The following is a 71,903-nucleotide window of genomic DNA, read 5'->3' on the forward strand; positions in this document are numbered from 1 at the left end:
ATAGAATCTATGAAAAAATTGGTGTACGCGTAAAAGCAGATAGTATGTTCTTGACTTTGTGGAACCTAAGAGCCCACTTTCCTTTTGTATGAACATTGTACATTTTGGTTTATGGGTCCTACGAATCTCTCCCTCGGATTGCCTTCATCCAACAATATCTTTAACTAAGAACTCTTTTTATCAATATTATAAACCTAATCAAACCTATTATAATTTATATTGTTTCGGTTGTATAGGCTGAGTCGTCCAATGCCTCCACGTCCTCCTTTTCTCGTATCTCGAATGTCCGGTTCTCAATTCTTACTTCTCGATTTCCTTCTCCACGCGCGGGTGAGAGACCTGCGAAAGATTCTCCGATGTCAAAGTCAGTTTGAGAACAATGGTTTTCTCCATAGAACAGTAATAAATGCGCAGTAAATGCAACCTATCTACCACTCACCCCTGGATCTTGTATTTATAGTTTTCGCTATGGGCTTGGGATTAGTGAAAAGTTAATCACGACCCAAATTCAGTCCAATAGCTTTTAACCACTACTTACCTTAAACCTCGTTAATTAACGATGTGGCCGGCCGATCTCCCAGTTTGGCCTTACAACCGGCCGGCCCATGTAGGCGATCTGGTTAGTTGGCGGTATGACCGGCCGACTTCATACGAATTGTTGTTTCTGCGGATGGCAAGTGATAAGGTTGCGTAATCATGGACATACGGGCGTTCGGCATATCACACCTGACCCCTTCTGATGACGAGCATAAGGATAGTGTGTTTGGACCGTTATAGTTACACGGACATCCGGTTTGTTTGGTGCCAGGTCCCTACTGGTACAGTAGTATTTATAATTGTGGTAGACTTTAGATTATTTTTTGAATGTAATGAAAGTTCAATTCTGTTCTAATCGTGTTTGGTTCTAATAATCACATGATTAATGTTATAATTGTATTTTTAATCTCGTGTTGTCAACATATAATTTTGTTAATAATTTGTCAAAAATCTATTCTTTGTATTTGTGAAGTCCTTGAACTTGGATTGAAGTTACTTATAACTTTATTAAGTTTTATGATTTAAATTCTCCGCGTGTATAGCTTTAAATTTTCGTCCTTCTATTCTTCACTTTGATATACACATTGTAAACATTGTTTTTTATTTTAATTTTAATGTTGACTAATGACTTGATTTATAAATAAATATCTTCTTGACTAGGTGTATAATACAATTAGTATTAAAAGCAAATTTTTAATTTTTTCACTAAATATTAAAGATAATTATCGAGTAAGAAAACAAACTAATTATTTATTTTAACTTTTAATTTAAATTTAGTGGTGAATAGTCAATCCAATAACAATTACTACCTGAATAATATAAAAATATTGAAAATAAAATATTGTAAATGAAGTGGTATTGTTTATACAGTAACATAAATTCAGTGAGTCAATTCATAACATAGAGAGTTCAATTCTTAATATATGAACCAAGCTAGAATCTATGAAACAGAGATCGTTACTTTTTGCATTTAAAATATCTTTTTACTTGTTTATCACAGTTCTTAGAAAAACCAAATTATCAATTTACTAATGTCAAAATGTCAAAGTTGTATTTATGCACACAAGAACAAATTGACACACATATCTAATTCACCACACCCATGTTTCTATCACTCACAAGTTGTATTCGCACTCAAACACACATGATGACAGTTAATTGTAATTATTTTAAAATTATGTAGGAGCAAAATAAGTTTTGGTATATGAAGGAATATTCAGAAAGAAAAAAAAAAGAAAATGACAAATAAGTGCTTGGTCCGGCCATCCACCTTTGTGATATTTGATGGATGAGGGCACGGTCAACAACCAAACTCCACTATGATCATGGTGACATAACATGCCCACATGTTGCATGACGTGTGAATACACAATGATGCATGCATAGCATGAAATGTGAACAGGTTTTGCCATTTATTCTTCTTTTCTAACATGTATTGAGTGATTAATTAATTAATAGAAAAGGGAATGAGTGGTGTTAAAAATGACATCGGTGCGCCGCCGCAGTCAATGGAGAGTAGACTGCGCCACCACAAAGAGGACAAAAGCAGAGCAATAGGGAAAATGACAAACAGAAAGGAAAGAGGAAGGAGAGAAGGAAAGACCAAAGAAAAGACCCAATTACGTCTTGGTGTGTGTGGTGGTGTATGTCTGCAAAATGTGTTTTTGCGTAAAGGAAAGAGAACAAAAGGAGATGTGTTGTGTTGCGTGTGACATTGTAAGAGAGAGCAGCGTGACGTGTGCGGTGCCGACAGATTCGGTGGTGATGGGGCTTCTCACCAGAAACACGCCACGTTTTCCTCTCACACTGTGGGTCCCACAAGGCACCGCCCCATAATAATAATAAAAAACATAGTAAGAGGAAAAAAAGGGACCACATGGAAGAAGGGTCAAATCAGACAGGGCAGAGAGAGATAGAGAGTTGTGTTGTGTTGGTGTGAAATGACGGCCGGCTGGGCGCAGGTGGAGCAGCTTCAGTGCTGTTTTATTTTATTTATTTATTTATTTATATTAATAGAGTGATAAAAATAAAGAGAAGTAATTATAGTAATGGGTGTTGAAGAATAGTGGGGGTGTTGCGTGTGGGGATGGTGGGGTAATGCACTTTTACAGTTTTGCGTCTTTTTGTCACTCAACTGTGTGCTCATAATAGTTTTCTGACAACTGGGTTTGAATTGGTCACATTCTCCCTATAATAATATCACTGCTTCACCTCACAAAAACCCAAGCTAACCCCTTCTCTCCATTTCATTAATTACTTCCCTAATAATATCACTTTTGCCTAATTTTTATTATTTATTTAATTTTTAACCTATTTCTTTTGGCACCCGAGAGAGAGAGAGAGGAAGGAAGGAACAATCAATTGGGTTCTTCCTTCACTTCCTTCCGTCACATCCGTAGGCTTATATGCATCTTTGTATAGTTTCATCCTATAAATGTTAACCCACTTCATACACCGCACTTTCCTTCTCCTCCTCCTCATCATTTACTATGTTTTTCAAAATATTTTATATTTTAACAACTTTTTACCCATTTTACTGTTAAGAAAAAAATAATCACATATTCTTAAATAAACTGTATAGTGTCTTTTATCACTTTAATACTTTATTTAAATGAAAAAGTGGTCTTCCAAAATTTAATTTTATTAAGTTGGTTTTTTAGTCCAGTTATTCTATATTAATTTTATCATTTAAGTTTAGTAGTTTTTTATTATGATAATTTTTATATGTATCTTGAGAATATGTCATTCTTATTAGAACTGTCAAAATAGATTACAATTCACGGGTCAATCTAGTTCACCACGGATTCGAGTTGGATTGGATTTGAAAAAATTGTATATATTTTTATGCGGGTTAGATTTCAATCCGGCTCATTTAAACCCAGCTCATGCGAGTTGAACCCGTGGTGGACAGGGTTGACCCACCAACCCACCTACCTAATTTTATTTTATTAAAATTTAATTTTAATTTTATAAAAAAATATTTATTATTATTTTTTGCTTGAAAAAATTATTTTAATTCCTTATTTTTAAAATTAATTAAACACCCATGTTGGAAATGAAATTTGGGAGTGAAATTTGTTTAGATTTGAATTATAGAAAGTATGTAAAAAAAATTATTTAAAAAAAAATTGTAATTAAGTGAGTTAGTGAGTCAATCCGTTTACCCACCAACCTGTGATGGGTCAGATCGAGTTCGAATTTTTCTGGCTCGCTAATAAATGAGCCGGATTGAATTGGCTCACTAAGTGACCAACTCATGATGGGAGTTGCTCCCTCCACCCCCACACGTCTCTTCCTCCACCTCCCCAATTTTCTAAAATGCCAATTATATCCTTCTAAAATGACAATTATATCCTCAAAAGTTAAAATTTTTTATTTTTATTATTTTAATATTTTAATTTATTTAAAACTTCTGATTTACTTCCCTCTGCACCTCTTCCTCTCTTCCATTTCCGTTTACCTTTCTCTCTTCTGTCAAGCTTCTTCTCCATTTCTCCATTTCCGTTTATCATTTTCTCTTCAAGCCTCATCAACCTTTCACTTCTATTTCTCCATTTCTTTCTTCTTACCATATATAACATTTAAAATTATAAATTTAAATATAAATTACTGTAAATAAAATAAACAAATAAAATAAAAACGAAACGTAAAAGGAACATTGCCTCTGGACGGATGACATCCTTCAACGGATGTCAACATCCGTTTAAGGCAAAACGGATGTCGACATCCGTTTCGCCTTAAACGGATGTTGACATCCGTTGAAGGATGTCATCCGTCCAGAGGCAGTGTTCCTTTTACGTTTCATTTTTATTTTACTACGTTTTGCGGCTCATGCAAGGATTATAGGCTTGGATATTCAAAGGATTATTGGAAGTATGGGAAGGGTTTAGGGTTTAGAATTATAGGAAGGATTATGACTACGTACCTGGAGAGGAACCACGACAAGGACACTACACCATAAACGCACTGCACCACGTATTGCACCGAGAACAAGAGGAAGATTGCTTGATAATTCTTTTCACGATCACCAAGCTTTGCAGAAAAATATTTTACTCATACAAGGAACTACGTAGGTTATCAGTGAAATATGTTATAAATGAATAAAATTAAAAAACAATAATTTTAAAAATAAAATTTTACTGAGGGGCAAAATAGTAAAGGAAAGGTGGAGGAAGGGGCAAAAAAGTAAAGGGGAGGTGGAGGAAGAGATGTGTGGGGGTGGAGGGAGCAACTCCCACTCATGATGGGTTGAGCGGGATCAGGCCGGATGACCCGTTTTGACAGCTCTAATCCTTATATATTTAATAAAAAAATCCTACAACAAGAAAATTATTAAATACTGATCAATTTTACAAATAAAAATAATTAGTCGTTATACTGATTAAGTTAAATAGATGTTATTTTATAAACTAAAAATCATTAATATTTAAAATTGTCTTTATTATATAAATAAAAAAATTATAATTACTTTGTATATTGATTTCAAATTCATTAATTATTAAAGTTTTAACTACATATTATTATTATTAGTTTAAAACACTATTATTAATTCTAAATAGATATAGCTTATTAGACAGAAAAATGATTAAACATACTTTTAATAGTTTGCATGATAATATGTTTATATAGTTCATGTCTGTACAAAATATTTTGGAGATTTTAAAGTTAAAAGTGAAAGAGTTACAATATTAAACATACTGTTAATGTCATCTTATTTCTTTATTTGAAATTTCCAAACTTTTGCCCACGGTTGAATCATCTTAAATTTTATTTGTAGTTTCTTTTTCGGTCAATCCAATATTAACTTCAAATGTATATTCTAAATTTCAGTTCAAAATTATTTATTAAACTAAAACAATCTAATACTAGTCAATTAACCCTTGGAGTGGTCTCCCATCAAGTCATGTGGTTTGTGGTTATATTTTCTATGATATTCTTCAACACTTCACATGAATAATATTTTCTATCATAATTTATTTTAAGTGCTTACTCTGCAACATACAGTTCAAAATATAATAAAAAAAATACATTCATGGTTTGAATATGATTGAATTTAAAAGGAAAATAGAAAAGGAAAAACACGCTTCCATTGGTTTTGGTTTTGAAGATAATAAAATAATTTTTTGTTGAGTAGAGAGAATTATATAATCCCTTATGAGAGTAAATATAGGTTTAATCCTTTCGGACATCCCTATTTGTGTAAGGTTGTCTTAAATAGGTCCTTGTATTTATTTTTAACTCAAATAGGTCCCTATTTTTGTAAAATTGAGTCAATTGGAACCCTGCCGTTAATTTCAATAGACGGCGTTAAATTTATTGAGTCGTGGCATGCTGACGAAGCAAGTTTTAATGACGTGACACAGTGTGCTGGATATTTTAATGACGTGTCCCGTGTCACGTTTGGATCCTATGGCCTCTCTCACTCTCTCGGGTGCCATGGAATCAGTAGCCCCTTTATTTCTCTTCTTCCTCCTCCTTCGCTCCTCCCGCGTTGGATAATTTCTTCGTCGAACTCACAGTGGCCGGATAATAACAAGGGTGTTATGTTTTTTGGATATAGGTTCACGTATTGCCCAGAGAAGTATTTGGAAAATCTTTGTTTATATTTGCGGTGGCTGCCCAAAGAAGATTATCTTGTTGTTGGCATGGTTTGTTTTTGGGAACATGGACAAGTTGGGGCTGAAAAGGCCTTCGACGGGGTCCTTTGGAGCTGAAGAACACAAAGGGAAAGACCCCGGTTTTGGATCTTGGTGCCTTGACGAAGATTAGATCCGGTGATATAAAAGTGGTGCCAGGAGTTAAGAGGTTCAATAGTGGAGAAGTTGAGCTTATCAATGGTGAAAAGCTCTATGTCGATGTAGTGGTGCTGGCAACCGGTTACTACAGTAACGTGCCTTATTGGTGAGAATATGTTCTAGATCTTTTTTAAAAAAATGTTTTTTTTTCATCACAGAAGATTGTCAGACCAGAAAGGCTTTTAGGGTATGCTGGACTTTATGCTGTGGGGTTCATGAAGAGAAGGCTATCTGGTGCTTCTTCTTATGCTGTGAAAATCGCTCAAGATTGAAATCCCTAAATTGAAAGATTGAAATCCCTAATTTAAGGAATTAAGGTATTCAATGGAAATCCTCTCATTCCGTCCTTGCAGCCATAACCTTGGCTGCCCCGGTTCCGTCGTCTCCCAAACACTCGACATCGTCGAGAGAAAATCAAGTCGGGTTATGAAATCAAGTCAGCTTCAGTCTGAGTTTTTAGGGAAGAAGGATGAGGAGGAGGAGAATGATCCGCTTGTGGAAGAAAGGTAACAGGATCCAAACGGGACACTCCACACGTCAATAAAAATTTCACCACACTATGCCACATCATTAAAAATTGCACAGTCAGCAAGTCAAGTCACACAAATTTTAACGTCGTCCACTAAATTTAACGGTAAGGTTAAAATTGAGTCAATTTTACAAAAAAAAAGACCTAATTGAAATAAATAAAAATACGAAGACCTATTTGAGACAATCCTACACAAATAGGGATGTCCAAAATAATTAAACCTAATTTTTTTAATACTTCATGGATGTGTGTGGATTATCAAGTAACCCAAGATGCTGATTCATTTTTTCTTAAAAGCGCATTACAATAAATACAAGTTAAGTATGGCTAATTAATTACTATATATTTTTTGTTATCAATAGAATGAAAGTATTGTTAATGTTACATAAAATGAAAGCTGTTGAGATTCTAAGAAAACAAATTACAATATATAAGAACAGAATAAAAAAAAAAGAAAACTAATAAATATTGAAATGGGAAAGCTGCTAACAATCTACAGATAGAAGAAGGGCAAGAAGAAAATGAAAAAGGTGAAAAAAGTGGTTAGCTTTATCTAAGAAGAAGTGATAAATAAAAAAAAAGCACAGAGATCGAGAAAAGTGAAGTTTTAAAAGCCGGCATGTTAACAGTGCGGTGGTGCCTGATTCCTCAAAAATGCAGTACTGCTCCTTCTACATCACACCATTTCCTCATAAATTATTTCTCCATTAATCACGTAGTTGTGTTCTGCTACTTATCCAAACACTAAAGTTAAATGCACTATGTTAGCTTTCATCAACATCCTATGCAGAGTGGGCCAAACCCCAACACTAACACACTTTCCCTCTCCTTGCATTCCCATCACCCTGTTTACTTCCAATCATTTCCTGTTCACCAAAAACAAAACATAAAAAAACTCAAAATACAACACCCATTTTACAACATAATTAATTATTTATATACTCTTTTCATAAAATAATTTAGTATTTTATTAATACATGTGCTTTATATTATAATAAAACAAATAACTTAAATTTTGAACTAACAGACATGACGCATTGATTAAGATATTTCCACAATTTGTAGACGGTGGTTGTTCTTAAATTTGTTGACAGTAGTTTCATGTGCTAATACAAGTACAGAAAAATATATAGAATAAGTGAAAAAGGAATATGAAGGAGGAGTTGAGGTGTATAAATGGTACGCGCTTTGGGGAGCGAATGGGTCTAAGGGTTGTGGAAAATATACGCTGCAAAAATGATAAGATGCAGAGGTCTGACTAGAAAAGGAATGCCATAATGCTGATACCCACACGCTCGCTTCGCAGTTCCCGCTCCCCCAGAGAAAGCATTCTCACGCGCGCGTCACTTGTCACGCTCGTCCTTTCCCTTTCCCAGGTGGTCCCAACCGCATCAACGGTTGGCAATCCCTCCTCGCTTGTCTACTACGCCGCCCAACATTCCAAAAGCGCCAAACCAAAATAAATTAACCACGCTACCAAGACAACCCAACATTGCAAAACCATAAAACTTTCAGACCACACACAATCATGGAAAAACGGTGAATATCTTCTGCGAACAACATAAACAACTTTAACTGGATCGGCGAACTAACACAGTAGTACCGCTACTACAAAATTCGTAGAGTCATTGATAAGGAAAATAAATGTATATACAATATCATAGCGTTTTCTTCCATTAACCTAATGTTAGATAGACTCACATGGACAGATAGATACGATGAACGTACGAGGCTCATAGTAAAACCTAAGCGAGGTGAGGGAAAATTTAAAAACATACAAGATAAATTAGATACGAAGGAAAGCAAAACGAAACGACGACGTAAAAAACCTAGTCAGAACTCGGACCAACAACTCATAGCCACAGCGGTGGAGGCTCGTTCAAGTCGATGGGGATCCCGCGCCGAACGAGTCCCAAAAACGACGCCGTCGGGGAGCTCTCCACCACCTGAACTCCGCCACCGAGAGGAACGCCGGCGTCGGGGCGGCGGAGAGCGGTGGTGGCAGGGGGAAGAGGCTGTGGCGGTTCGATGTCTTTGAGAACGGCGGTGTGGAGGAACTCGGTGAGGACGAGGGTACGGGAGGGGACGTTGGGCCAGCGGTGATCGGAAGAAGGGGCGTTGAGGTCGAGGCAGAGGGCGGGAGACGGGGGGAAGTTGGTCTTGGCCTTGGCGCCGCGGAGAGAACGGGCGGCGCCGTCGTAGGCGAGGGCGGCCTCCTCGGGAGTATCGAATGTGCCCAACCAGACACGTGTCTTCTTCCACGGGTCACGTATTTCGGCGGCGTAGCGTCCCCAGGGTCGCTTCCTGACGCCTCTGTAGTGCCCCTCGCGAGAGCCCGAAGAAGAAGAAGACGCCATCATGCAACGAACGCAAAGTACCAACTCAAACTCAAAAAACGTTAATGAAAAGGGAACAAACACAACAAATGACTATGTGTGTATTTAAAAGTGGAGGGACCCACATAACCTCCCGTAATTGTCGGCTGGCCGGCACCACCACACTTCCCTTCTCTTTCTATTTCTCTTTCCTCACTTTGCTTTGCCTTTTGGTTTATATATACACGTAAACACACACACGCACACAGTCGCAAATTTGGATAAAAGGGGCAGTTTAGATTGGAGCCGTTGATGTTGACGAGGGAGTGGGGTGTAGAATCGGACGGCTGTGGATTGAGAATGTGGAGCCGCCGCCTGATGAGACGTGTGGGAAGGAGGAGTGACGTAAGCCCTAGAGGGGGTTAATTAAAAAAAAATGAGGAATGGTAATGGTAGTAATGTGTGTGTTTTTTGGGATTGAGATTGTGAATGGGAATTTGAGTTGACGTAATGAAAGGGAAAGGATGGGAGAGAGAGAGAGAGAGAGGTGGGGGAGTGGGATTGGGAAGAGAGAGTGTGGGGTTGGGGTTGGTGCTGTGACAGAGACTCCCACGTGGAAGAGTGTCTGAGTTGCAGGGAACAGGTGATGTTGGGCCACACTCTCTCTCTCTCTCTATCTCTCAATATGGGCTTCTCTGATCTATTTGGCGTGTTTGACTCTGTTGGGCTCTGTCCTTTCTCTCACTTTAATAACTCTTTATCTTTACTATTTTCTTCGATCTTATTACTACTACTTACCACTGTAAAATAAATATATAAATATATAAATAATAATAATAATAATAAAAAGTGTGAGTGAGTGAGTGGTGAATGGCAGGGGTGGGGTGTGCAGACTTCAGACTCACTGCACCAAGCAGAAGGGCACAGTTTATATGCCTACACATACAACAGATACGGATGTTCACGTGAATCCTTTTCTATTTACTTTCTCTTTTCTTTTTTCTTTCCTTCCTTTTCCATTATCACACTACTCTTACATTTCTACAATGCCGATCATGGGGAATCCAGTTATATTCGCTGCTCCTGTTTCCACCATCTTTCGATGATTCTCTCCACAACTCTTTTTACATTATTTTTTTTTCTCCTTTTTAATTAAACTTTGCCTTTTCGTTTCGCTTTCTATACTCTCTCCATCACTCTCATCATCATGATATGATATATGATATGATCTGATAGGACGCCAACTTTTTTATTTCTTCCTTTTTGTGTGCTCCCTCCCATTTTTTTCATTACCCTTTACTTTCTTCTTGTTTCTCTCTATCAAACAACATCCCTATCCCTACCACCTCTGTCTTTGGTTTTCAACGGACACCATACATCATGTTTTGTAACGGCCTCATGTTCAAATTTACTCGACTGTGATAAATAAATAAAATCTACAAAATAGTCAAAATAAAATGGTATTAACCTTTGATATTATTTAGAGGCAGCCATACTTTAGGTAAAGTTTGGACCGGTGGACCTAAGATAGGGATGGGACAAGCAGAGTTAGAAGGTTGAAGAAGAGTCTTCCAAGACAAAAATAACTAACACCACCAAAACAGACTCCTAATAATTTAGTCCTCGTCTCAATAATTCAACTCTCCTCACTGAGATAAACATTGTATCACAAGTCCAACAATCATGTCTAATGTTGTCACTTAGCCTGTAAAAGAACTTATATCAATGCCTGATATATGAACTCTATTTCAAATCATTTTATGTATTTTGACCTGAGCTGGCATGAAGTTAAAATCTCTACCGACATAGTATTTTCTTTTACACATGTGATTAAGATCTCATAATAAGAGAACAAAAAAATTCTCAACAATATATTTTAATAATGCATTGCTTTTTATTAAATAAGGATAACTTAAAAAAAAAGAAAACTGAATTGAACCAACCATCCCTGTCTTCAAATTACTACGATTGGAGAAGAAGTGATTCCAAAAGTTTGAGAATCAGGTTGACTGAAATGAAATGACGTACTATTGCAGAGTCCATGCGCACAATTTAATAAAATGAAACGTGGTACGTACTCCTACGTTTTACACTGCTGTACACCATATTGATGTAAGTAATTTAAATTTCTCTTTCTATTATTTTTTAACTTTTATTATTTGTTTCATCATCAAACTTCGTATACTTTTTTAGTTCGTCCATGCCCCAATATTATTCACTTCTTTCTGTTATACAATTTAAGAATGTCGGTAATTGGACACCTCTAAAGTTGTATATATAAATTTAGTTAAGAATTTAACCCATAATTATATAAATTTAATCAAAATATTGTACAGACTTAACCAAAGTGTTATGATTTAAAATAATAATAATAATAGGATATCACGTGTCTCTATCATAAAACAATAATAAGATATTATGTGGCTCCATCATAAAGTGATAGTTGATTTTTTTTTTTATGTTATCACAGGATGATTATGAAAATTTCAAAAGTATACTGATTTAAAAATTATATTGTATGTAATGTTTAGAAGTATTGCAATTGATATACTGATTTAAAAATTATAATAATTTAACTTAAACATTGCACTTATTTAACCCATATGTAAGAGTGTATAACAAGTATGTCCTAGATGAAAATGTATGTTTACTATTTTTCATAATTTAATGGTGTAAAAATAAATTTTACAAAGTGTGCTACATTTTTATGTTTTAAAAGAAAAAAAGAATGATAAACATAATTGAGAATTCAGAAAACTGTAGGATAAAGTTCAGATAAATGGAATTAGTACATTGAGCCATCTCTTTATGTTGTCTTCATTCTATTCTATTGATTTGCTGAGGGGCACTGTTTGTTGGACCTCTGTGGTATATAGTCTCTTGGGCTTTTGGCCTTTAATTCTGTTGTAGTGCTACTAAAATAAAGGCCCCCAATTGCGCCAAAATCAACTCGGCTAGCTTGCTTCATGTTTCTAAATACTGAAATAAGTAAATGTTAACAACAAAGTAGTTATCTTCATGAGGGAAATACATTTAATCTCTACAGCTAAATATATTAAAATCATTCAAGTTATGACTACTGCTTTAGAAAAATTACGACTATTTTAAAGTTTTTAATTTATATAATTTAAAACTTAACATGTGATAATATGTAATAATCAACATTTATTTTTCATAGAAAATATTGTCGATAAATACCCTATATATATGTGTGTGTCTGTGTGCTCTCATGCTCACATTTAAACCTAATCATGGACCATAGATCAAGAAATCTAGACCAGACTGGGATAGGTGTAGGTTTTATTTGGTACAGTGACTTGTTTTTCTTACCAACTTCAATTCAGAAACCAATTTTGAGCTGATGCAAATTGGCAATTCGGTGGGGGATTTTTTTTCTTATCGAGCCACAAACAACCATACCGCCTATTAAAATATCTGCAGATACTATAAATAGGATACACATGAAAACTGTGACAGGCATTATGTAAATTGGAACTTGCTTTTCCTACATTCATAGACCATTATAATTTCTATTTGTATATTAACTTTTAAATTGTTACAAAATCCTCTACTAAATAGAAAAAGAAAACATGTATAGAAGTTCAAACAAAGTACGAAACTAAAATGTAAGCATGCTGTACAAATTTCTGATTTACAAAGAGGGGTTCCCAGCTTGTAAGAAGTTATTTAAGGGGGCTCAAAAAACTGTGGTCAATATTTGGAGAAGCACGCTATGGGAAACACCATCAGAAGATCGGATTACTCTGCAATTAGTGCCACATAGATAGGACTATTGATTAAAAGAAGCTATTTAAGATAGGAAACAGAAAAAAAAAGAAGAAGCTATGATTGTGCTTAAAATATACCAGAAAAATGGGATATCATCGTGAAAGCAAGATAGGCCCATTCTCCGAAGCAGTGTGAGCATTGCCATAATTATTATTGTTATTATGCCTTGCCATCTGGATGTCACGTGAAAATTGGGTCCTAGCTTTCGCATATGGAGCTGCCCTTGCTACAAAAGAAAATCAAGAGTATACATTTTTCATTCAACGTCACATATGAAGCGACACATTTCCCTCAAATTCAATTTTCTTTATCCTGGAAAACTACTGTGAAAAATAACGTATCTGTTTGAAAACGTTAAGATTGCATATAGTGAGGGAATAACTCCAACAAAAATTCCATCAATATCTTATAGTAATTCGTTCTCTATGCAAATTTACGGTTAGAAAACTTCAAAACAGACAATAAGACACTGGTCTTGCACGCGTTTATATTAATAGCAGTTTTCAAAGCTCAATCTGAGTAAGATTGCTAACCCAAACAATCTTACCCAGAACCGGTCTGATTTTAGTGCAGTTAAAAAATCAACAATTTCAGAAGCCGTTATTTATAATCGGTCATGAACTGTTGTAACACAAGCTCAAACCAGACACATTTTATTAGGACAACTATAACCCACAAATCAACATTCTTACCGGCTATTTGCTGAACTCGGAGGATATTCTGCCGCCGTTTCCACCAGCAAACTGAACCAATAATAAGAAGTAGGAAAGTAAAAGAAGCACCTAAGCCAATACCAACTTTAGCACCGGCAGAAAGGTGAGGTCCACAAGTGGGTAATCCAGGTATGCCACATAGACCTGCATTATCAGTAAAACTGCACCCATCCACAAGTGCAGATTTAGCAACCTTAGCCACAGAGAAAGTGGAGGAATGGCAAATAGATGTGCCTCTTCTCCCATTACATACAAATATTCTTTATATAGTTCAACATTTGACAACATACTTAAAGCTTGCCCCGTGTAGAAGTCTTCCTCCTAGAGTCGCTGGTACCCTTCCAGACAGGAAGTTCCCATTTAGGTTCCTGCATGAAGACTGCTTAATACTGATTTATCGTTTATTATTTCTCGTATCGCCAAACTAAATACTGAGAAATCTTACAGTCTCTGTAATGAAGTCAATTGTCCAAGGCTTTCAGGAATCGATCCATTGAAAAAGTTGTAGGATAGGTCACTGCACGTGTACATGCATTCAGAAATCATATCACCATGATAGTCAAGCAAAGATTCAAACCTTCGCATAATTTAACAGTGAAGCTAAATAGCAAATCTCCAAGAGGTTTAAACCAAAGCATGAAGAGGCCGAGTCAAAAAAATTACATAAGAGGAACAGTTTCTTTTTCACTTTCTGTTTGTTATTCATTTTAGAGGTTTTGGAACAACACATTGGTCTAAGTAAGAAATCCCGGTAGTCAGTAGTAGGAATTATGGAGAGTAGGTGAGGACTACAAATGTTTGTTGTGAAAAAAGTATAAATACAAGTCAATACTTCATGCTAAGTATATGTTGTCCCACACGTCTTACTATGCCACGCCACTAATGGCTCTAAGGCTTAACTCACAGAAATGTTTAGATAGAAGCTGATAAAACTTCTAATACACCTGTCCTGAAGATGAAAATCACATATTGGGATTGTACCATGTATAGAATGACCTGGGAAACAGATAAATAAATCCATCGGTCAAATAAGCTAAGAACAAGAAATCACTTACAGCACTTGCAAGCTAGTTATTGTTCCAAGTGGGGATGGAATAGCCCCACGAATGCCGTTTCCACTCAAGTTTCTGTGCACAAGTACAATAAACATAAGGAATATGAAAATGAACATGCTCAATGTTAGTATATCTTGGGGAATAGCGAAATAAAAATAAATAAAGTGAGATCAATTATACAATGTCACTATATCAGAAATTCTCAAGCAACTTGTCATTTAATTATCACAGCTTTATTGTGTTATCAATTATCAAGCATGATTCATACATATATGCAATGCCAATTGCCATGAAACAAATAATAATGTTTTCATAAAAGAAAAAACTATTTCAAACTCACAGGATTTGTAGATTATGCAGTCTGGAAATGTCATTTGGCAAATAGCCCTTCAGACCTTGATTGCCAAGACCCCTGTTCACAGATCCAGCACCAAGTCAATAAGATATTGAGATTAAATATTAAATACAGCTTTCAAAGAGAAATGCAATGGTTTCGGAACCCAAAGCTAAAATATGAAGCGGAGTGGATTTCTAAGTACATTTTGACTAATGAATACAATAAGGGCACAAAGAAATTTAACAAAGAGGAGGAAGAGGGCGGGGGGGTCAATGTAAGGGTCACTCCCTCAAATAAGTTAATATAAAAAGGATTATTCGTGTGAGTGTGTGTGAAATAGTCTTCAAATGTTAGTTATCAATGTGAACAAAGACATACTTATAAACAGAGTCTTGTAATTTCATTTTGTTTTTTTTATGGGATTCATACTTCGAAGCTTGGATGCTGAAGAAATGGTTTTTATTCTTGCTTTCGTCGCAAAAATAAAGGAATAATGAGAAAGAAAAAAGAAGTCAAAGAATTAACACGAGGAAGATGGAATTAAGACACCACCACAACTAAATACACAATAAAAGCCTAAGACCAAGGACAATAAGAAATTACAGTCCATCAATGACCCATTTGCTGCTACTTTTGTCTAATCTGCAATCTGCTCCAGTCCACGGGTGTTGCTGGGGAACACATGGATCACCATTCCACCCAAACCTGGGAGGAAGCCCCAAAGCCTTCTTCAACGTTTGTAAAGCCATAACTAGAGTAAAAGAACAATAGTCAAGAGGCAAACTTTTATAAGCATTTGGATTAACAGAAATCACATTGACTAACACTACATAAATTAGACAACAACTAGATGCAGCAGTATCATAAAGGAACAAATCAACACCAGGCTTGAATTTCATCCTTAAGAGGAAGAGGAAGAGGAAGTAAGAACAACAGCAGTAATTGGTTAAGGAAAAGTATGAAAAGACAAGGCAACATAAGAAGTATGATAATGCATCAAAAAGTAGCAATGAGTAGCACTCACCATGGTCAAAGTCCTAAATAATTGAGTATCATGAAGAATGTTGAGTAACATAAGGGAAAAAAACGACCAGAAAATGTATAATTATATCACATATAAGTTCCTAAGAATGTAATTATTATATTTATTGGCTTAAACCCGATCAAAATCCAGATTGTGTTTGGTTATTATAAAAATTCATGTTGAAAAAATAGGGCACTGCATGTACCTTCATCTGATAATGTTTTTGCCTCAGCCGTTATAACCTCCAATATCTCAATGGCACTTATTATGGCAAAACTACCTTTTATTGGGCTCAAAGTTACAGTCAAAGTTCTCCCATTAACAGTAACAGTTTTATTAAGCACGAGAGCACTATAACGATCCCCACTCATTTTCACAACGTCGACATTTCTAAAAGCAACATCTCCATTTATCATAATGTCAAAGACTCTTTGTCCTGCAGCAGTCACCGAGTTATCAATCTCAGCAAAATGTAACCAAACAGAATAGTTTTTGTTGGGATCCACATCCAATGTATATGTCAAATCAGGTTGGCTACTAGTGCTGACAAGGGCTGATCGATAAAGAGTTTCGGGATAAAAGTTTGGTGGATGTGAAGCCTGTTTGATTCTAGTCTCAACAGATCTCTGATGATCAGAATCCCCACCAAAAGTTTTAATATGCTGCCAATATCTGTCCCCTCCCCGGGGATCTGCACCATAATCCACACCAAATTTTGACTGTCCAAATCCACAACTCAATCTTTTGACTGTTCTAAGCATTACCCCTTGACTCCAATCCGGTCCAAAATAATACGCTTTATCATCAATTTGAAGAATCTCGATTGAAAGAATTGCCGGATCTCCGTGACCTGTGCCATGGAAACAGATTGATACTGAACCATCCTTAAGAAATACTTGGGCTTCAGTAAATGCTTGATCATCCTGAGTGGTCCAACCTGATTTCAAAGAATATATTTGTGTTCCTTGAATTGAGATGTCAAATAGAGGTTCATCGGTAACTGTAGTATGTGCAACAAGTCCAAAAAAGATCCTGATTGAGTAGCGCCCTTTGGGCACCCTGTTAATGTTGTAGCAATTTGAAAGACCTTCAGAAAAGGGGAAATAGCGTAGAGTCTTCAGAGGAGGGGCAATGTAACTTGTCGTAGATGCATTGGTTGGAATACCTCCTGTATAACCAAAGTCTTTATACCAAAGGGTAGTGGTTGGTTTTGTTTGAACATCATGACGAGCCCCACAGCTTATGTGCATGCCATATGGCCCTGCAACGAATACAATGTCTCAGAAATTTAAATCAACTCAAAGGGGATAAACTGTTAAAAGTAACAAAGTCCTAATCCACTGGAATGTGCAAGCTATCATGCTGGTTGCGTTGGCACTGGAATTCCCCAGTAGCAATTACAGTGCAGCCAGCAACGACCTCTTGATATAAGTCATTTTGTAGTTTGTCAAAAGATTGCACGCTCACACTCGCAAAAAAGCATAATTTAATCATATCTCTACGATGCTGCTCGATTAAATGCAACAGTTTGTGTACCACACAACCACCAATAAAGCATTTTCGTGAACCATGATAACTTATTAAACTGGCAGAGAGCAAACCCAAGGGAAATACTCAGTTTCCCCCAGTTCTTACTGAGAATAGAACATAAAATAACAAAAAAGGAGTTAAATAAACTTAGCTAGTTTTAAAGTTTGGAAATGCTTTTAGGATCAAAGCACTACGCTACGAGAAAGGTTTGTCATGAACCATTCTAACTTGACCAACGCGTCCGGCCTATACTGTACTGTAAGCAAAATGTTAAGTTGCAGGGAATAATTTGACCATGTTATTGAATTTTCCCATTTTCCCCCTCTTTTAAATCATTCAGTGTTGCCTACTGGCTTTGTCTCACACTATGACTTCAACCCCAAAGCACATTAAAAAAACATAAGAAGATGCGGAAAACTGCATCATTTTGCCTTTCTCTAATCCATGAGCAATTTATGGCACACCAGGTGAAATCAAATGCACCCCTACACCACTCAGATTCAACCATCAATTCCACGACGCACACGCGCATTTTCACCTCTATTACTTAATTCAAAGCAAACCAAAACGAAATTAAAACACATCCAAGCCAAAATCCTTATCAACTCAGCGTTCAACTTCAATGCAAAATAGAGAATCTCACCTCGTTGAGCTGCACGCGTAGTAAAGGCAAAGCAGAGGAAAAGCGTCCACAGCAGAAGGAATCGAAACGTTGCTATGTTCGCCATCTTCGCTTTTCTTCTTCTTTTCTCTCTCTCTCTCACATTCCAACTTTTCTAGAGAGAGAGAGCGCACGAACGTGTCTGCACTTCGCAGCAACCCTGCACAGCAGTTGGAAATAGAAATTCACAAATTCACATTCACTAGCTACTACTTCGTTTAGTTGACCCGTGAACTAATGAAAGAACAGCTGTTATGGTGGTACTGAGCCATATCACGATTAATGCAGGCGCGAACCATCTCAACGGTTTTAATGGTCATTAATGGTTCAATATTAATTGACGTGTGTGAAAGTATGGTAGGTCTGAACTCTGCGTGGTTACTGTTCGTGGGTCCGCTTTTTTTGACGGCTAGATTTGAGTTTAGGGGGAGTGGGTGTAGCTTGGTCCTTTGATCAAAAGCCTAGTTAATTTTGTAGATGCATGTGAGCCCCACTTATTTTATCTCAGGAAACAAAAAAAATGAATGGTTTCATTTGATGCATTGATAGCTCCCTGTTTGAGGTGGATTCTGCTTTTATGTTGCTATGAAACGACAACAGCAACGTGAGTGAGTGAAGAGAGAGAGAGAAAGAGGTTAGTTTAGGTACACACAAAGAATAACGGTTCATGGAGGAGAAATGTCATGTCAAATAATTACTATTAAAATATGTTAGTGAAAGGAAATTACGTGATTGGCCTTGTAAGGAATAATCTTGTTATTCTTCATCGGACGGTGGAGATGAGGTGGATGGTGTGGACTTTGAAGTGTTTTGACATTTGAATAGGACGCAATCATAGGCGAACATCACCGCCAGCGGAAGCAGCGCATTGGATAAAGGGTCAAATTTGAAATGGATGTTTACATTATCGTAAAACATCATCTTCACTTTGAATCCTTATGTCACTTTTCTCCTGTGTCTTAAATTTTTCATTTTGTTAGCAGGAAAAGTTATTTTTATATTTTAGACTAATATATATATTCTTCATTTTTACGTACAAAAAAAAATAGTTAATACATGTAAAGAGATGTAGAATATTGTTTATGTAATTTTTTAGTAAAAAATGAATAGTATGGTAGAAATAAGTTTTAATAACAGAAGTTTTACAGGGATGATTTTTTTTTCAATGTTTGTAGTGCTCTAATAAACAAGTAAAGTGGAGAGAAATAGTCTTTCGTTGGTTCTTTTACTATATGAGACATTATAGAAGTTCACAAAAAAAAAAAAATACAAACATTTTTTCATTGCATGAGTTTTCTTTCAAGCGTTCTCATCCATCACAGTGTTTACATATTCACAATGTTTGTCATTGTTTCATTGAGTATTGTGGAATTTGTTCATTTCTCAACATTTAGAGAATGTAATTGACAATTCCCATTTCAAACATGTGTTTAAGGTTGTTAAAAGTTACTAGGTTTTAAATGAACAATATTTATACTTTTGTTTTATAGTTGTCAATTTGAATCTTCATTTATTTTTTAAAGGTGTTATAATTCTTCAAAATGAATAAGTTTTTCATCAATTTATTAAAAAAAAAATTAATACATCGTTTACAAACTTTCACTTGTTTTCCCTCAACACAAATAATCTCACTCTCAATTTCTATTATTTTTTCATTATTTCACTAACTTTTATCCTACCATCAATCTCAACAAAACCAAATCCTTAAAAATAATTTAGATATTATATCATAGTAACGTAGTTTATAATATAATAGTTACAATGTGGTGAATAATTTAATTTTGTATAAATAATATAAATTTTAACCTAAAACTTGGTTGAAATATGAGTTTACTTTTATTTATTTCTCTTCACAACTTAATCTATAGATATATTTAATTTGTATAAGTAGAATATAAGCTAATGGTCATAAAAAATGTTGATGAATTTTATTTTGATTAATAATATTTCACCAAATCACTAATTAATATAATGTCTTCCAGTGATGTCCAAGTCATTTTCAAAACATATTATATTAAAGCATTTATAAATAATGAAAATATTATCTCTCGAAATATATATCTAGCTACATTAATTATTAAAGTTTGTGTAAAATTGTTTAATTTTTTACTACTTTTAATCAAATATTTATACCGTTTTACACAATCAGACATGTAGTTAGTTGTTAATTTGTTTAACCTTTAAATTGTTGTTTAGATAAGATGACATGTTTACACGTTAACATATTTATTAGTTCGATGAGCCAGATATGCATATTCAACAGAGTTTGAAGAGTGGAATTTGGTCCAATGATCGGTTTATTAATTCGCTCAAATTTAATAATTTGGGTTGAATTTTTAATTCAATGGTTTTTTTTAGAGGCTAAAGACCGGAATAAAGGTTGGTTTATCAATTTATTCTTTAAATTATTATTATTTTTTAAAATGGTGATGTATTGTATTATTTGAATGATGTACACGTATAATAGTAATGTATTAATACTTACAATTTTAAAATTAATCATTATAAAATAATTTAACATATAAAAAGTAATAATTATTTTAATCTAATTTGATATATATTTAATTAATTAATTAAAAAAATTAAAATTTAAAAATTTAAAAATATTTAAAAATCATAAATAAATTAACACGTGACACATAAGTTAACATATTTAGTATTATACTAACATAAATAATCAAATTCATCGTATTTTAAAAAATACAAATAAAATTGAGACCGATTAAAATTTAATGATTTAGATTTTCAAACAAACATAAAAACCAATAAAGGATTTAAATTTCAACGAAAATTTAATTAAATTGAAAGGTCATTAAAAAATATAGACTTGAAAAAGAAACTCCTGTTTATTCTCGAGGCAACGATAGATTAATATAGGATTTTTGAAAACATTTTTACATGTCATATTTTTATTGGGTTTAAAACATATCAATATAGTAACAAATAAATAATCAACTAGTAAAAATGGTAACATGTGTATTATGTCAAAACATTGTTAAAAAAATATGTGTCAAACTATTTTTTTCTTATTATTGAATAAGTATTTTTGAGGAAATATTTTAGAATTATGATTTGCTGGATGCACGGGTGAAGAATGCATGCTCTCCTATTCTCTTGCAATCATGGTTATTCCTTTAATCATGCTAACAATTAAATATTTAATTTCATATCATCAAATTAATAGTAACGAAAAGGTTAAGTTGAAATTACTTATAACGAATTACTTATATCTAATTATGCAATCTCCAATACAATTATGTAAAAAATCACCAACAACTAACAATATTATTTCATCTGATTAAATTAGTGGAATAGAAAGTTAAGAAAAACATATTAACATACATTTTACCATCCCATTTTAAACTAGAAAACAAAATTCTATATATAATAAATCATCCACGGACTTTTACTTAAATTACGAGTAAAAAATTTTATTGTTAAATGTTTGCGGTGTGTTAGGCCCAAAACTTTTTGAGAAAGGTACATATGAAATTGAGTTTTTACTGGAGAAAGGAAGGGACTAGGGTTATCGGAGCGACACGTCGGAGAAAAGACGTGGCGGTGAGTGGGATGCACCTCTGGTAGTAGGACTCTGGCGTACACGTCAGCGAAGCATTCCTGAACCATTGTCGTGTCGTGTGTGTTCCTTAACGTTGCGTTGTATTGTGTTGTCATATATCATCGTGAGTTTGGGTTTTTGTGTGTGTCTCTCCACCCCTGCTTGATTCCCTATTCGATCGAATTAGGGGTTTTCTTCTCATTAATTTTTCTCTTTGCACGTTCAAATCCAATCCAATGTCTCTCCCTGACTCTCCTGTGCCCGATGATATCGAGACCGATCCATCCGAAGAAGAGGAAGAAGTCGAAGAAGAAACAGAGGAGGAGGACGAAGCTGAAGAAGTGGAAGAGGAGGAGATTGAGGAAGAAGTAGAGGAGGAAGATTTTGAAGAAGAGGTAGAGGAGGAAGAGGTCGAGGAAGTAGATGAGGAAGAAGTGGATGAGGAAGTAGAGGAGGAAGTGGAAGAGACGGAGTTAGAAGAAGAGGAAGACGAAGAGGGAGAGGGAGAACAAGAAGTAGAGGAAGAAGAGATAGAGGGAGAAGAAGAAGAAGAAGAAGAAGTAGAAGTTGAGGTAGAAGAAGAGGAAGAGGGAGAACAAGAATTAGAAGAAGGGGAGGAAGAAGTCCAAGAGAATGAAGGAGAAGAAGAGAAACAAGAACAAGAAGCACTGGAGGATAATAAAGAAGACCAACAACAGAAACAAAGAGAAGCAGTGGAGGAGAAGAAGGAAGAGCAACCACAACAACAAGAAGCAGCAGCGAAGGAGAAGAAGGAAGAGCAACGACAGCAACAAGAAGAAGCAGTGGAGGAGAAGAAGAAAGAGCAAGAACAGCAACAAGAAAAAGCTATGGAGGAGAAGAAGAAAGAACAACAATTGAAACAAGAAGCAATAAAAGAGAAAGAGGGACAACAAAAAGAAGCAGTAAGGGAGGACAGATTGGCGGTGACAGGTTCTCCATCCGATGCTGGTAAGGATTGGAAAGGTTTTGCAGTTCATAAATTAATCGTCATTGTCATTCTTATTTTTATCCGCTACACAAATGAATTACACGCTTCTTTTTTCCCTAATAATATTTCTGTAACTTCGTTTGATGCTGTGTTGCCCTTTGCTCTCTGTGGTACCGTCTCACATGTTGCATTGAGTTTATGTGGTTTTTGACTTTTTGTGTGTTTACATATCAAATTCCATATTGATGTTTCTCTTTTACTTTGTCATTCCATTCTTATTGAACTGTTTGTTTGGGGATGGGGAGAGGAGGAAATGGCGGGACTAGGGAGGAAGGATTTGCTGCTGAGGATAAAAACCTAGTGATCGTGGATCAATTTTAGTGGCATGGTTATCTATAATTGTATATGACGTGGTTATTAATCTATAATAGCGCATTGCAGTCGGCCCTAAAGACACTTTTAGTGGTAGGATAGAAGCGCATTGCAGCCTACCCTAAAACTTCTCTAATTGGATATCACGGAGGATGACTGCGATTCTGAAATTTTGTACGTAGAATAGAGACGTAAATTCTTAAAACTTGGAAGAATTACTAAATTTCAGAACATAGGTGGGTGCCACTGGAAATACTGCTGAGTGTGGGTGGGTGTTGGTGACGCTGTGTCACAGAGAAGTGTGGTATTAGAATGCTTGACCTGCCACTGGAATTGTATTATTATGTTTTACAATATTTATTTTTATGAACAATATAACTATAAATTTTATTTATTTAAAGTTATATAATTTTGTAGACTTGTTTGAATTAAGATATTATTTATATAATTTTTTTTCATCTTAAGTAAACTCTTATGAGTTTACGAGTCGAGTTTACTCGACTCTTAAGAGTTTACTTGCCTCTTACGAGTTTACGTAAATTCTCGAATTTGATAACCTTGATTAGAATGCTTGACCTGCCATTCAATAACTGCTCCACAAACTGCCCAATTTGGCCAAACATCAGAGATCTGTTATAGTTATTAGTTACTCTTCTATTAATCTTGCTGAGCTAATGGCTGGTACTTTCTAGCTGTATTGAGTGTGATGCTTCTAAAAAAACCCTCACTCAAGCTTCTCACGAACTAACCCAATGCTTGTTCTTCAGAAATTCCTGGTGTTGTGCTAGCAACATCTCAAACTCTCTTAAACATAATCTTCAAGCCAACAACGTTTTGGTGCAAGGTGCTTATAATGGGTTTGCGACACACCACTTCAGGGAAATCTTTTCAACCACTCAATTTTCAGGTTTTCTATGTCACTAATTTGGACACACCCTTCCTCAAGTTTTTGAAGCAGTGCACCACTGCTCCTTCAATACACAAAATCTAGTGACACTTAGAATTCTGGTTTGGTATTTGGGATTTTAATGAATTTCTCAGCCATACCCAATCATCCAATGGGCTAATTCTTGTTAAGAAGTTGACTTTCAGTTTCATTCAACCCCACAAAACTGATTTGTAAGTTGATTTTTGCACCCACTTATATATTCTAAATTAGCTTTATCTTTAGTTAATGTAAGACTTCCAACACACCTCCCTCATGCTGAGATATATACATATTATGTATGAGACTAGACATTAATGGATGGTCTGATAGTAGGTGAAACAATATGTCCAACAAACAACAAATTCCATTAGAATAGACTCTCAAAATGACTCTGATTCCAAGTTAAGAAGTGGACTTTAAACCTAACTCAATCCCACAAAACTGGTTTGTAAGATGAGATTTGCACCCACTTATATACTTTAAATTAGTCTTATCTCTGTCCATAAATTCCCATCAAAATTAGTTCAGTTTCACTAAATAGGAATCCCAAAATAACTAAGGTCTATGCATGAGAAAGAAAGAAAGAATGTCAATGCATGGATCAGTTTCAAGAGAAATGTGGTAACTACCTGCCAAGTTGGCATTGGGTAGAATCAGAGAGGGGATTCTGTTGTAACGGGTTTATCACCTTTTTAGAGGAGAGCACAGGGTGGACAGGGCTGGGATTTTCAGGAGAAAAATCGGCAGTCTTAAATTGTCCAGAATATTTCCTCATTTCTTTTTCTTTATGCCTCATTCTTGATTTACTTTTTATCGTCGATTCTAAATTTGGGCCAAGTTATGGAGTGTGAATAGTCCTGGGTTTTTTTGGGAGTCTGGGCACTCTTGAATAGTGCAGTATATTTTGTTTCCTTTCTTTTCCTCTATGCATTTTTTGATTTAACTTTTTATCTTCCATTCTAGATTTGAGCCTACAAATGGAGTCTAAGGAACAAGACAAAAACTTGGGGCCAGATTATTCTGTGGCTGAAAACCCTGAAGTAATTCCACCATCTAGTGTGCATTGCATGGAAGAGACTGATGCCATGCTCAAAATATCTGTTCCTTCATGTGAGATACTGACATTGAGAAAGGAAGAGCTTCACCTGAAATATGACATTTCAAGTCATTCGAAATCTAGAGAAAATCTGACTAATGTTGAAAATTGTAGAAGTCAAGGACTAGAAGTTGATGTTGAAAATGCTGGATCCCTTCTACAGAAGGAAACACAGGGTGGATACAGTGAGTTAGGTTGCAATAGCAAGGCTAATTTATGTGATGATAATGATATTGATTCCAGGGTCAGGGCCACCAAGTCATCTAGTGATACTGGACAAGATATGGTCAATTGCCTGCTTCCAAAAGATTGTATTGTTGAGGATGCTAGTGGTGGTCAGAGTTCTAGGAACAATATCAAGCAGTTAGAGAGGGAGGAGTCAAGGGATGATATGAAGCAAACACTGTCAAGGTCTGGTCATTTTAGTTCAGTATGCTCTTTTACATTGTAATATTACCAAACTTCAATTCATACAGGATGATGTCTCTTCTGAAAGTAGTTTTCTGTCTTTTGCCAGTGTGTTTAAATTGGTCCACATGCTAACCATTAGGTTTTACTGATAACTCCTCCTAATAGCAGGACTAGAAGTATGTCTCCCAGTGCTGAAATTAAAAACACAAACAAACGACCAAAAATTATATGTGATTTTTTTGCTAAAGGATGGTGTATCAGAGGTAGTTCTTGTAGCTTTCTTCATATAAAAGATACTGTGGATAAGACAGATCAGGAGGCTGAAGCTGACTTAGTTACTGCTCATCAGAAGAGAAAATTGAAAGTGGAAGAAGGTATATCATATAACTCGTTTGGTCAAGTTATTCAGGAAATTTGTTCTGTAATCATATTTCTAACGAAGGTATTGTACTGGAACAGGTGTTAAGGACAATGTTCAGAGAATAAGGATGGTTAGCACTCTAGATTCATTTAATACTTAACTTGATAGCATATATTTGCATTCTTCTGAATTTCCTTTAAATATGAGCACGCAGAATGACCAAGAACAAACTCCTAGTTGGCATCCATCTCAAGAAAAACAGAACTTTATGCAGAGGGACAACTTGTTTCCAGAGAATAGATTTGCATTTAGTTCAACAAGCAATTATTTCAACCTAAATCAGGATGGAATGACTACTCTTCGGAACCAACATATATACAAAGGACATGCTTCCACTCTTTTGAACCATTCACCAAATTCAAGCCTGGTTACTCAATTTCCATCTTCAAGTATGTCACTCTCTCACCGGATTTCTTCTCAATCAGAATGCTCATTGCCTTTTAATTCATCTTTGGGGGCTGGTACCCAAAAGATTTTGAGCACTGATAAAGAATATCTCACATTTAAGTCCACTTTCTCTGGTTCAGGGCGGGAGGATTTTCGTCTAGTTAGTTCTTCCAGCGTTCCATCTTATCCCACTAGATATAAATCAAAAATCTGTTCTTATGATTGGGAACCTTCTGTGCCCTTCCGGCCATCCTTTTTTATTACTCCCATGAATGTATCATCTCCTGGAGATCTTTATGATCCTCTTCGCGATAGCATTGAGATACCTAATATAGGGGATGGGTCTTTGAAGGCTTCCCTTTTAATTCAAGGATCTAACGTACTGGCTTCATCACAGGCTCCGATTTATGGTGATTCTGCTGTGATTGGGAAATACACGTCCAGTGTTAATGATGACAAAAGTTCTGTATCTTCTCATAATAAACTTTATGAAAATGAGCCAAACAAAAACTCTGTTCCTCATGAAAAGAATACTGAAACAGAGATAACGTCAGGAACTTGTGTAAACTATCAAAATGGTAAAATTGGCACAGGACAAAATACCTTAGGTGTTGCAGATAGTACAAAAAAGGAGAGAGAAATGACTGAGCATGATGCTAGACGACATGGTGAAGGATCAGGGCACAAAACAAAGAGAGGAGACAGGGATAAGAAAAATCATGAAATAGATGTTGACTTTCAGATGGATGGCAGCATGCAGAAGGAACCAAAGGCACTAAAAATGTTACGTGCAGCTCTTGTTGATCATGTAAAAGAGTTGTTAAAACCAGTTTGGCATGAGGGTCGTCTTAGCAAGGATGCACATATTATGATAGTCAGAAAATCAGTTGACAAGGTTGTTAGCACCATAGAGCCCCATCAGATTGCTACCATAGATACTGCCAAGCAATATGTTTCTTCAAGTCGGGCAAAAATTGCAAAGCTGGTCAATGTAAGCCTCTTTTCTTTTCTTGCAGTTATAGTGATTTTCCAATATGTATGTACATGGATATTATTGTTTCATTGTGATGTTCTTCATTTAATAGAAATATCTTTGATTTGCAGGGATATGTCAACAAATATGGCAAATCTTGATATGCAAGCCAAAACACTTTTTTGTACAGTCCTGATCAATTGCCTGGTCGTAGTTCATGAAAAGTTCTGTCTGAGGCTCTCTTTTTCATAAAGAAGGTTGATTTGGAATTTTTTGGTTTTGAATTTTCTTCAAAATATTTATGCATCTTTTTATCCGTGCCTTCTCTTGTTTGTTCCATTCTAGAGTAAACTTGCATGAATTGCATGGTTTATGAGGATATCTTATTTTCCTTAATTTACATGATTACATTTAATTGTTTAATAGCAGTTGGTCTAATTTTCAAGCATTTCAAGATCTTTAGCAGCAACTTGGAAAGACGGATGGGATGCTTTATTTTTTTTTATCGTTTTCATGTCTGAAATCTCGAAATTATTGTAAATGTGTTGATGTCCAGTACTTTATAGTTCAGTGCTTTAAATCCTAAATGACGGTGGGTATTGGCTGGCTCCAAAAAAGCTATAGTATGATTACTCACGCGTGTACTACCAAATATCTTTTCTTCATTATAGTTAGAATCCTCAAGCGTGTACTGGGTATACAATTACAAACAATCCTTTGAAGATGTTTTCAAAGTGGTACCATCTTCCTTGACCTATTTTGTGAATGGTTTGTTGACTTTTTTCTCTATAAGCATTTGCCCTGACACAACACCCACTGCTACATTTTTGCTATATGGTAGTTGTCGTGCTCTTTGAGAATATTTTCTTTTTGGTAGTCTTCAAGCTCTGAAAGTACATTTGCTCTCCAATAGTCATCGTGCTCTCCGAGCATTATTTTCTCTTGAACAAAAGTTATGTCCTTAAGCATTCTTTGGTAGTATTCCAAAACCTATGACCCAGCCTCACAATCAAGCTGCCCTTCTTTGTAACCACTATGTTGCTTGACTCATGGCCTACTGCCACCATGTGCTCCTAATTTCTTTGCATGTTACACATTTGCACCAAATTGATGCTTGGAACTTAGCTAGTTCCTAGAGATTACATTTTCACACACGCACACCAAATCGATGTGTGAAACTGTGTCATTGTTTTGTCAGCTCTAGCAACCAACTAACTAAAATGTTCATGAAGTCTCAAGGAATGTTGTGTTAACGACATTTCTAAAATGCTTGAGGAAGAGTGTTAAAGATATGATTTGATTGCATCAAATTGGGAAATATTTTAGCAAATATTTCCCTTTATTAGTTATTGATTTTGTTCCTTGCTATTGTATCTCTTTTTCATTATATATAAGAGTTAATGTATGTACAAGATGTACAAGTATAAACAATCTTTTGATATAGCAATTAGAGTTGGCAGTTTCAACCCAAAAAGACCTTTTGGCCTCTTTGTTGTTGAATAACTCACTTTGACTTTAGCAAGCATTTCTTTGGTTTTAGCAAGCATTTGAATAAAACCATTAATGCCTTGCATTGCTTTAGAATTAAGACCCATTCTTTGACTTTTGTACAAGAACTTGGGTTTAGAAAATAGATTGTTACATGTAATGGATAGTAGAGTTGAACTTCTCATCTTTTATCTGTGATTGCAAGAGTTCAAATAATTTCTTCTCGATCTTCATGCCCCTAGAAGCATCACTATTCTTCACAAACATTAATCTTTCTTAAGAAGGGGAGACTTTTAAGCCTATCTCAACTGACTTGTAAGAGACTTTAAGCCTATCTCAACTGACTTGTAAGATGAAGTTTATGTCTACTTATATATTGTAAATTCACTTTATCTTTAGTCCATGTGTGACACATACATCTTAAGCATGAGACTAGACATATATAAGTGGTTCGATAGTGGTCTAATAGCAGGTGACTTGTAGGAATGACAATGGGTCGGGTCAGGCACAAATAGTGCCTATTCGCTACCCGACCCACAACAAATTAATCAACTCGTTACCTGTCCTGTTACTCGTCAGATACCATTTTAAAAAAACCCACGAGTATTTTAAAACCCGCGGATAATCCATGGATACTTGGATATTTAAAATAAGATATTTTATAAATTTTTAAAATAAAATATAAATAAAATTACCAAAAAATATAAAATATAAATTAAAATTTAATTTTAATTAAAAACCTAATGAATTATAAATTTGTTTTAATTTTATTAAATTTAACTTAATAAAATATAAATTAAATTTTTATTTTAATTTTTTGTGGGTAATGGATACCCACAATACGAGTAGTATGATACTCACACTCAACCCATTTATAAATGGGTATTAAAATATATGTTACCAGAGGGTAATAAATAAATAATCGCAGATACCAACTATTCGCTATGGATTTTATTCCCAACTAGATTACAATCTGCATCTAAAGGTTACAAGCTACTATGAGTGTAGAGTTCCAATTCCACTCCTTATAGGTTTTAAATATAAGAAACGATTAGTGAAGAGTGATGAAGGAAAACTTGTATTGAATGGATATTGAATTATGAAAAATTCATTGATAAATAAAACTAATAGAACCTTCATAAAAAATCCTTAGTATATTGTTCAAGGGAATTGTTGGAGATCCCACATCGACTAGAAATTAGATGAATTTATAGTATAGAAGTGAGTGCAAACCTTACCTTACAAGTTATCTTATAAGATTAAGTTAAGCTTAAAGTCTACTTCTTAGAATGGTATTAAAGTCCACCAAAGTCTGTCCCAACTATTCGTTGTCTTTAGAATTATTCAGTACTTAAAAGGTACTCTAGGGAAAGGGATATTTTTCAAGAGAAACAAGAGTCTAAGTATCGAATCATATATGGATGCAGACTATGCTGGGTCAATTGTGCACAGAAGATCAACCATAGGATGCTGCACATTTCTTGGTGGAAATTTGGTGAGTTGGAAAAGCAAGAAACAAAATGTAGTGGCTAGATCAAGTGCTGAAGCAGAATTTAGAGCCATGGCCCAAGGAATATGTGAAATTCTATGGCTAAAGATTATATGTTAGGAATGGAGAGTTTACGAGTGAAGGAATAAAACATTAAATGCCCAATTGCCTTAACTGCCTTAGCAGTTAGGAAGAGCGGGGTTATTGGTTGTATAAATAGCAAATAATCAATTGTAGTGGGGGTCGATTGTTTGATTGTAGTCTAACAGGGTTTGTCATCCTGAGGAGGGAGGTTAGGCTCTCTAGAGGGAGGTTATGCTCCCAAACTCAGTCCTTGTAAAGAGATTCGTTTACGGTGAATAATAGCAAAACTCATTCTTTCATTTCTGTTTCTATCTTTTGAGTGTTTTCTTGTTAGGTTCCAAACCCAGGAACCTAACATTATATTAGATGATTTGAAGATAAGATGGTAAAAACTTATGAAGCTATACTATGACAGTAAATCTGCCATTAGTATAGCTCAACATGCAGATATTCTTCCCTTCTAAATTTAACATGGTATCAGAGTCATTGTTAGAGTCTATCCTAGTGAGATTTATTGTTTGTTGGACATATTATTTCACCCGCTATCAGATTCCTATCGGACCATCCATTAATGTCTAGTCTCACGTTCGAATATATATACCTCGGCGTAAGTGGGTATGTTGGAAGTCTCACATTAACTAGAGATAGGGTCAATTTATAGTATATAAGTGGGTGCAAACCTCATTTTACAAGCCGATTTTGTAGGGTTGAGTTAGACTTAAGGTCCACTTCTTAACATAAATCCTTTGTGTAGTTTAGCAAGTTCTTAACATTTCAAGAGACTAGAGTTTAGAAGCTTCAATTTGTAAAAAAGGGTCTTTTAAAGTCCCATTTGTTAATATTAACATTCATTTTTTTTTGCTTCAAGAATTTGTGTTATACTAATCATTGACTATAGAGAAAATTTTAATAACTGCTAGTTTAAGTCCCCTAGCAACGTGATGTGTTGCTTTTTTATTCTCTTTATCATAGTTTTGTTGTTGATTTCAGCTTCTTATCTTTATGGATGGCATATTTTTGTTACCCTTGAACCATGGATTTTGCTATTGTTAACAGAAATTCTGATATCAGTAAGATAATAATCTTATTTTGCTTAATCATCAATATTTCTTTGTTCCATCATTTAAACCCATGCCTTTGTGAACATCATTATTTAACGTACCACTTCGGTCAATATTCTCTATAGTTTGTGGCATGTTCAAGGTTTTCCCATCCCTTCTATCTGCAATGTTTTCTCTTGGTCATTGGCAAGGTTGATTTTTGTTAAAAGTACTTAGTTATTTTATTAGATTTTATGAGAATATGTCTAATGTAGGCTACTTACTGTTGCATTTATATTTGCATAAGTGGGGTACAATAATGAGTTCTTGTACCGATATGTTACATGTGTTGAAGTCTAATTAAACATGGGATGTTTGTATTATGTGTACTTTTCAGGTTAGAAATATATGCATCCTTGCAACCCTTGAGGAATTTGATGAAGATATGAACTTTTCACTAAATTGAGAGTCAATTGTAATTTCACTTCCAAGGTCTCATTTTTCACTAAATAACAATTGATTTCTCTATATTTAGTTCTCTAGCAAAAGATTGGATTAAAAGCAACACATAGAGCCTTTGGATATTACAAATCAAATTCTTCATTGGCATGCCCAAACTTTAATAGATAAAGTTACGGGTGTTTGTGGGTTGGGTTGGTTAGCATTTGAGTAAACCCATTACCCAACCCACCAAAATACTATCAATGTTGGGTTTCTGCATTTTTTATGTTAAAGCCAATCCAATCCAACCACTCATGAGTGGCTTGGATTGGGTTTGTCAATTAGGTCAAGATTTAAATTTTTTTTTTTTTTTAAAGTATCAACCTAATTAAAAAATAACACAATCTTTACAAAATTTAATCCAAGACTTCAAGTAAAACAATAAGTCTAATCATAACAAGTTTTGTCCATACTAATTTAAAACATGAAAAGAAAACATAAGACAATTTGTTCATTGCACAAGTATAAGTGCGGGTTTTGGTTTTGGTATTGGGTCATCCATACTAAATGCACGATCCAACCTGTGTAAGAGTGGGTTAGTTTGGGTTGTGTCAAGTTTGACTCAATCATAAGTGAAACCCAACCAAATCTAATTGGGTTGAGTTCAGTCATCAGGTAAACCTGATCCAACGAACACTCATAATTAAAGTAATTGTCAAAGTCACATTAATCTCATGTCGTGGCTTCCACAACCCTATAATTAGTCTTTGCTCTAAATCTAGCAACTACATTTTGTTTGTTGTCTCTAACAAGATGAAGTTTCCTCTGAGAAGAGCACAATAGCTTGAAGTGGATCTCTATTAAATGGAGATCATACCCAATTTGCACCACAACCTACATCCCAATGGAGCATCACATGTAGCATTCAAGAGTTGACTTACCATACTTACAATAAAGGTGATATATTATCTAGTTGTTGTAAAATAGTTTAAGCTTACGTATCAGGAAATAATATTTGCCAATGTCTTTTAGTTGTTCCTCCTACTTTGTGAGCAACTTGACATTGGATCCATGGGGTTTCACAAGGTTTGCAATCAAATCATTCTTATTTCCTAAAATGTCCAAAATATTTGTTTTGACTAAAACAAAGCCAATAGTAGTTTGGGTAACTTCAATACCCAAGTATTTGAGAGGATCTAAATCGTAGGTTTGAAATTGTTAGGTTAGATGATGATCTTTGAGACACAGATGATTGATGTGGGCATTTCCAGTGATAAAAATGTCGTCAACATAATCCACTATATAAATAAATGGGATTATTGTTAAAAAACTTGGGGTGGATTGGTTGGTTCTACTGGAAATTGGACTACTAACTAGTCTGGTAACATTACCAAGCTAGGCACAACCAACAAGGTCTCCCGTATGTTCACACTTCGGTAAGTCATGCATCCTACAAAGTTTGCACAAATTTGAATCTAAACCATACTTGAACACGTGAAATTTGAATATAAAATATTTTGAATTTTGTAAAAGTTTGGACTATAACCCAAGCAAGTCCTTGGGATTTCTAAAAGTAGTGAGATCACCAAACATGTTGGGGCCCAAGTCACCACATGTAGATGTTTGGTATATGGAGTGTCAAATTTAGTTTATATACTAGATCTTATATATAAAACACGTATAATTACGTCAGTTTATGCAATTCAATCTTTGACCCATTGGTTCATCCAATGACCTTCGGACCCAGAATTTTGACTGGGTAAATGGTCAGTTATGATAACATTGCAAGTGATAAATGAAGAAATAATACAATGATCTGCTGCACCTAGTCATAACAAATTGAGTGCAAATTTACAACTAAGAGCTTTGAAAAATTAACAATGTTTATATCTATTCCTCATTAGAAACTAAGAAGTACAACGAGAGTAATTATTCATTAATGTGACAAAGCATTAGTAACGTATTGGAGAACTAACATGACTTAGACTCAAATATTAGAATGAACTAAGCAAAGAGAAGATAAACCTTGCTCATTGACTTTGTTGGGAGGTGCTTTAGATGTGTTTCCCAACTAATGACTCACTGGGGAAAACCCAAATTCCATATTGGCTAGGAATATATTATGAAAAAAAAGGGAATATAAGTCGGGGAAATTGTCACCTCACAGGACAGTTTTCAAGGAAGAGTTTAACCTAAATCCTAGCAGTAGGAAGTGGTTTTTTGTGACAGACTGACAACTTTAGTTTGAGAAATCATGTGAACTTAGGGCAAGTTATTTGGATAAGAGAGATTGGAAAAGATATTTTTTACTAGACACATGACCCAAAGTACCAGAATCTTGAATCCATTGGCCAAGAGTGGAACAACCACCCGATTACCTATGCAAAATCATAAGCAATTGCGGTGGAAGATTGCATTGTAGCTTTCAGCTTAATCCATTATACGTATTAGCAGTATCAATCAGCTAGGGAGAGGAATGAGGAGAAATGACATCGATAATATTAGCCATCTTGACATGCTTATGTGTGATCATAGAGTCAATAGAGATAGAGAAAGACGGAGTATTAGTGAGAGATGCAAGAACTGGCTGATAAAATTTGATTGCACATGGAGTCAACTTTAGGGGGACCTACTACAGCAACAACTCTAAAAATTGGCTGCTATCGTCTTTGTGGGGTCTCTGGATTATGATTCAAATTCTGAAGTGAAACAACGGTGTTTTGTGATTTCCATGTTATCTTTCTTCAAATTAACAAGACTGCAATTGATAGTGTAGAGACAGTTGACATCATTAGTGTATGCTTAAAGTCTTTGTTTCAAACCTCAGCGTGTGTCTTGAAGGCATGGAACTGAATCCAAATATCAAAAGAATGTCATCTATGTTGGGATGTTCTTAAAAGTTTTGTACAGCTGATCAGATTGACTGTGCCTTGAAGCAAAGTTGGACACTAGGGAGTCCCTGGTGTCATGATTTATTTATGCAGTGAGTTTTTTATAGGAATGACACGGACATTTGTTAAACTAACAATATGACGAGGAATTGGATTTGGAGACATCTGACATGCTATGTTGGGACTGGGGAAAGCCAATTGGACTCAACAAATATGGGGAGATTGAGAGGCGTGGATGGGTAGGTGTTGCTAGAAAATAGGCTCACATGTAGATGGTAGATTTATAGAGTTTAAGAAAATGAAAGTTGTATTCAACTGTCAAAGTGTACAAGATACAAACACTTTCAATCCTATTTATATTGTCATGACTAAGTCAGTTAAAATCAATGTTTCCAAACTTGAGGGGATGTCATAGCTTGAGAATAAAAAAGATCAACAGTCAACAATGTTCTTCCTAGCATGCAAAATTGCATGTACAGAAAAAAACAAAACTAATTAGTTGGCCCAAAGAGAACAATACCTAACAACAAAACAAATGAAGAACAGAAAATAAATGGCCCAAACTGAACAACACCCAAACAAGCCATGATACAAAAACAACTTCAATGTACCAAGCAGCTGCCTAACAACACATACCAAACAATACCAAGCAAAGAACAACAACCAATTTCTGTGAGTGCAATACTCCGTTTGAAATGTATTGGGTCTGTCAGTGTTGTTTCAGTTATACAATTGTTATTTCTCTTACAGCAGTGGTTTCTCTTAGACTGTTGATTACTGTAACTGTTCTGTTGGACAGTTACAACTAACTTGTAACTGAGTTCTGCATATATTCTGCTGTTAACAGAGTCTCATTCATTTTGAATCTTTTACCCTTTTCATAATAATAAATCAGTGTATGAGTTTTCTATTAATTTCCAAACATGTGCCAGGCAAAGAACACTGCAAGCCGGGAAGATCTATGAAATCTGACTGCAACAACGTAATAGAGAATGTGTCTGTTGACAGCATTCAGTGATAGCTATGTCTTGGATACCAATGCCAAGAGCAGACTGCAAAGAGTAAGTGTCTTAATTCGTTGCAGTGGAGAGGAAGAAACCAGTGTTTTTTGGACACTTCGCTAGGCTTTTAGTATATTTTGAAAATTTGTTGATCTACTAAAAGTTGCAATCAGCCTACTATGATCCAGCATGTGAGTTAGCACATTGTCCCCCCTCCCTCAATAGAAATTTGTTGGATGGATATTGTTTATGACTGTTTTACAGTGATTGCTATAACTGACAAGGATAAATACTAATGCATTTTTGTATATTCGGATAAACTAAACAGAAAACCAAAGAATTTTATTATTGCTGAAAGCAATGAATTGTACATATTTGTAGAAGAGGCTCTGAATAGACTCTTTGCGAAGTAAACACTGTATAGTGCTGACTCAATACTATAAGAGTTTGTAACTTCTAGAAAGATCACCAATTACATGCTCTACAGTAATACTGTAAGCTTTCCAGGCTTGGTCTATTAACAGATACAAAGAAAGGGCATTCCGTTAGAAGCTTCTCCCTACCCAAGCTCAAGTTGGTGAGAAACTACCGGTGGAGACATATTGACCTTGGACTGCTTAAATGGGATCAGATAAGAGATTAGAACCTTGCTTAGACCTTGTAGCAAAAGGTCCTTAGCGTCGTAATATAAATGCTTTAGCTTCGATCATGTTTGTCTTAGATAGTAGGTCCTTAATACACATGCTTTGAGTAATAATGAGAGCCACCAAAACATAATCCAGAGCTCCAAGCTGCTTAAGAGAGAAAGCGGAATGAAGCTAAGTGATAAGATGTTGAACCAAGGTAAAAAAGGCTGCTAGTTATAAATTTTGTCATCAATGTACACCAAAAGATAGCAGGGGAAAAGTGTTGGCTGTAAATGAATAGTGAAATGATTGCATTTGTTGTCGTTGGAAACCAAATTTAATACATGTGGTTTTTAGGCACTAAAACCAAGTTCAAGGAACTTGGTTGAGCCTGTTGAATAGAGTGAAAACTATGTATGGAATTAATCTCCTATGTGTTGAATATACACATAGGGTATTATATTTACAATAGAAGAAATATGGACCAAGTCCAAAATACAAATAAGGAATAATAATAAACTAAATAAAAGATACAAGATAAATATAAGATATCTATCTAAGATATCTAATAATATAATATATCTAACACTCTCCCTCAAGTTGGTGCATACAAATTGTATGTATCAAACTTGTTATTAATATAATCAATAAAGACTTAGTGAAAATATTCACTTCTGCACTCGAATGACATCAAATTATTAATGATTTGCGAAGACGACATAGAAGACGGAATACCAACCCAGAAGACTCCTTCTGAGCAACAAATTTTGGAGGTTGCTTCATATAAATTTCTTCTTATAAATAGCCATTAAGGAATGCATTGTTGACATCCGGTAGATAAAGAGGTCATTGTTGAAGAACCACCCCAACTTTAAATAAACTAACAAAAGCCATATTTGTCACGGGAGAAAAAGCATATATGGATAGGTCAAACACACCGATGACAGAAGAGAGGTCAAAAGAGACAACAGCGGAAGAAGTCTTGGACGATCACGATAGAGAAAAACCCTAAAAATTCAAGATTCTCCAATCAAGGAACTAAGCACAGATCTTGAAGGATGAGAAAGAGGTGACCTCAACGCTTTGAATCACTGTCCAAAATGAGATGGGATGTGTCGCCACGCTCAATGGAAAAAGGACTAAATTGACAACTTCGAGAGGCTTGTGAGAGCGTGTAAGATCGTCGATGAATGTGTCATTGACGACACGGTGGTTGCTTGGCCAAGACAATCAAAACCGTGTGGCCGTTGGTCGAAACTGGAACTCTGACAAAGTGATGGTGGTAGTAGCTCCGGTAGAGGCAACGAAAAGTTTTTCCTAAAAGAACCTGGCACTGGATACCATGTTGAATATAGTGAAAATTATATGTGGGATTAATCTCCCTTGTGTTGAATATACACATAGGATACTATATTTGTAATAGAAGAAATATAGACTGAGCCCAAAATGCAAATAAAAAATAATAACAAACTAACTGAAGATAAAAGGTAAAGATAAGATATCTAATAATATAATAAATCTAAAAGAGCCCATAAATAGCATTATGCAATGTACTAGCCAAAGACGTGTGAGGAGCTTCCTTAGAGGTTGTCTTATAAGCCTCTTCAAGAAGGCCATTAAAAACATTGATCACTTCAAATTGATGAAGCGATCACTTGGTAGTGACTATAAATAAAATAAATTGTGAACAGTAATATGCTTTATTACTGGAGAAAAGGTTTGATTAATGTCAATTCCCTGCTGTTGAGACCATTTGTTTATAGAACCATAAGCATTTTCCTTTATGTTGAAAACCCATATTCAGCTAATAGGAACTCTTTTAGCAGAAAAAGGAATCGGTGTGCTTTAATAATCTATTAGATTTACCAAGAGTTTGAGAAAATGGAAATAAAAATCCTATGTCCATATGCGATGTGACAAGTGATTATAAGATAAATTGTCTAAAATTAGTTTATTTTGTATCATTATAAAAAAGCATTTGAAGTTATTTGTAATAGTTATTTTATATTTGAATTGATCAGTTATTGGGGATAAAATAGGAAAACAACTTAGCTAGAAAATAATCTGTTAGGTTTTAATCATAATAGGCTTGAGTATTTGAAAACAAAATCCATTAGAATCTTATTTTCACTAATGTTACCAAACAAGAGAGTACAATTAAAAAAAGTTTATGGGAACAAAACCTCTAAATATAGTTCAATCCAAACATACTCCATAGTTTATAGGATTCAATGTATGATAAAATTATATCTGTTATACGTGATGCTGCTAAAATTAAGTTTATACTTTATCAATCGAAATTCATACTTATGTGTACATGTGGCACATGGGTATCTACACTCCAGCTCGGAACTTTTGCCAAATATCCAATAAAGTTTGTTGTTCATTATTAGACTTTTATCTCGTGCTACAGTAACTGAGTCTTTATTTTTCCTTTATTCAGTTTTTACATTTTACATAAACAATCAATCGTACTTTAGAATGAAATTTGTTGGACTTACGCATAAGCTGGTGAAGCTTGTATCAAAATGCATGCACACCTTATCTATGCATCTAAAATGTTTTACAAGCATAGAAATCTTAAGCATTTATTCTATACCTAGCCATTCAAATGTGAATAGTGCAGTTGCTTTAACCGTTTTTATGCTCGAGTGCCATCTGTTATCGTTCTGATTTCTGAGTTTTATTGGTCAACTTCTACAATTCACCTTTCAAAAAATGAGCATCCTTGCACCATTTCTGTAGTAATGCCTAACATGTAGATACTTAAACCTTCAAGGTAGCAGCATCTTAAATTTGTATTTGAGCATATTAATATCGTGAGCTGACAAAGTAAAAGAGTCGATGGCCAACTTTGTAACAAATGGTTGAACAAGTGCATAGAAGTTGAATCTTTTATAGTTTTAATCAACCAAATAAAACAAAAAATGATAGATAGTATCCCTAGCGTACAACAGGTTTATATTGTTGATCATTTGGTGTTACTGACTGACCTTGAAATGAAGCACGTCACATGTATTCTCCTCAGACAAAATTTAGCTATAAAATGATAGATTTCTGATTACATTTTCTGGCCTTACATGAATGAACACAGAATAAACCTTGCGTCAGTAAATTAAGATTTTCTCTTGGAATATAGTATGTGCTTTAACAGAACCTTAACAAATCGACATTGTCGACATGGTGATAGAAGAGACTTCATTTTCCTGGCCAAACCCTGTTCCGGCCTTTTCTTGTTTGTATTCTTTCTTGCTTTGTTATGTTAATGATATGTCATATTGCTGCCTGTTTTACCGCATGACATCTCACTACTACTATGGGTTGCTTGTAACGAGCTTGAGGAACTGGGTGGATTTGTGATCAAAATCTGATTTGTTTGGATGGCGAGTTCTTGTGGCCGAAGTTGACCAATGGAAATAAGCTTGTCAGCTGGAGTGATCTTGATTGAATGGCAGCAGAATTCAAGTTTGCTATAGTGCTTGCAAATTCAAATTCGGGGTCATGCTTGCTGACCACGTAGTGTCAGCCCGGTTAGGAGAAGGGGGCTTTGGTTGATGGTCTTGAATAGAAGAAACAAGGCCACAAAAAGAGATCGAGTCCAATGAATATGCAATGCTATCATACGCAACATTGGAGGTGACCTTGTTTCCTTCCATTGATTTGTAACCTAGACGGCTATGTTGGATGAAACCTTGTATATTTATGCAGAAACTCGCCAGACTTTGGGACCTCACTTTTAATTCAGTTGGAATGTGGTATGCCGGGTCGAAATTGTTATTGGTATTGGCGTTGGGGATACGCCAATACGCATATTTAATTTTAGGGGTATTTCCTGAGAAGTTAACATGTTGGATCAAGAAAGAATGATAAATCATAATTGGTGAACATAGATAACGTTACACAGGGGGCATGATCTGTACATTATCTTTTATCAACATTCTTTGATGCAATACGTTGCTAATTGAACTTAAGTTTGTGTATGAAGTTTGTCATCTTTAGTTCGAGGTTTGTAACATCTTCCAGTTGGCCCGTATAGATGGCAGGTGTTGGATACATTGAGGAGTCTGAATTGCCTATATTGGTGGATATTTCCAAGATATAGTGTGTGGCAAGTATCGGACAAGTGTTTTCTTACTGCTTCTTTGCTGTGGAATCATAGTTAATACATTTCTCTGTCGTTTTCTAATCTGGTTAGTATGTTACATTACCGACGTGCGACGGTTGGCATTGGACACTAGTCCAAGTTATTGAATTGATTTGGTCATTTTCATTTGGTATCAAGTAGAAGCACAAGTAAAACTGGGCGACCCTTGGATTAGGAAAGAATCCAAGTTTTGCAATTATGCATGTCTTCAATAATCGGATAGAAGTACACTGATGTTTTAGGAGGTTGAATGGTAAAGAGGTATAATGAGGATTACTACGTCGCTAGTGTCGGAGTATCCGAGTATAGTACTATTAACGCAACTAACGGAGGAAAAGGTGAATTCAGATTACTATTATTGGGTTTTCACATGATAAAAATATGAATTTTCTACTTGTATTTTATAATTTGTGGACTTGAAATACCAAAGCTTAGTCAACCCTCAATTTAAAATGTTTTTATTTTTCTTCTAAATTATATTTGTAATAACTCTTAAGTACTTCCAGTATCCAAATAGATCCTTTATGTGGCCCAAAGACTAATTTATTTGCATTGCACAAATGGCTGTTGATGCCGAGGCGACTGATTATGCTGTCTAAATAGTCTGTTTGTGTTATTCTAATTGGGTTCATTGTTGAAATATTTCTTTGTTGGAATAAAGTAGAAGTGTGCCTTTTTCTTTCAGCATCTCCGTAAAGATTTTGGAACCTCAAACTCATTTCGAAATGGACTTTGTTGAATGTATATTTACATTTCGGAAAAGTACATTCAAGAATAAATGAGAAATGTAAGAAATGTTCAATAATGTTGTAAGAAAGACGAAGAAACATCACTGAAGGTGTTGGTGATGACGTATTGCTTTAAAAAAATAAAAATAAATGGTGGTTCGAAGAAATATTTGTTTGGCTGTAATTTTAAAGCGTGTAACGCAAGTCAACCTAATCAATTAGAGGCTTTATTTTGACGTATAAAACGTGTAAACATGGAAAATTACCACTGCCTTTTTTAATGTTTAGAGAATGGAGCAAAACAAACACTTAGATTGTGTTTTTGTCATATTCGCTGTTTCGTTCGCTTCACTGAGCCTATGCCTCCAAAATGAGCAAGTTGATGAATCTTCACCTTAAGGGATAGTATCTTGTGTACAGAGAAAAAGATCATCTTCCAATATCTATTAATGAAATTGATGGCTTCCAGAGAGTCAGTTTACATAATGTTTTTTGGTGAAGGAAACATCTTAATCGTAATTCTTATAGCTGTGATAAAAAATTCTCTAAATTTGACTTATATTATGATGGTCTTAATGTATTTCAAACATTTGTGAAGAACCAACTAATTATTTCCAAGACAAAAAAAAAAGTGAAGAAAAATGAGAATTATGTATTTTGTACTTCACAATAAACAGTATATTTTTAAATTATATATAGTTGAAATCATGTATTTCAAATATATATTTCAAAATTGATTTTTAAATTATACAATTAAAATATTTTAAAATAAATTTATGCTAGGCTTTTGACATTTTAATTATGTTGACTTATCAATTATTATCATGAAAATTTATGAAAAAAAAAATAAAAGAATATAAAGATATTTTGAACTTCTTTTTCCATATTTATAGTATAGAGGTATATGTCTCGTGTTAGGTCATAAGTTACAAATTTTATAATCGAAAATTTAATGTTCAAACTCTCCATTTGTAAATCAAAGTTTAATCTATGTTCAAATTTAAGCCTTACATTCACTGGAGTGGACTCATGGAAATAACTAAAAAATTGTGAAGAAAAACTTCAAAAGAGATTAAACATCATTAGAAAACTTAAAAACTATACTTTGCCTCTTCTTCTATTTTCAATAGTAAGTTAAGTAAATCGTATCAGCCACTCATCCTATCTTGTTTTCTGACTTAAATTTTAAAACCCAAAATAAAATAAAAAATTATTAATATCCCAAACGAAGCTTAAAATGTTACTGCATAAATTTATAGGCTAATTTTAATTAGTCACGGATTAAAAATTAGTATATTTTTTCTTTTTCTGATATAAAAACGTTTTTCTTGTTTGATTTTATTTAGGACATGCACATAAAAAAATCATTCTACAACTGACTATATTAATATTTCAATACCACTTTCACATTTTTAGCTTAAAATATTAATATATTATTATATCATGAAAATGAAATTGTAAAGTGATTTTTTTTTCAAAATATGTCAGTATAAATTTATCTGTATTTATTACCGTACCAATAATAAAGAACTTTAGTTGTGAGTCTTTTATTGTTAAAATTAATGTAATTTATAGCCATCAACAACATAATTTTTTTTCAAATGTGATCATACGTTTTTTAAAAAAATGAAAATTTCAATCAAATTTTTGTAGCTTTTGTTTCAAGTGTAACACTATACCTTATTTTTTTAATTTGATAAATATTATGCATTATTTATTTACCGTGGGAAAACAAACAAATTCTCCCAAATCTAGATGATTCCAGTGTAGTATTTATCCAGAGCCATGCCCCAACATCACATGACCACTGCATGATTAATGTTGTTGCCAGTAAAAGAATACATATATATATATATATATATATATATATAGATAGATTATAGGAATCATGAAGGAATGGGGCCCACCATGAATTAAAGTCCTTATCCCATCACCACGTACCCCACATTATCTCAGAATAGGACAAGCCACAGTGCTAAATATATACTTCAATTTTCATCTCCCACAGTTTTACCAAGTCTTCATCCTTATCCACTTTTGTCTCACTCTTTCCACCTCATGTTTTTACTACATCCACTCCCCATCATCACATCCTAACCAAAATAACTTACACTTGGATGCACCATAACATTCCCTCCCATTTTGGACATAGATATTTTATGTCTACACATCATCATCCTCTATATATACACTCTCCACAACCACTTTAACATCCCCCATTACTCACTTTTCCTCCATCAACTCTTCCAACATGGTTCTGCTAGAGAAGCTCTGGGATGATGTTGTCGCCGGCCCTCAACCCGACCGTGGCCTTGGCAAGCTCAGAAAACTCACCACCCTCAAAACTGGTGCACCCTTTGTTACATCCATCATTCTTTTATAGTCAAGAACAATCCTTAACTATAATATAAAATTACATGTTTTAGATGTTCCACTTTTAACGTTTCTCAAACTCATGGATGTTGTAGATGAAGGAGAAAGTAGCAAGTTGCAGAAGAGCTTGTCCATGCCGACATCTCCGACAACCCCTTTGACTCCGTCCACACCTACGACACCGGGATCGGGGCGTAAATCTGACAACGTTTGGAGGAGCGTGTTCCATCCTGGGAGCAACTCTGCCACCAAGACCATCGGTGCTCAGATGTTTGACAAACCTCTTCCCAACACTCCCACTGTCTACGATTGGTATATATATATATATAAATATACATATATACTCTCTTTCTTTCTTCTTTACAATAAAGTTTGTACTCCAGATCTTGTATTCTTATACCTTGTTATTGTTTCTACGTTCTCTTTATCATATCAACCTTGCATGCATTCAAATATATATTGCATATAATTGTTATGCCAAAAGATTAGTCATGTTTTCTCTTTTTAACCTAATTTTTCCAAAAAAAAATTCTGTTAAATGAATTAGATCTAACTCTTACTTATCACTTGACAACAGTTCTTTTTTTTTTAATAAATAGTGCGGTTTATCTTTGCTAATATTTACAGGTTTGGATCATTATTATGTCTTGGGTACTGTTACGTACTTGTTTTTGCTTATGGGATGCGTTTTATTGAGTACCCACGATTGGGGTGATGTAGACCGTTAGATCTTTTGAGAAATCAACGGCTGATCTGAAATGACTTAAATCAAACGGTTATTTTTGTAAAGGTTGTGTGCTGAGATGAAAGTGGTTGTATTTGATTGCAGGCTGTACAGTGGAGAGACCAGGAGCAGGCACCGCTGAGGCGTGTAGGAGGCGCGTGGGTTGCATGTAAATATTGTCGTTTTTCGTGGATCGCATGCCACGTTTGCAGCTACTATCATTATGTGTCGAGAATTTATTGGTCTGTTACTAACTAAAATGTTACCGGTGTGTTTGGTTTTCGTGAGCAAGTTAATGTAAAATGCTAAATAACTAGCATGTTTTGTTTTGTTTTGTTTGTTCTTTAAGTTTTGTTAATTAGCCACATATGCCTTGAACTTTGGCATCTGGTTAATCTCTTTACCCCTTCTGTTAAGTATTAATATTAAATAAATTAAATTGTGTTAAAACAGTATGTTTTATAACTTTATAAGTTTGTGATATATTAATGGGTGATATTTGTTTTGGCTAAAGATAGAGATGAATATAATGTTTTCTGCTAATAACGCACCATTAATTTAAAAATGGTACGAAATTGATGGCTGTTTATTTAGTAATAATTGAAGATTTTGAGGTATGTAACAATGACAGAGATATCTTATCTGTAGTTTGAAGATCGAAAATTTAATATCGGGAAACCTTGACTTTTCTGTCTTGATATTTAACTTTTAGGAAAAAGAAAACAATAAATTAGATATCCTTTCCTTTTCATTTCAGCTTCTACACATTGATTTGTATTTTGGACAAACCTTTACCAAAGCTTATCCCTAGATTCTTTTTAAATTAAATAAAAATTAAAGAAAAAAAGTTGAAATTAATTTATTGCCCGTGTTGTTTTCTTCTTGCCTTTGTCTTACTTGTTCTTATCCAAACCAAAGGGGGCCTACCAGTAAAGCTTATCCTAGACTTCAGATACAAACATCAAATAGAAATAGAGTTGGTGCAATTCAAATTCATTGCCAAATAATTCGAAATATCGTTTTTTAATAAAGTTATTTACTATTTGGTCACATTTTGGGTGGGAGATCTGTTAATGTCTGAAAACTGTTGATAGAAACTTGCAATTCAGTGAAACTATTTATTGTTCGGGCTTATATTGTAGCATAGTTTTCTGAGTGAACCTCAAAAAACAACTTCACTTATTACTCTATGTATGCATCATGGTAAGTGCTAGAACCTCAACCCACTTAGTTTTTTAATAAATTTTTTTATTGGGTTAATTATTTTACAAAATATTTTTACATAAAATAATTAAAATTCACAAATGTATATTTAATAATTCAATTTTTATGAAAAAATATTTTTAATCATTATTATTAAAAGTTTTGTTGAAAGATTTTGTAATATTTTGTGTAAACGAAATTTTATATTTAATTGATATTAATATAATTTAAAATTCTTTCATATTATTTAGATTGGAATTAAATAAATTATTATTTCTTAATTGAAAAAAAATATAATTAATTTAAGTAACGAGCTAATCGATTAATCCGTAATAGATCGGATTGAGTTTAAAGCACTAATCATAATTAATGATATAGTGATCAAATTTATAAATAATGTATAAGTTTAGACTATTAGACTATGCTTGCTTTATTTGACTGATTTCTTTGAATGTGATCAGGTGTAGACGTTTTATTTTAAAACTTGCAAATATAATGATGCAACATGTTCGTGTCTATTTCAATTCTTATTTATATAATTATATTTATATACTTTTTAAAGTTTAAAATAATATTAAAATATTTACTGTGTTCAATCAATCCCCCACACTGAATATATTCTATTCAAGTTATGACCTAAATTGACAATGGATTTTTGTTTAATTTTGTACACACTTTTGTATATAACTCTAGGATGGCAACGGGTCGGGTACGGATAGTGACTATCCGTAACTTGACCCGACAAAAAAAAAATTCACCTGCTACCCGCACGGATATCCGTTTAAAAAATATCTGCGAGTATTTTAAAATCTGCGGATACCCGTGGATATCCGTAAATATTTAAAAAAAATATATTTTAATAAATTATTAAAATAATTTAAATAGAATTAAAAAAAATATAAAATATAATATAAATTAAATTAAATTTAAATTTAAATTCAATTTTAATTAAATTTAATCTTGTAAAATATAAATTAATTTTAATTTTAATTAAATTTAACTTAATAAAATATAAATTAAATTTTTATTTTTATTTTTTGCGGGTAGCGAGTATCCACGGGTACGGATAGTATAATACCCGCACCTGATCCGTTTATAAGCGGATATTAAAATATCAGCTACCCGCGAGTTGCGGGTAGTAAATATCCGCGGGTATCAACTATTCGTCACAGATTTTATCCGCAAATATCTATAAACGTGGATATTTTTGTCATCCTTAACTCCATCTAGTGATATTTTTCTTCTCCCACTCATTTATTCAATTTGCCCCTTTTTATTGCTCTTCCTCAGACTTGTCTTGTTAGTTTTTAGCTCAAATTTACATTTGGGGAAATTTTAGTTTTTTTTTTAAATATTTTTCATCTAGCTTAAAAATCAGATATTATAATTTCTTCAGAATAATTTGAAAAACTTACAAACTTTAAGTAGAATTTTACTAGTGTTAAAATTCACTAAAATTTTATTTATAAGACTTTTATTAACAAATTTGGTTTTAATTTCACTTAAAAAATTGTAATACTGTTACTATAAAATAATATTTAGTATTTGATTTTAAAACATGCAATATAAGAAACTTAATTTGCTTAAAGTGTTTTTTAATGCGTATACTTTTTAATGATGGTTTGTTTTCATGTTAACATCTGGGAGACTTACTAAACATTTACGAACATAGAACAAAACAATAAAACAATCAAATTCATTTAAATATAGTTTTTGTTGTGTATATTCTGCAAAAGAAGCAAATAATAAATTAAAAAAATAGAACTTCATTAAAATGGTATGAAACTCTTGTCATCATTGTACAATATATAAAATAAAATAGAATAATGGAGTACCCTCCACTTTTATTAAACTTTTCTACAACTACGATCAATCAACATTTGCTGGCGATGTCTCAAAATTTAAGCTTCTCTAATTTGTTCTTTGATTTTGTACTCTAAAAACATCAATAATACTTTTTTTTTTATCTAGCATATCTTGTGCTACTCACAACAATGGTACAATTTCTACGCCCACTAACCTAGCTACAAAACCTGGTTTTTACACCACATCACGCTCTCCCCAACTAAAGTATACGACAAAGACATACCCCTACCAATTCTAAACTTGGAATTTGACTATTGTAATGTATGTACATACAGATAGTAATAGTACAATCGATCTTCTGGGTAAGAAAAAAATCGATGTGTCACCATTAAAATCAATTAAACATTTAATTCGTTTAAACAATTCAATAATAAGGTTTAAAAACATTGAATAGCAACGAGAGTGACTCTAATAAAAATTTATAAAAAAAATTATAAATATAAGTTAGAATTATGATTATTAAGATTTTTATTACACATTTATTACAATATTAAATATTCTATTGATTGAATACAAGTCCATTTATTACAATATTAAATATTGTTTTAGGAAAATAAGTTTTTTATATCATGTTTATGTTCGTTTGTTTTTCAGTTGGTACATCTTACCAACCGAGTTTTAGTAGACAAAAATATCCTTATATAACATAATATGGATTCTAAGTTTTAAGATTAAGGGTATTTTAATAATTTTCATTCTCAAACCTACAAAAATAGAAACCCCTTTTGTTCACCTCTCTCGTTCCTCTCAATCCTTTCTCTTTCATCTCTCTCACTCCAACATTCATTTTCTCTGTCATCCTATACTAGCCAAACTGGAAAAAAAAATCAGAAACACTGGCTGTTAAAAATCTTACAAAAAATGATTTTATAATGAGTTTTCATTTTATAATTTTTGTCTTATCTAATTTTATTCAATTTCACAAGCATAAATGAATTAGTAGTTGACTTGGAAAAAAATCAGAAATACTTGCTCTTAAACAATTTCTTACAAAAAATGATTTTATAATGAGTTTTCATTTTATAATTTTTGTCTTATCTAATTTTATCTAATTTTCACAAGCATAATGACATAAAAGGAATTGATAATTGGCCTGGAAAAAATCAGAAACACTCGTTAAACAATTTCTTATAAAAAATGATTTTATAATGAGTTTTCATTTTATAATTTTCACAAGTATAATGGCATCCGAAGGAATTGATAATTGGCCTGGAGGGTTTTTTTTTAGAGATGATGATTCAACATATACATATGCAGATGATTAAATTAGAGAGGTTAGTGAAGATGGTGAAATTGAAGAGATCTTGAATGAACCTTTGCCTAAAGGTGAATATGTCAATGACTCAACTCTTTACAAAGGTAAATTGTTTAACCGCAAATGTTTATGATTTTTTCAATTGGGGCTAACATAGAGTTGGAGTGTGAGAGATGAAAGAGAAATGGTTGAGAGGAATGAGAAAGGTGAGCAAAAGTTTTGGATTTTTTTAGTTTTGAGAATGAAAATTATTAAAATATTTTTAACCTTAAAACTTAAAATTCATGATATATAAGGATATTTTTGTCTACTAAAACCCGATACACATTGCTAAAATGTACCAATTGAAAAACAGGCATATGCACGTTAGCAAACCCCACATATATATATATATATATATATATATACTTAATTAGTATTTCTTTTTCTATAAGTATATTTATGATTCGCTTCATCTTTATATTATTTTTCATTCAATTAAATATTAATTATTTAAATAGAATTTTAATTTGATTTTTTGTTAAATTGGTGTTAAAATAGTTTAAAAGTGTCAACTTATATTATTTTCTGCCTTCTCCACCTCTTAGCATTTCCCTCTACCTTCTTTTTCATTTCCCACCACATTTAAGAATTTACTTCAAAAAAATTGCAAACTTTTTAATGTATGAATGAAGAGGAAATTGAAAAGAAAGGAAGGAAGAGAAAATTGAAAAAAGGTGAAGGGAAAAAAAAATTAAAAGCTATAAACTACAAAATGATTAAGATTTATGACACTCCTAATATATTTATATCAATTTAAAGTAAATATCAAATTAATTATATTTAAAGAATGTTGAATCTCAAATATATATATATATATATATATATATATATATATATATATATATATATATATATATATATATATATATATATATATATATATATATATTTTTTTTTTTTTTGCGTGAAGCTTATGAAAGGGTAAAATCCGATGTTAATCAAATAGTTGAAAGCTCATGAACAAATTTAAAAATAAAACTATTTTCTTTTTACTTATTTTAACAGGATCAATTATTGACAATCTTTAAAAGAATGTAATTTATAATAGATAAAAATTAAGAAAAATATTCTATTACTAAATAAATTCACTTAAAATCTAAAGCAATAGTTATATAATAGGAACAATAAACCCAAAGCAGGATATGTAGCTTGAACTTCAAATTGAAGGCTTTCATCTTCGTACTCACTCTTCCAAATGGTTCCATTAGAAACCGTTAGCTGTGCTCGGAATTTCGCAGTCATGGTCAGAGTTCGCGGTCCCGTGAGTTTCTCTTTTCCTATCTTCTCAAACGCGCCGCCCTTTACTCTATTATCACCGCTCACTCAGCCTGCAATTAACTTTTCAGGACCCAAAAGGGTTGAAGATGAGAAAACACGCTTTTCATCAATACCGGTTTCTAACCCCACCCGTGATCTTATTTTTGTTTTTGTTTATTAGAAGTTTCGTTTTTTTGTGAACTTATGGTGGCGGGTTTTGGTTTTCTCCTTCTGGGTATGCGTAGTTCTGGTGAAACAACTCTTTCAGCTTCGGGGATGCTTGTACCAGATACCCTCTATGATGCTCAAGTAGCTACGCGTCTCTATGGTGGTAACTGCGAGGACAGGGTTTTTGTTGTGACAGTTGCCTCGGTTGTTGAACCTTTTCTGTCCCCTCAACATAGAGAAAATATTCCTCAGGTTGGTGTCCGTAGATATTATAATTAATTAAGATGGAAAGGTTAACGCAACAGCAATTTTGGCCGCAACATCGAAGTGTTTCGGTTGTTAATATGGTTGTTATAGTCTGCAATTTCTTGCATTATCGGTGAACGCAATGAAACTGCCACTGCAACATCAAATTAAAATCATTTATTTGTTTTTTTATATTTTCTAAAGTTGCTTTGTGCGTGTGTATTTTAAATTGTGTAAGTTGTGCTTTTCAGGGCAGGCCAGACTTGATTTCTGGTGTTCGGATTGATGTTATGACCGAGAACACAAATGGACATTCCAATCAGGGAACACCTTGCTGGCTTATTGCGCAGCTTTTGTCATTAGTAAGCATTTTGAACAATTTAGTTCCTTATTGTGCTATATTCTAAATAGTCAATGATCTGTTGCCCCGTGTGTTTTTTGAGAAACAACAATGTTAGGATTCATGTGGTGTGACTTCCATACCATCGTTTATTTAAATTTAAATTTGTATTATTTGTTTCTCAATAAGCTACGATTTTTTTCTTTTATAATTAACCGCTATTTTCTAGTTCAATGCTCATTAGATTTCTGCACCATGCAGGTTGATATTCCTACTTCATCTGATTGTGTCCAATCACTTATCGAAGCATCTTTGGGTTTACCAGAGTTTGAATGGGAAGTTGGTTGGTCTTTGGCATCTTACACTAATGATTCTCAACGTTCTAGAGATGTTTTTCAAACTCAGGTTAGTTTGTTCTTAAAAAGTTTCCTTTTACCTGTTGTGATGAATTACTTTACCTTAAAAGTTTGTACTTGTACACGAAGAGATGCCACTGTTGAGTACTGAAACTGGAAGTATCTTACCAAATTTGAAATGCCTTAAGTGCATTTCTGCATTAATCAATTACATATGATGTGACTTGTATGTCACAGTTTGTATTATATTTGCTTAAAAAAGGCAGTTAAACTCAGGATTGGATTATTGTAGTGCATGTATGTATGTTGCTTCTGGGAGCAAACAATCAATTTAAAAAACCCTGGAAATTTTTTCTTGCTGGTCTGTATGCCTGAAGGTACTGTAATTTGAATTTTTATTCCAGGCATGAGATCAAAGAATGTAATAATATAGTTGAGAGTTGACTGAATTTTATTGAATCCATGCCAAGACTTTGGGTATTTACTGAATTTCATTGACATTTATCTTCTGAGTTTTGTAATGTCACTTAAAGTGTCTAACAAACACTATTTCCCCTTTATCTTTGTATGGTCAAATTTTAGCTTTTTTTCAAAAGATAAAACAGGAAAAGAAGGAGCCTATGTGGCATGTACATTTGAATCCAATCACTACTCAAGCTCTCTAACTTCTATAGTTTTGGCATGCATGCAATTTTTTCCTCTGTTTTCCTCCTTCATATCTCCTTTAAATACCTGCTAGTCTGATACGTTGTGTGGAACTAAATGTTGGGTGGAGAAAGTCACCAAGAGAATTCACTCAATATGACGAAGGAGAATGATGCATTGGGTGAGCGAACATAGTAGCCAAGACAGGATTAGGAATAAACGGATAAATACATTATGGAGAACGTTGGGGTAGCACTTACTGTAAAAAAGATGGTAGAAACTGGTCTTCTCTGGTTTGTGGATGTGTGGAGACGGGAGCCTTGTAGAGAGAGTAAATCAGTTGAACGGAAACTCAATTGCTGGAGGAAAATTATAAGCAGATAGTAAGAAAAATTTAGAGGCCAGTGATTTCTTTATATACTTAATTTGTGATAGAATATCCATGTAGTTGGTATCATATAACAGAAAAAGACTCTGGGTAAAGGTTAGAAAGCTATGCATTGATAAATATGTTTAATATCCATTATATGTTTATGGTTGAATATAAGCATTACCTCTGTATTAGATACACTTGTATTTTGGATTTACCTTTGACAAAAGTATGTATTATTATGTAAATGTCTTGGTTCATTGTTTGTAAATAGTAGAAAAATTGTCTTGTATTTATTACATTTATAAATTAAACAGTTTTATGGTATATGTGTAGTCGAAACACATTTTCAGCATATGCTTATCTTTTCTATCTATATGTTTTTCTCAACACATTATCATTCCTTCTATGACGTAGTAGTCTACTGTAGTGATCCCTTTTGGCTTCATTCTAAGTGAGAGTTGAATAGACTGCACAAGGTAAAATGAGGCTTTGCTTTGGGGTAAAAGAAACTAAAGCATGCAAAGAGCAGTGATTAGCGCTTTAGTTTTTATATTCAGTTTCTTTTAGTATGCTTTAGTTTTTATATTCAGTACTTAAGTTTATGTTAAAACAGTTTCATGTGGCGGTTTAATTTGATCTTTCTTTGTCAGCCTTGTTTTTGGATGCCTTTCTTTTTTCTTTTGGGAATTTAGAGCTTTGATTTCCTTGCATGATAACTTGTGTGATCTTGAGAAAATCCCTACAAATTTAATTGTTGAGATGTATGGATGTGGTTGCTATATGATTAATTCCTGATCCTGTTTAATTATGACCCAGAGGATTGAATATTTGAGTGCGATGAGAATGCATAGAGATCAAGTGAGAAAGTTGTTGCTGCTATGAATTTGATTTTTGCATGATTCTTATAAATGCGTACACACACTTGGTTGGATATGAGAAAGGCATTTGTTGTTTTGTGAAATAAAGCTACTTGACCAAATGACCACCCCTCCCCTAATGCACAACATTGAATCCTTTGTGAACCCTTTGAGCCTTGTAAATTATCTTGACCCCTAAGTTTTGTAAAAGAAAACTTTACCTTGTCTCACACCCTAGAAGATGAGATCAAGAAATATGTTGAGAAGGGTACGTATACATACATACATATATACATACATATATACATACATATATACATACATATATATATACATACATATATATATACATACATATATACATATATATATATATATATATACATATATATATACATATATATATATATATATATATATATATATATATATATATATAGAGAGAGAGAGAGAGAGAGAGAGAGAGAGAGAGAGAGAGATTGTAAACTTGTTAACTCTTTGACAAGCGTACCAAATCAAGTAATATAGATTGTAAGTTCAAGTATTGTTTTCCAAGAGATTTGTGTTTGTTTAGATAATTATGATTACTTACTAATTTAGACAATGAATATAAACATTGATTGATTCAAATAAGTTGCAAACATATAAAGTTAGTAAATATAAAAGTTATAAAATGTACGGGTAAAGACTCATCGGGGTTGAAGTTCATGACCCAAACTCTATGCACTCATCCACACAGTATATCTCTAACATATTCAAGCATTCACATCACAAGTATACAAGCCCTAATCTCTTAGAGACAAGTTCTAAATCTTTATGTGAAAATACTAATCCCTTAAATGTTCAAACACAAGCGTCTTGGTTGTTCTATCCATGTCTAGGTTCCAATGCATTTTCCAATGATGAGACACCATCAAAATAGCATAGATATTTCATCATGCAAGTGAATAAAAAGGATATAACACAAGAAATATGAAAGATATTCTATTACATATGTTAGAATATTTACCCTATTTATCATGATTATATTGTGTCTAGAGTTACCCTATTTATCATGATTATATTGTGTCTAGAGTTGCCCTATTTATCATGATTATATTATGTTTGGGATTACCTTAATTATCATGATTATATTGTGTCTAGGGTTACCCTAATTATCATGTACTCTTGTATCAATTTATTTTTATAAATAGAAGATTATGAGAGGGATCAATCAAGCCCTCTAGAATTATTTTACAGTTTAATTCTCAAGTACATAGAAAGAACTACAAAGAGTTTAGGTACATTACATCCAACCCCAATTAAATGAAAGTTAGCTACTCCTATATATCTAGAACTACAAAGTTGTTGAGCCCTAGAAATGCCTTAACTCGTGTCTTGAGCTTCTGGTTCGTTTTCACGTCAAAAACTAAACTTTTCTTTCACTCTTGACACTTTAAATCATTCACCAAAAGGTGTTTTCTCGGTGGACCAGAATATCCTCTCGCTGGGAGAGAGGTAGCTTTTCTGACATGTTAGCTTGTCAACTTGCTGGGCTTCTTGGCTGGGCTAGTGCTTCCAAGATCTTGTTGGGAGAGTGTTGGTGACTCGCTGGGCGGGTTGCTTCTGACATCATCTCTTTAATTTTCTCCAATCCTCCATTTTCCTGCAAATTAAACCAAAAATATGTAATTATCTCTATCTATGAAAACTATATACAAGTCTTGCATCTTTTCATAGAATTCAACACAAAATAAAGGACAAAAAGACAAAAAGACAAATAAGGAGTTCTAATAAGTGTGAATAATAAGTAATTATCACACTTATCATAGCTATGTTTGTAATAAAATTTATTGGTACAACTGCAAAATATCAAATTGTTCATTTGTAAAAGGATGTACAACTCATCTTAAATTGATCCTTGTAAACTTTTAACCTGCTACTTTTTAGAGTATCATTCTTCTTCTTGACTGTGTAAATCGCCTTTGGAATAACATCTCCGGGATCATGATATGTAGAAGCAAACATAATATTTTCAGATGAAGAATGACGAATTTTTAATGATATTACAGGAGAGATTGGTCACGGGAGGATCTGGCAGTGCAAGTCTTGTATACAAATCACTTACTAGAATGGCAATTTTGAGTGTTTCTTTATCTTTCAGGGTATCTTTCACTTTTATTTATCTTTTTTTTCCTCTAGTTGAAATCGTTATACTAACTATTATTGTAAGATACTAATTACATCTGAAATTATTTTTCTGTTTGTATTCTTTGTTGGTGATTTTATCAGGATTTGCTGGATACAAAGTTATCTGCCATGAATAAAAGGGGTGATTTTCTTCTGGCAGTTGGGTCTCCTTTTGGAGTCCTGTCACCTATGCACTTTTTTAACAGGTATGTGTGTGTGTGTATTTGTTTCAATAAAAGAAAAAAAAATCTGGATGGTACTTCAAAACTGGTTAAACTTTTCTTGCTTGTTCGTTGTCACTTTATGTTGTGCTGTTTTTTTATTTTTTGAGCTGTTGGGATTGCCTATGCGTTGATTTGTATAAGCAGTTATTGGGCCTGTTACTGTAGTCACTGCAGTGAATTGGATGGCAATGTTTGGGAATTTGGTGTCATTCAATCCTTTGACATGGTATGGTTAATTGCTTGAATCAGCATCTCTGTAGGATGCATTGCAAACAGCTATCCTTCCCATTCATCTGATGGATCATTGCTGATGGCTGACATACGGTGTCTTCCTGGTGTGAGCCATTTCTCTGTTGCATAATCCATTGGTCATTTATGGAAGTGGTTCTGGCTCAATTTTGATACTCTATCTACCAGGAATGGAAGGCAGTCCAGTTTTCAGTGAGCATGCATGTCTTACTGGTGTCCTGCTCAGACCATTGAGACAGAAGACATATGGGGCGGAAATCCAGGTACCTTGATTACGTTCTCCTTATTTGACATTATTTTAGCCCATTCCAATTTAACACATCATGCAAAACTCTAGTATTCGGTAACAGCTGGTGGTTCCATGGGAGGCCATTGTGAGTGCTTCTAGTGGTTTGCTGCGCAATAGGCCTGAGAATACAGAGAAAGCGTTATGTAATCAGGGGGGTGACCTTTATGCTGCGGGAACTGGGTCTTTTTCTGACACTGACAAATTGGATGTATGCTCTAGGATTAAACGTGAGCATTTATATTTTGGTAGTTCCTCACCATTACCAATTGAGAAGGCAATGCCTTCTGTCTGTCTTGTTACTATTGGGGATGGAGTATGGGCATCTGGTGTTTTACTTAACTCTCAAGGTCTCATACTTACAAATGCTCATCTATTGGAACCATGGAGATTTGGGAAAGAACATGTAAGCGGTAGAGGATATGGGACCAATTCAGAAAAATCTTCTTCCACGTCCGAGGGAACTGCCTATCTTGGTAACAGAGTTGAAAGCAATCAAGTTAGTCAAACTTCACAGTTAAAGATGCCAATTATTTATCCTTTCACTGCCAATGAGCAGGGGGGATATAAGTTGTTGAATCCAACTTATGACAACCGTAGAAACATACGTGTACGCCTTGATCATATCAAACCTTGGATTTGGTGTGATGCAAAAGTAGTGTATGTTTGTAAAGGACCATGGGATGTTGCCTTATTGCAGCTTGAATCTGTTCTAGATGATCTTTTGCCTATAACAATGGAATTTTCTAGGCCATCCACTGGATCAAAGGCATTTGTCATTGGCCATGGACTATTTGGCCCAAAGCGTGGTATGACCTTGCTGACCCAATCGATCTGTTTCTTTCTTGGTTAGATGCCCTGCTATAAAATGAAAGTTAATGTTGCTTATGATTACATTTCTGCAACGCTGGAGTTCCTTTAAACTTTTATTATTTTTCATGTTTTTGTCATTTTATGTTCTTTCTTCAGCAGCTCCAACTATATTTAGTTGGAACTTCAACAAAGTTGTGCAAAAAAGGGTAAATAAATAGTTGGTTTAATACATGTATTGATATATTCCGGTTTGAGTACAGCAAGAACAAAAAGTTATAGTCAGAGTACAAAAACTTTAATTCCTTTAATTTTATTTTAATTCTGTTAATGCAAAAAATGAACTAGTGCTATGTCGGCCTGCCTCTGGTTGATACCGGTTCCCTCTTGTATGTCATTGAGTAGATCTACCAAAAAACAAACCTTGTTACTGAATGAACCATAAAATTGATCGAGTAATGGAGAAGAATCATTAATCCTCTCTCGCTCACCTTAAGCTTTGTTAGGGATAAAACCATTTTGAAAATCATAAGCTTTCAGGATTGTTGGTCCTTGACAAACTTGTCTGTAGAATATTGGGTAATGAATTCATAAGGATTCCTAGTTCCTAGTATTAACAAACCCATCAATAATACTTAGATGATAATTTAAAAGATTAGGTACAACCCAAGACCTGGGGCTGCGATTTAATTATAAAAATTACTATGGTATACAGGGATTAACCACATATAGTTAACTGCAATAGTATGGCGGTAAACCTAATAAGCTACCTTATATCTAAGGTATGTTCTGAGAATATTACAATCAACTCCAATACTTGGGTATTTTAATCTTTAGGCCTTTGCTTATTTTTTATGCCTTTTAATACAAGCTTGTTTGTGAAAATCATCAAGGGTAATATGCATCAATGCAAATGATACATTGGATGTTATCCTTGAATTTTTTTTTTTTTTGCTATGCTTTATGTTTCTATTGTGATAATTCTTCATTCGGGTGATTAGTCTGACGTGTTGTATCCAATTTTATAAACAACCAATTCAATTGCGATGGTTTTTTTTTTTATTTCTTTTGTCTAACCTCAGAAGTCATATATTTTCATTAGGATTCTTCCCATCTGTTTGCTCTGGTGTGGTAGCAAAAGTGGTTGAGGCAAAGACTCCTCAATCATATCTGCCCATTCAACCTGAGCATCTGCACAATCGTGAGTACTTCCCGGCAATGCTTGAAACAACTGCTGCTATTCATCCTGGTGCTAGTGGCGGTGCTGTTATCAATTCAGATGGTCACATGATTGGCCTGGTTACAAGGTATTGCCACCAACTTTCAATACCACCATACCACCTTCTCCTATTCCTGTTGGTCATTGTGTGCCGAACCACTAGATTTGAGTTTGTTTAATTGCTAGTCATTTGTCACATTGATTCTATTGGCATTGTAGCTCAGGATCGTAGTTTTAAAATAAGAATATATACACGAATAGGTGGTTCTATTGTTTGTTTTGGATTGTCGGCAGGATTTTTCTCTCAGGAAACCAATAATCTGCAAATCAAAATTGCCTTTCCCTTTTACTGAAGCTATGTTTTTAAGGCAATATGATTCTTTTCGATGAAATTCTTTAGCTTAGAGACTTCCTGTCTCTACAGCATGACTGCACAATATTGTAATTTCTTGATCCTATTTTTACTCACAGGTGCTCTGTCTGGTCCAGTTGTTTCTCTGTATAGTATAAGCTTTTATGACATTAATTTTCTTTACTGATTGTTCCTGAATGGTCGTAGATTATTAAACTTCCATCTTTAATTATATAATGTTTTTGACACAGCAATGCAAGGCATGGTGGAGGAACAGTAATACCTCATCTTAATTTTAGCATTCCATCTGCTGCTTTGGCACCCATCTCCAAATTCTCAAAAGGTATGTTTTTTAACTAATTGTTTGGTCCGACAATGAATGTTACTCATGGTGTTCCCACTTCATCTCCCCTTATCTAACTAGTACCAAAAGGAACACAATCTAAATGACAACAATTAGAATTCAGAAATTAAGGAAATCAAACAAATATGGTCATAACCGTTGGCAAAAATACTAAATATTTTGTACTTTGTACCCATAGTATGTTGACATCTGATGATGTTACTTTTCCCACTGCAGGCATGGAGGATTTATCACTTCTAAAGATTCTAGACGAGTCAAATGAATACCTTTCATCTATATGGGCATTGATGCGGCCATCATATCCTAATCCTCACTCTGTGCATGATCCACCTCAGTCTGCTACAGACAATAAAAGTAAAGAGAAGGGTTCTCGGTTTGCAAAGTTTATTGCTGAAAGAAAGGACGTTTTCAATGTTGGAAAGAGTGGAGTGCTTCCGAAGGAAGTTGTTCCTAGCAAGTTATAGTCTCTGATAAAGTCACAGTTTACCTGAATGGCCATGGCAAAGGATTGCCAGCAAACGACTTGTCAATGGATACATTCCTATGATTACATTTCTTGTAAAGAAAGTTTATGCCTTGAATTGTTAGCAAAAAGAAAATCAAGAAAATAAATTTTAAAAGTCTCTAAACGATTATACTTGTACTTCATTGAAATTTAAAACTGATTTTACTCAAACCAGTTGTTTCTGTTTTGTTCTTTGGGACAGATCAAGTAATTATAGGAGAAACTATTGATAGACCTTTTTGTTCAATTTATATATACTCTTTCCCTTCTCTAATCTTTAAATTCTTGTTAAGCGAATTGATTAAATCTTTGTTTCTTTTGGTTTTTGCATTTTAATCAAGATTTAAAATCTGCAGTTATTGTCAATACATGTAAGTAATCTAGTTTCGCTGTGATTTCTGATTTAATGCATTAAACTGAATTGTAAAGTTGAATCTTATTTTCTTTTTATTCAAATCTAATTCAAGAGTCTTTCATTATAAGGTTCAAAGATTTTTGAAAATGCAATCAAAATTTAAGTAACATCTATTTTGGATTAAGGAAAAAATTGTATAATTTAAATGAATTTAAAATATATTTTTTTGAAAGTTTATGTATAATGTGATAGGTATGATAAATTTTTAAAAATGTTTTAATAGATAAAATTAAATAATAATAATTATTTTTCCTTTAGAAAAAATGCGATAAATTTAAATATTATTATTGTTGTTGTACAATTTGATAATTTCTTACATGAATTTTAAAATTTATCAAATATTTAACCATTTCATTTGTTCTTCCATAGCTCATGGATCTAATTTTATTAAAGTTTAGTAATTGGATTTTTTAGCTTGATTATGAAATACTTGAATTAAACATAATAACCTCTCCTAGAAACACAATAATATCATTTTATTCTTCATTTTCTTCTAATTTATCACCTATCACCACTGCATCCCCAACAACTCACATCACCACAACAATCCTCATCCGAATATCGTTATCACTGTACTAAGAAGCACCATTCTAAAGGATTAGTGGATTTTCATTATCACATGTCCACCATAATCAGTAGTGTATACCGTTGAGCATGTCACACCAATCTCATATTCCTGGTATGTGGAAAAAAATAGTAATTATGTAAAATGACATTAATGAATAAAATATTTCTTTTCTCTTATCTCCTTGAGGATCATTTATCTGCTCTTTCTTGCAAATTTACACTTGTATGTAGATCACCTTGAATCCGTTGAAGTAAACGAGTGGAACACTCATTTTTTTTTTCTGCAGGATTAGTTAATCCGCAAAAACAAACACAACGTTAAACTTGACATTTTAACTATATAATTGACAACAACCTTGTATAGTCATTTAACAACACTTTGTTGGTAGGTTTAGAACAAACTCATCCTCACTATATTTTTGAATGAGTAAGAACTTATTTAATTAAGAAATTTGGCTTATTCAGACAAAATATTAAAACAATATCATGGTACCTCCTAATACGGAGGTTAATAAAAAAAAAACCTTAATGATTACTTGATTGTATAAACTTTATGCAAAAAGATATTTTCGTAAAAGACGTTAAAGAGGAAACACACATGGTAGTAGATGTTAAGAACATAATTAATTTATCAAAAGTATGATAAGTAAATCTTAAATTATAAAAGTTGTTGTCCATGAACATAATAGAAAAACTTTATAACATAAATATGTTTTTATACAAACAAAAATAATTATATATTGTTGAAATAATTCAAGTGTGTGAATTTAAGTTTCTGGTTAGATAGAAATGATAAAGTTAAACCATATGAGAAAAAAGACCAATAAATAAGGTTTGAGTTAAAAGTGTTATTAATTGCTTATGTGAATTAAACCCAATATTTATTTTTAATAAACTTCTCCTCACGAAGATTTATTAATAATATCAGAGTTAATAATTTAATAATTAAAAGATAATTAGAAATAATCAAAATGTGTGAATTTAAATCTCATATTAAATAAAAATATATAAAATTAAACTCTATATATATATATATATATATATATATATATATATATATATATATATATATATATATATATATATATATATATATATATAAAAGACATAAATACAATGTTGGGAGGTTTCAAATTAAAAATTATATTAATCCTTATATGAATTTGACTTATATCATATTTATAAAATCTCTTCCCAATAAATTTTTTTGAAAAAAACCCATCATATATAATATTATTTTTTTTATCAATAATGATGTTTAATTAGCTATTACTCACTTATGATAAAAAAATTAATGGAATTATTTGTAGTATATAAATTCCAATAAAAAATAATTATACTAAAAATAAAATATATTATACTTATTATATGAAGAAAAAAAAAGTGTTTTCTCCTTTATTGATTTAAACCAAATCAACGTAACAGATTCGATTCACTGTTGGGTTGGAAGTGGTTGAGTTTAGATTCAGGGCTATCGTAGGGCCGATAGTTGTCTCAAAGTGAATTGAAAATGGGTCTCTTTATGATAAGAAATAGCGTTCAATGGAAGCCAGTTGAAGCATACTTGTGTTTTGTGGTGACCAAAATCATGTTCACTGACACCTTCATACCTTTTGCTCTTTAATGCAATATATTATGATATACTTCAATATATATTTAATTTCTTAAAAAAAAACTACATATTTATTCCAAATATTCGAAGATTCTTATCTTTAATTTTTTTTCTTTTTAATTTAATTCTTATTTATTTTTAAAAAATAATATAGTTTCTTTCATTAAATTAATGTTGGTAACTTTTGAAAAATAACATGTCAGTAACAGAATAACACCAAGATTGAAAGGTAGAAAAAATATAAAATCATTAATACGAAATCTCATCTCAAACAGTGTCAACACGAATTTAACTAAAAGAAACACATTCACTCTTTTTAAATAAAAAGAAAATTAAATTAAATACAGTTTTTTTTAAGAATCACACTAAAGAAATCCCTTAAATATTGAAAAAAAAGCTATTAGTTTTAAGTAAGAGTTAATCTGTAAAAGTTATTTTTTTTTTGTTATAATTTCTCTTAAATCAAATTTTTAATTCGTATACAAACAAATTTTAGTCTATGAAAAAGTTAAATTTATTTTAACTTAAATATTTTTATCCTATAGTCTTGCAATTGTGTATCTTTTTTTCTCAAAAAAAAAATTAATTGCACGTTTAAGTCTCCAATTTCTAAAATTAAGCAATCTTGGTTCAATATTAACCTATAACAAACTCATAACATTTTATATTAATAATAATGATATATTAATAAAATTTAAAATAATTTAATTTTAGAAAACTAGAAGAGCAAATGCACAATTAAACTCTACAAAAACTTAATTACAAATACATAAAATTGTAAAGACCAAAGATAAATTTAATATTTTTAATTTTCTCTCTTTTCAAAATGATATTTACAGCATTCAATACTTGTGGCAAAAAAATGGGCCGATTAACCAAGTGAAGCAAAACTAGTTAATTATCATAAATAAAAAGCATCTTCTTATATATATATATATTTAAAACAACTATGCAATTAAAGTTAAAATTTTAAACCGTTAATTAAATTTAAACAAAAAAAATCATATCAATCTAATCATATGATACCCATACTTTGAACTCAATAAAGTTAAAGTGACCATTTGAAAGTTAAATTGATGCAAATAATTGAATAGAATCGGGTGATCAGAGCTATTGGTTCAAGTTTTTATCTTACCATAAATTTAATATGATTTTCGTTAGATATAAAAACACATTGTCATGTTAAGGTAGATTTTTTTAACAAGCAACTAACTTCAAAAAATATAGAAGCTTATTTTGCTTAACATTCTGTGTGAAATTAATTAAAATTACACATATTTTAAATTGATTTGTGTCATTAATTATTTTAAACTATGATTTTCAAACACAAAATTGATTTTACTTATTTAGTAGAGGGCATATGCACAATTCAAATGTTATCCACTCAAATTTTCATGGGTTCAAGAAATTATTTGATATTAATTCCTTCATTATGTTTTTTTTTCTGACCATTTTGTTGATTTGTAGCACTTAAAGTGGGTGGTGTTAAAAGTTTTGTGATGAGTGATTGAGAATAAAGTGATATTGAGTGTATGTAAACTTTCAAGTAGATTCTGTGGAGTTGTGAAAGGAATTGGAGGAATTTGTCAGTATTAATAAACAAGCTTCATCACAAAGTAAAGTCATTTTCAGAATAAGCAAGTGCCAGGTTTTATATTTACTTACAAAAAATGTGCAACATAGTTTACATATCTTTCGAATAGTATAGTTTTATGTTCCAATTTGCTTGTTTCTTTCATGCCACTCTACAATAGCTTCTCTAAATATTCGATGTGACAACGAATAACATAATTAAAAATTCAAAAAAAATTAATTAATTTATGAGGAGGAAGAAAAAATATCTTATTTTTTCACAAGAAATGATCTCACATATCTAGTTCCTTTGTTCTTGTTCATTGTCAGTAACACCTTTTTATTCACTTGCAGATTTCTTCTATCTTTGCATGCAAATCCCTTAACAAGAAATGATCTCATATATATATATATATATATATATATATATATATATATATATATATATATATATATATATATATATATATATATATATATATATATATATATATATATATATGATAAAAAAAACCTTATTAATCAAATAACTTTCAATTATTAATTTGAGACATTTGTTGATATTTTTATTTCATATCTTCCTTGTAGGATAATAAAAACAACATAACCATTAACAAGGACACAACAAGATGGAAATCAAGTTTGCTTAACTGAATTCTTTTTATAACTATTGATATATTTGGATTTGCTGTTGAACTGGTTGAATATTAGATTTAAAATTTATTAGACTTCATGGTGTATTTTTTGTTTTTAACTTTTCTTTATTTAGTAGGTCTAATGATAGCAAAGAAAATGTATAATAGATTTAATTATTTGAAATACAGTTTGCAACTTTCAAAAGAAAAATTCTTAGGTAATGTGAATTTGAAACAACTCATCTAAAAAAAACCCATGGAAAATAAAATTGAGCGAAATATTTGTAAGGAGCACTAGTGAAAAGTCATAGTTACCTAATCCCTGGAAAACTATAGTATTCAAATTCGTGGAAACATCAGTAAAAAGTTATAGTAGTGAAATAGGTAATATTTGCTGTTATTTTCTACATACACATTTGTGGATATTTCCCACAAAAAATACAAGTTGATAATTACTTACTATAAAAAAATGTGCTGGATTTTTTCCCCTAAGATTTTATAAATGAAAATTATTTGCGGTACAAATTTTGTTTTAAAATATATATTTTTGAAGAATTGTGAGCATGACAAATTGGATTACAAAATAAAATTCATTTTAAATTATTCAACTAGATAATAAAATTATAAATTCAATTTAATGCATTATTTTTATTGAAAAATATCTCACCCTTCCACAATAATAGCATTTTTAAAGAAATTAAATTAAATTTAAAATTATATTTTGGAAAATAAAAAAATTGTAAACAAAATTCAAAATTGTTTTTTCAAAATTATTTAAAAATTAAAAGAAAATTAGTTTTGAAATTTTGACTACTTAATTTTCCCCAGTTGAGTATTAATGGGAAGATCAATTTGAATCTTAAAAAGAAAAATAAATCACTAATTATACATAAAATTATATTAATGAAAGTGATCTCATCTATATTTTTTATGTTTTTGTACAGATTAATTAAATAATTTCTTTTTTTTGGATGAATCATAGTAAGAATATAAATAATAAATAAATAATTTGATTCATCACCCTAATTAACACATATGTTTATATAAGATTTTGCCTTAACTTTTATTGAACTTTTTTGTTATATTAAAATGTTGTGATTAAACAAAAGTGATTTGATGTTAAAGATTTTCCTAATACCTTTAATGATTAATTTGCCCTGACATGGTCAACATTTGCCTCAAACATTTATGATGGAATAAGCACTGAATTCACTCTGTATCTTTATTTTCAATAAAACTAAGTACTTTATTTTCTTGTTAACCAAAGTAGAGAATTTTCACACCTTTAGTTTGTGTTTTTTATTTTACCTTTCTATTAAAAGTTTGGGTATTTACATGTTTCCTTTCTTAGATTAGTTATCGTGTTAACCATCACCTTTAACTAGTCTCAAGAAAAATAAATCCATATATTGTCGAACTAAACAAAATTTGAAATTGATTTGATTACATATAAGGAAAGTGGATAATATTAAATAATTAAATTTCAATAACATAAGTATGAATAACTAATATTAAAATTTTATAGATATTTCATATGATGGGAATTCATTATTTAAATTTATAGATATATTTTAAATTTTGTTGTTGGTATAATACTTTTTGTTAAAATTTAATAATTAACTATAGAAAATCATAATCTTATAAAAATCACAATTTAAATTACACATGCTATTTTCTTGAGTTGAAGATTCATTATATTTATTTCGTTTATTCAAGATAGAAATATTAAATCACACATATTATTGTTTATTTTACAAAATTATTATCTTTTCAATTTTTATTCTCTCTTTAAGTTTTGAGACCATACTTTATTTTTCTTTATCATGTTATCAATTAAGAGTTCAAAGATCATAATTTTGATTTGAATGTTTTTTTTAATATTTATTTTTATATTTTAATTTGGGTTATACGTGAAGTTTTCTTTATGAAAAATGAATTCTTGTTTATATTGATTTAGAGTGATAAAGGAAAGTTATATTCATTTAATAATAAAAACAAAAATAACACAAATAATATATTGGTAAATATGAGGCTTTAATGAATATTAATTTGAGAATCACCGTTAGCATAGTATTAGGAGTGGGAGAGAAATCATAATAATTCACTCTTGTTTAAGACTTTCTTTGTTCAAGTGAGTATTGTCACTTAAAATCTAACATTAACATTTTCTCTTTTTTAATAGTCTGATTACTTACAAAGTTAATTTGGACACTGAAATAAGAGATCATTCTTTACCCTTTTTATTCTAATGTAAGATTGTTCTAGTGAAATGATATTTAATTTAATAAAGATGTTTCATTGTTCAAATGTTAGTTTATAACTCGAGCAAGAAAGAGTTAGTTTATAACTTGAGTAAAGTAGAGTCCGTTTTAATTTTATCTTTTACGAAAGAACTACTCAAATTATATTCTTTTTTGTAGTTATATGTTTAATTTTTTTTAAATGATGCATCATGTATATGCATTCTTGGATAATTATATGTTTTTTTTACAAATGGTAAATGAAAATAATTTAGTAATTTGTGACATTGTGTATGATTTGATGAGATGTTAACTTTTTATTAATAACTCAAGTCAAAATCATAAAGATACGATATGGTGAGAACTTATAATAACTTTTTCCCGTCTAATTAGATGGAGAGTTATCTATTCGATAAGATCACCTTATTGTATAAGATTACAAAAATTTACATCTAAATAAATGTTATCGTGAGACATATATATAAGATATATACTACACCTTTTATATTCTCAACAAAACTTAATCCCTTAATTCACAAAGCAGATAAGTTTATATATTTCAATTAAAATGAGATTAAATTTCATTTGTTAATTGAGTAATACAGATGCATTTACAAATACATCTCTAGAGTGTTGGGTACAAACAAAGTTACACATGGCATAAAATATGAAATCATGTAGCATAACTAAAAAATGTCTATATATTTTTTTAAGTTGTAATGCATATATTTACTTAGAGTTAGTGATCAAGTGATGACAAATAACTGTTTTTTTTTTCTCAAAAGAGCATCTGGTTGAATTCTTAAATTCATCTTTTGGGCAATATTTTTGTTCTAGTTTTGGATACCGAGTGTTACTGTTTAAAGTACAAGACAGTAGAGAAAGACGTATGGTAAAAAGATTGAGCAAACATATACATATTTCAAAAAGATATTTTATAATATTCTCATGGACATAACAAGCACAGCAATTTTAGCATATGATATACATACAGGAAAAAAATTGATAGAAGATAGAGAGCTTTCTCAGAGCCAACAACATGGGAGACATTATTTAAATTATTTGTTCTTGCTTGCTTTGCCTTCTCTTGCACACCTAATGGCAAACGGCACTTTTGTTGTTGTTATTGTTATACTATCTTGCATCAATACTCTTTCTTCTCCAATTCATCAATGCCCATATTCAGATGCATTTTTGCGACGCCTCTCGTTATGTCCGGCCAAACGCCTTCTACAACTCCTTTTTGATTCATCAAATTCTGATAGCTCATGAAACCTGGGAAATCAAAATATTATTTACTCAACTCATAGGAAATTTTAACAACATCAAAGGACACCTTCAAATATCTAAGTTATTTGGTCTTGATATTATTTAAAAGATAAAGTAAAATTAGCAGCTTTTGTGAAAGTATGATAGGACAATTTTATTACAAAATTCAAAATTGTATAAGGTGATTTCATCTGTGATTTTTTTTTTCTTTAGTAAACACTTGTATAGAAAATTATTTAAACGTACCTTATAGAATGACATGTTTGAACCTATATTTTCCCAGAAGAAAAAAGAAATAATATTTTATATGAAATCGTTTTGAGAATTCAAGTAGCTTGAAATTTCAAAAATAGGTGGTTCTTGATCAACATATTTGCAGTTTTCTTTATAAATGGATGTATGTGTCATTTATTGATGGGTTTGTATTACCCTAAATCAAAATGATTGATAATCAGATTGTGTTGAAATCAACCCAATTTTCCCTCTTCATGGAAGATAGTCCAATCTGATGGATTGAAACAAGATCAGCACTTTTTTGTCTTGTCAACTTCATGGATTAAAAACAATGGCACCAAAAATTAAGTGAAACCTTGAGTCAAAATGCTATTCATTCTATACACGGAATGGTAAGTGCCATTTAGGATGATTCTATGTTCTTCTTGAAGGCAGACAACGTCCCTGTTTTAGCACAAAGAGTTTGCCATCAAGAATGTCTCATACCTTTGCACAAAATGTTGGGGGTAATCGATTTTCGATTTGAACACATTCCATAAAAATGCACTTAATGCATAATAATGTACACAGCGACAAGACTATGTTAAGGAGGAGTTAATCCTTTTTCTTAGAACTAAGGCAATACAGTTAGACACTGTCAGTTAACGTTCTCCATAAGCTCTATGCTAGGAAGGAAATGAAAACAGAAAAGAACCTCAGACACATTTCATATACTGTTTGTTTTGACACTTGAACCAAGTATAACCTAAGAGTTTTGTCTCTGGCTAGGGTTGGTTGGAAAGGGCAAAGGGTATACACATAAGCAGTTCTAAAGAAACCACATATAGCTGGATCCGCAGACAAAACATAAAGGAACAGTTAAATTGCATAGAAAAGATTGATTAAGGTTGTCGACCTACCTACTGCATTGTTGGCAAAACCGTTGATGCTGCTCTGCAATGAGAACTGCAGGAGCCTTGGCATGGTACTCACAAACCTTGTGACGCCTGTGGTAGGGCTTGGCATCACTGAGATCAGCATTACAACCATCAACTTGACATGAAGGTGGCATTGAGCCTCCAGCTTTGGAGCCTCTCTTGTTAGTGACCACCCTCTTCTTCCTACCGTCCTCTCCGTACTCACTTCCCTCCTCCTCTTCCTCCTCCTCATAATCATCATCTTCTTCCTCCTTATAATTCATTCTCCTTTTCCCCTCACTCCAGCTTTCATCCATAAGTTCAGGGAAATTTTGGAAAGTAGGAGAGATTGATGATGATGATGATCTGGCTGGAAAAGGTTACGGAGAAGTCAAGGACTAGTCCACAACTGCTTGATATAAATAGAAAAACTAGAAAGGTAAATAGAATGAGAGAACGAGTGTGGACCACTTAGGGTCTTCATTAATTGATTGCCACCTCACACTTCCAGGGTAATAGTGAAACAACATTGAATATTTTCTAATCTTCCTTCTATTTTACATACATCTTTGTCTCTCATCCATCACATCTAATACTTTTACCATGTCGGTTTTTTTTTCTCTTTTTTGTAATTTTTAATTTTTACTTTCAAAAAATATATATTTTAAAAACAGCATAACTTGTATTGTTTTTGTTGAATATTAAATATTTTTATAGTTTATTTGTTTTCGTTTTTGTTTGGGTTAAATATGTTTTTAGTTCTTAAATTATTGGTCGTTTTTTGTTTTTGTTCTCTTTTCAAAGTAAGGTACAATTTGATCATCATTCTTTTCGAAACGTTCGTTTTAGTCTTCGAAAACTAAACACTGTTTAAAAATTTGGTCCTCATTTAGCAACAAATGAGGATTAAAACCAAAATTCCGAGGACTAAAACGAACGTTTCGAAAAGAATGAGGACCAAATTGTACTTTACTTTGAAAGAGAGACGAAAAACAGAAACGGCCAATAGTTTAGGAACTAAAAACATATTTAATCTTTTTTGTTTTCATTGATCTAAACCAACGAAGAAATTTTTTGTCATAAACTTTTCTTCTTATTTACATGCATCTATTATTTTGACTTTATTTTCTTTATTTCTATTGTTTATAGTTCTCTTATTAAATCAAATACAAACAAACCAGTGACCACTACAATGATGCTAACGAAGTTTTTCGGTATGGGACAAGCTAGGAAAATAAGAGAGAATTGATGTATGAAAAAAAAAAAAGGTAACAATTAAGATGAGTGAATATATAGGAAAAATAAATGAGAAGTTAAGCAAAAAAAATGTATGTATAAATAACAAAATACAATATATGTGATTGTTGTAGGAGAAAAAAAAGTGTTTTTGCATAACTACAAACGAAATGAAACCAATAGATTGTGATCACTCAAAACTATTAGGATCTTTTAAAATTTTGATTTTTACTTTTTATCAGTAAACAAGATTTAAATGAAATTGTTCTTTCCAGTCACTGTTTTCATTAAAAGCAAATAAATTTTTTTCCAGTTATTTCTTCTATTCTTTTTTATCTTGTGTTCTTTTTTCTTCTGAATTAAACGGAGATAAAGTGAACTAGGGTGCAAGAAGACCAGGTGAAGACTGGGGTGTTTGTGTTGTTTGAAAAGAATTTTATCTAGATAATACATGCTGATAGCCTAGTTAGAGAATCTACATGGACTACAATGATTCCTTTTTATTTGATAAAAAAACTCTGTTTCCATTTTAAGTGGCTCTCAATCATCCAACCAGATTCTTTTGAGATGTGTTTGGTTAAATATAAAGAAAAATAAAAGACAGGATGATATTAATTTAGATGGTGTGGTGTGCCACAAAGATAACATACTTGATTTTAAAAATAGTCAGATTTATTATTTTTTCACCTATTTTACTTTTTATTTTATTTTTTCAACCAAACACATAATTTTAACTTTACTTTTACCTATCTTTACTATTTTTGTTTCTATTTACTTTATTTCTCTTCTGAGTACCAGAAGAATAATGAATTATCTTCCCTGACAGCAGAGAAATAATTATAGTCAACAATCAAGAGAAGTGGGAAATTCGATGTTTACTCTTGTTTTCCATAATTTTAAAGTAAATAAATATAAAAGTAAAATAAAGTAGAGAGCATAACGGATAGGGGTAGAAAAATAATTTATGAAAAATATGATGTAAATAAAATAAGTAAAATGTATTTACTATAATTTTGAATAATAGTTTGCTAGAAAATACTATTATTACAAACTGAAAAGGTTTTGCCTTTTATGGCGGCTGTGCCAGGTCAAGTTGGAAAAAACAGATTTATTTTTACTAAAACTAAGTTTGATACAGCGTCATCCAATCGTGTTCTTTTCTACGTGTACGAATCATCCAATCACATTGAAGACATAAAATCCAACAGGAATATAATAACAATGAAAAAAAACAGCAATACCAATGCATGGTGTAAGTAGCTTGTCGTCTGCGTCGACAAAAATATTTCTGTCATCTAGCCACAAAGCAGTGGTAATAATTAGAAGACAACAGAAGACCATGCTCAAATTTTTGAAGAAAAGAAAGTGGGGTCCCCTCCTTCACACACCCCTCTCTCTGTGCCCAGATATAATATATATTCCATAATAATGTTTTTACTCAAGTACGTTGTCTCCATATTTATACTATTTTGATCAGTAAAAAAAAAAGATTTTTTAAAAATTTGATAATAAAAAAAGAAAAAAATAAATTTTTGTTGTATTTGTGAGATGAAGAGATAGGTGTGGGGGAGATGAAGAAAGCATGCATGTGAATTATTGAAAGGAAATGAGAAAAGAAGTTTTGGCGTATGTGGGCACGTACGAATAGGAAGAATTGCATGGTGTTGGATGTGTTTGGTTTATGGCCCTGTTGGTGAGTTTGCATTTTGGTGCAGAAGAGGGAAGTAGAGTGCAACAAATTGGCCATTACCGTCCTTATTGGTTCCATTATCTCCTCCTAGCTAGCTAGGACCACTTTTATTCATTATTATCGTTTATTGTATCTGCGCATTAATTGGTCCCCATTGGTACTAGGGAAACATCTTTGAAAGTGAACTATTTTGTTTCTTCTATAGAATATTCAATGCTTTCAATTTTCTATTCATTCCCACACTCCACTTTTCTATTTCAACTCAAATTCAAGGAGGAGGGAGATAATTAGTGGAAACCACTCTCTCTATAAGCTCGTTTTCCTCTCTACTGCTCTAACTT

General features: G+C 32.7%; 6 protein-coding genes and 1 pseudogene across 10 annotated transcripts; 3 read left to right on the plus strand and 4 right to left on the minus strand.

Annotated features, from left to right (window-relative positions):
• Positions 1-8,467: 8,467 nt before the first annotated feature.
• LOC108342146 (ethylene-responsive transcription factor 12) lies at positions 8,468-9,403 on the minus strand. Its single transcript, XM_017579860.2, has one exon. The coding sequence runs from the start codon at positions 9,219-9,221 to the stop codon at positions 8,715-8,717; it is 507 nt and encodes a 168-aa protein (XP_017435349.1). The 5' UTR covers positions 9,222-9,403; the 3' UTR covers positions 8,468-8,714.
• Positions 9,404-11,806: 2,403 nt separating this feature from the next.
• Positions 11,807-18,564, minus strand: LOC108343382 (receptor-like protein 4). 2 transcript variants are annotated; one of them, XM_017581633.2, is made up of 10 exons: positions 18,268-18,564; positions 16,300-17,355; positions 15,674-15,821; positions 15,074-15,145; positions 14,734-14,805; positions 14,124-14,195; positions 13,969-14,046; positions 13,658-13,839; positions 13,043-13,191; positions 11,807-12,155 (listed from the first exon to the last, which is right to left on the minus strand). In XM_017581633.2, exons 1-9 carry the CDS (start codon positions 18,350-18,352, stop codon positions 13,058-13,060), a joined length of 1,899 nt encoding a protein of 632 aa, XP_017437122.1. In that variant the 5' UTR covers positions 18,353-18,564; the 3' UTR covers positions 11,807-12,155; positions 13,043-13,057. The 2 variants fall into 2 exon arrangements, with proteins under 2 accessions (XP_017437122.1, XP_017437121.1); XM_017581632.2 differs by lacking the exon at positions 11,807-12,155 and adding an exon at positions 12,646-12,940 and having other exon boundaries at positions 18,268-18,562.
• Positions 18,565-21,746: 3,182 nt separating this feature from the next.
• On the plus strand, positions 21,747-36,123 carry LOC108342838 (uncharacterized). 4 transcript variants are annotated; one of them, XM_052878849.1, is made up of 8 exons: positions 21,747-22,813; positions 25,057-25,600; positions 25,766-25,974; positions 26,060-26,091; positions 26,176-26,410; positions 26,549-27,399; positions 27,513-27,638; positions 35,747-36,123. In XM_052878849.1, the coding sequence occupies exons 1-7, from the start codon at positions 22,081-22,083 to the stop codon at positions 27,540-27,542; spliced, it is 2,634 nt and encodes an 877-aa protein (XP_052734809.1). In that variant the 5' UTR covers positions 21,747-22,080; the 3' UTR covers positions 27,543-27,638; positions 35,747-36,123. The 4 variants fall into 4 exon arrangements, with proteins under 4 accessions (XP_052734809.1, XP_052734806.1, XP_052734807.1 ...); XM_052878846.1 differs by having other exon boundaries at positions 26,176-27,399; XM_052878848.1 differs by having other exon boundaries at positions 21,748-22,813; positions 25,769-25,974; positions 26,176-27,399.
• Positions 36,124-39,548: 3,425 nt separating this feature from the next.
• LOC108341188 (uncharacterized) lies at positions 39,549-40,699 on the minus strand (annotated as a pseudogene).
• Positions 40,700-43,501: 2,802 nt separating this feature from the next.
• On the plus strand, positions 43,502-44,860 carry LOC108341787 (dormancy-associated protein 1). Its single transcript, XM_017579437.2, has 3 exons — positions 43,502-43,661; positions 43,782-43,998; positions 44,516-44,860. The coding sequence occupies exons 1-3, from the start codon at positions 43,565-43,567 to the stop codon at positions 44,550-44,552; spliced, it is 351 nt and encodes a 116-aa protein (XP_017434926.1). The 5' UTR covers positions 43,502-43,564; the 3' UTR covers positions 44,553-44,860.
• A 5,045-nt stretch (positions 44,861-49,905) lies between these two features.
• LOC108342982 (glyoxysomal processing protease, glyoxysomal) lies at positions 49,906-59,443 on the plus strand. The gene is made up of 13 exons (XM_017580945.2): positions 49,906-50,037; positions 50,123-50,169; positions 50,279-50,453; positions 50,699-50,809; positions 51,049-51,192; positions 55,070-55,162; positions 55,290-55,393; positions 55,661-55,746; positions 55,829-55,923; positions 56,011-56,755; positions 57,859-58,063; positions 58,579-58,670; positions 58,908-59,443. The coding sequence occupies exons 1-13, from the start codon at positions 49,972-49,974 to the stop codon at positions 59,153-59,155; spliced, it is 2,211 nt and encodes a 736-aa protein (XP_017436434.1). The 5' UTR covers positions 49,906-49,971; the 3' UTR covers positions 59,156-59,443.
• Positions 59,444-67,155: 7,712 nt separating this feature from the next.
• LOC108342154 (squamosa promoter-binding protein 1) lies at positions 67,156-69,036 on the minus strand. The gene is made up of 2 exons (XM_017579871.2): positions 68,640-69,036; positions 67,156-67,512 (listed from the first exon to the last, which is right to left on the minus strand). The coding sequence occupies exons 1-2, from the start codon at positions 68,951-68,953 to the stop codon at positions 67,407-67,409; spliced, it is 420 nt and encodes a 139-aa protein (XP_017435360.1). The 5' UTR covers positions 68,954-69,036; the 3' UTR covers positions 67,156-67,406.
• Between the last annotated feature and the right edge of the window lie 2,867 nt (positions 69,037-71,903).

The sequence above is a fragment of the Vigna angularis genome, chromosome 6 (assembly GCF_016808095.1).
Source record: "Vigna angularis cultivar LongXiaoDou No.4 chromosome 6, ASM1680809v1, whole genome shotgun sequence".
Lineage (NCBI taxonomy): Eukaryota > Viridiplantae > Streptophyta > Magnoliopsida > Fabales > Fabaceae > Vigna > Vigna angularis.

Excerpts from the sequence above, each read along its gene's own strand:
- LOC108342838 (XM_052878846.1), top strand. The coding sequence starts at position 22,081 with ATGTCTCTCCCTGACTCTCCTGTGCCCGATGATATCGAGACCGATCCA. Across the intron at positions 25,975-26,059 it reads AAAATTGAAAGTGGAAGAAG|GTGTTAAGGACAATGTTCAG; the intron begins GTATATCATATA and ends GTACTGGAACAG. Across the intron at positions 26,092-26,175 it reads ATGTTCAGAGAATAAGGATG|AATGACCAAGAACAAACTCC; the intron begins GTTAGCACTCTA and ends ATGAGCACGCAG.
- LOC108343382 (XM_017581633.2), bottom strand. The coding sequence starts at position 18,352 with ATGGCGAACATAGCAACGTTTCGATTCCTTCTGCTGTGGACGCTTTTC. Across the intron at positions 14,047-14,123 it reads TTGACTTCATTACAGAGACT|GAACCTAAATGGGAACTTCC; the intron begins GTAAGATTTCTC and ends GTCTTCATGCAG. Across the intron at positions 13,840-13,968 it reads CTACACGGGGCAAGCTTTAA|TTTTACTGATAATGCAGGTC; the intron begins GTATGTTGTCAA and ends GGATGGGTGCAG.
- LOC108342154 (XM_017579871.2), bottom strand. The coding sequence starts at position 68,953 with ATGGATGAAAGCTGGAGTGAGGGGAAAAGGAGAATGAATTATAAGGAG. Across the intron at positions 67,513-68,639 it reads TTTTGCCAACAATGCAGTAG|GTTTCATGAGCTATCAGAAT; the intron begins GTAGGTCGACAA and ends TTGATTTCCCAG.
- LOC108342146 (XM_017579860.2), bottom strand. The coding sequence starts at position 9,221 with ATGATGGCGTCTTCTTCTTCTTCGGGCTCTCGCGAGGGGCACTACAGA.
- LOC108342982 (XM_017580945.2), top strand. The coding sequence starts at position 49,972 with ATGGTTCCATTAGAAACCGTTAGCTGTGCTCGGAATTTCGCAGTCATG. Across the intron at positions 50,810-51,048 it reads TTGCGCAGCTTTTGTCATTA|GTTGATATTCCTACTTCATC; the intron begins GTAAGCATTTTG and ends TGCACCATGCAG. Across the intron at positions 55,747-55,828 it reads TGACATACGGTGTCTTCCTG|GAATGGAAGGCAGTCCAGTT; the intron begins GTGTGAGCCATT and ends TCTATCTACCAG.
- LOC108341787 (XM_017579437.2), top strand. The coding sequence starts at position 43,565 with ATGGTTCTGCTAGAGAAGCTCTGGGATGATGTTGTCGCCGGCCCTCAA. Across the intron at positions 43,662-43,781 it reads ACTCACCACCCTCAAAACTG|ATGAAGGAGAAAGTAGCAAG; the intron begins GTGCACCCTTTG and ends TGGATGTTGTAG. Across the intron at positions 43,999-44,515 it reads ACTCCCACTGTCTACGATTG|GCTGTACAGTGGAGAGACCA; the intron begins GTATATATATAT and ends ATTTGATTGCAG.